Genomic DNA, 72,089 nt, shown 5'->3' with positions numbered 1-72,089 from the left:
ACGCTGGGTGGGAGGAAATGTGTGTGAGCCCAGTGATGCCACGCTTTCCCACACCGCCAGACAATCGCCACTACACACAAACCAACATCATATTTTAGAATTTTTTAAATATAAATAAAAAACACAAACAAATTGCAAATTGGTACAAATCTACTAACACAACAACTAAAACTAAATACACTACACAAATGCCAACTTTGAAACTGAACAATAAGTATTAAAGAATAGAGGCCAGGCAGTTGACTTTACCACTCATGGATGCTCCCAAAAATTATTTTGCGTGTGGTACATTCTAAAACAAGCAGGTACGCACAGCCCGGGGTTAGAAGGACAGTTGGGGCAGTACATACGAACCTCCTTCCGCAAACCTCTTCGCCAACAGACTCTACATCTCCGACTGGGAAAGTCTTTTGAGGATGTAGGAGGAATTTGATCAGGAAAGTGGTGATCTTTCAATCTGGCAACATCCTCCACCACTCCAACTCTAGGAACACTTGCATGTTCCACTAAAACAAGGCTGCCTATTTCAGACTCCTGAAACTTTACAAAAGTCATCTTTGACTGAGGACAAGATTGCTGAAACACAACAAAAGCATTAAAGGTTGCCAAGTGGAAAAGATGGATAGCCAATTTCTTGTACCAAATGTAAGCCTTACGAAGAGCAGCATACTGTTCCAACCTCTGATCTACTCTGTCAACTCCACCCATGTGCCTATTATAGTCTAAAATGCACACAGGTTTGGGCGCTTCTGCAACCTGACCCCAAACAGTCACCGGTTCAGTGCTTTCATCATGTATGGTAGTCAACATGTAGACATCTCTCCTGTCTGAAAACTTCACAGCTAGAAGCTCCTCGCACTGCAATGCACTGCACTGTCCCCGGGCAAGCTTTTGACAAACAAGTTCTTTTGGGAAACCTTTACGGTTAGAGCGGATTGTGCCACAAGCAACAGTGTCCACTTTGGCCAATTCCCTGAACAACCGCACACCAGTGTAGAAGTTATCTACATATAAATGATGGCCTTTGTTAAATAATCATCTACCAAGTTCCCACACAATTTTCTCAGTCACTCCAAAAGTGGACGGACAACCAGGGGGGTTAATCCTGGATTCCTTACCGGTGTACACCCTGAAATTAAAGAAATATCCAGTCCGACTGTCACACAGCATATACAGCTTAATTCCATAGCGTGCCCTCTTACTAGGAATGTATTGCCTAAAAACCAAGCGGCTCTTGAACAACACTAAAGACTCATCCACTGCAATTTGTTTCCCAGGAGCATAGATCTCAGAAAATTGATCAACAAAGTGATCAATGACAGGCCGAATCTTTAAAAGACGGTCACAATCAGGGTGATCTCGTGGCAAAGCTAAACCATTATCAACAAAATGCATCATCCGAAGCAGAAGCAAATACCTATCACAACTCATGACTGCAGGAAATATAGCAGTTGCCATCAAGGGACTAGTAGACCAATATGAAGCCATTGATGGCTTCCTAAGCAAGCCCAACAAAAAAGTTAAACCCAAGAACTTCTTCATCTCTTCCCGAGTTGTGGGAGTCCACCGGGTAGCTCTAGCATGGGGCTTAAGGCTGGCACTGTTCTCCCTCAAAAACTGTTCTGCATACAAATTAGTCTGCTCTACAACCTCAGCCAAAAACACATCATCCATAAACAACTGAAGAAAATCAATTGGCAAAAAGTTTTCAGTGTTCACCCTACATCCTGGAACACCAGTAAATTCAGGCAATGCCGGCTGCACCATGCCTGGGGCAACCCAGAGGTCAGAACTTTCAACGGGAAGTCTTATAGCCCCAGGCTGCCGCCCAGCTGCCTCTTGTCTCACTATACCAACAGGAAGTCTTGCAGTCCCAGGCTGCAGCCCTGATGCCTCTTGTCTCACTATACCAACGGGAAGTCTAGCAGCCCCAGGCTGCAGCCCAAATGCCTCTTGCCGCACTATCGGCACAGCAATGTCCTCCTCAAACACAGGCACTTCATCCACACCAAAAGTAGCTTCATCAGCACTCAGAGTATCTTCATCATCAGATGATGCCATGTTGAGAGAAAACTCACTACCTCAATCTTCACCTCTCACCTCTGCCTCAGAATCAGAGTCAGTCTCTGGACCATGGTCAGAGGAAGAATCGAAAAGCATTCCAAAAACTTGCTGAGCAGTGATCCGGTGGCTAGCCATTATCCTTACTAAGAAAGGAGTCTGCACAAACAACTCAACAACCAACACTGTGCAATGTAAGTAAAAAAATGTAAGCCTTTATCACAAAGATCTATATACTGAAAAAATATACAATTCACTTACAAGAGACAGCTACACTCACCAGCACCTACTCTCAGCCACGGCCGGTGGGAGGTGTAACTGCAGGGTGGTGACGTAGGGAGGGGGAGCGGCAGGGTAGGGGGTTGTAATGTATGGATTACAGACTTTAACAGGTAAGCAAACATATAAATAAATAAAACGAATTTCGTTGCGTGCACTGCATCGCATTTGGTGATGCAGTGCACAAAAAGAAATTTGTTTTATTAATTTATATGTTAACTTACCTGTTAAAGTCCCTAATCCATACATTACAACCCCCCACCCTGCCCCTCCCTCTCCCTACGTCACCGCCCTGCAGTTACACCTACCACCGGCCGTGGCTGCCTACTCTGTAAAGACACACAAATAGTCAATGATATCCCACTAGAAAGAAGAAAAAACCCCATAAATCTACAGAAAACAAAATACACATCAAGCACAAATGCAAAACATGTTTTACAATCACAAAAAACAGAAACCAAACATACTCGTATTATTACGCACTTTGCAAAAAACCCATTTACATTGAAATTGTACAAAAAAGGTCTCATACCAAACACATGCAACTACACAAACAGCAGAACCACCAATAACGAAACCGCACACTGCAACAGTCTAAAGAGCAAAAGCCTTGAACAAGAACAAAAAAGGAGAAAATAAAACATTACATTTACCAGAAAAAAAAACAATACGCATTATAACAGGCTATGTCACAGGGTATGTCACAATTGGGGGCAGAAAGGGCTGAATACACATAAACAAATGTATGTCCCCTGGAAGCAAGCACAATCTTCATTTTTACATCCCTGGCACTAGTGGGCTGGGGCCAGAAACACCCAAAAAATCAGGCTGTCTGTCCCCAGGGAGCACAGAATATAATTTTTTAAACAATTGTGCCCCCAAAAAGCGACCCCTGGCATAGGGGTTGCTTCCATTTAAAAATAAAAGAATTCCCTGGTGTCTAGTGGGGGTTTTCAGCCCCACCCTGGGGGCAGAAAGGCCACATTAAAAAAAATGATCTACACCCACAGGGGGCAGAATATATATTTTTTTAAATGTGGGCCCAAGGAAGCGACCCTTGCCCAAGGGGTCGCTTCCAGTGTAACTAAAAACAATTCCCTGGCTCTAGTGGGCTTTTCCTTTTTTTTGTTTAAGAGATTTTTATTAAAGTTTACAAGTAACAGTACAATGGAATACAAATACTAGTTGTAAGCGGAAAACATGAAATATATTCAGAGATTGAGGAATTCAAAATAGGACAAAATGAATACTATCATGATAAGGTAAAAAAAAAAGATTCCAAAAGAGAGGAGGGATGGAGAAAGAGAGAAGAAGACAAAGAAGAGGGAAAAGGAAAAAAAGAAAGGAAAAAAAAGGAAAGGAAGGAAAAAAAGAAGGGGAAACTTGAAGAGAAAAAAAAGAAAGGATGCTAAAAAACAGGGGTAGAGGTAGAAAGATATGTAGTAAAAAGGTAACCAAAGAAAGTCAGATTTAATTTTGCGAGAGATGGAAAGAGAAGAAACAGTAGAAATCCTATGTTCATCGCAAACAAAATTCCACCATGTTACTATAGAAATTTTAGAATTATCTTTCCAAGAAGATAGAATAACTTTAAAAGCAAGTGCAATAAAAAGGTCAACTAACAATGACATAGGGGATGTGGCATTAATATCAGAAGATAAAGAACCTAAAAAAACATTTTGAAATGACAATGGAAAAGCACATTGAAAAACTTTCATACATATATCCCAAACTGATTTCCAGAACGAGGAAACATTAGAACATTCATATAATTGATGCATTAGCGTACCTTTAACAGTAGAACATGACCAACACATCTGAGAAGAAGAAGGGGAAAATTTAGAAATACAAACAGGAGTGATAACGGCTCTATTATAAATATAATACAGGGATTGCGTAATACGTGCAGCAGGAGAAACTTTGAACAATTTAGACCACAACTTCTCCCATGTGACAATAGAGAAAGAAACAGATAAATCAGTTTCCCAGGCAATTTCAATAAGGGATTTAGGTCTTTCATCAACATGAGACAACAGTAACTTATAAACAAGAGCAGCTTTAGGTCTCTGAGTGGGAAAAAGCGAGAATAAAGGAGAAGAAGAGGTAAGAGAGGGTGTATCTTCAGGAATAACAAAGGTGGCTAGATGAGATTTAAAGCAGTGGAAATAATGGTATATTGAGCAGGGGAGGAGTCTGGTATATGATAGTTAGCCTGAAGGGTATGAAAAGGGAGAACAGAACCAAGACGCACCAGTTGATATACGTAGAGGATACCCTTTTCTTTCCAATATTTGAAATATAAAGATTCACCCTTATACTTAAGAAATTTATTAAACCATAAAGATGAATATAGGAAACATTGGAGTGGTGTAAAACCAACAGAGAAGGCAATATATAATAGGTATTTGGAGTATTTTAAGATAGGATTTGTAGACAAAAAGGTACTGTTGGACATAAAGACTACATCCGAAAAGGAAAAGTCCTTAAGGAGGACGCGCTCATAAACAATTCAGGTTGGAAGGGGAATATCACCAAAATCATAAGCTAATGCAAAAGATTGTTTGAGTAAAAAAGCAGAGTGATACAATTTGAAATTAGGAAAACGTACCCCACCTTCTCCCTTAGGACGAATAAGCTTGGCAACGGCTTGTTGTTCCACAGGAATTGTGAACATATAGAATTGAGTTGAGAAAAGTAGGAAAGGGGAATTTTAACAGGGAGCATGGAAAGTGTGTACAAAACATGAGGAGCGATCATCATTTTTATGGTGTCTAACCTACCCCACCATGACAAAAATAAGGGAGACCAATTAAGTAAAAGTAACTTAAGTTTGGAGATTAGAGCATTGAATGTGAACTGGTAACATGAGGAGGTCAAGGGCAGTACTTCAGTTTTGGATAGATTCAATTTATAACCAGAAATGCTGGAATAAAGCCGTACTTCATTCAAAAAAGGAGGAAGGGAGTTTATAGGAATAGACATGTAAATTAATATATCATCACCATAGGCAGAAATGTTTGTTTCAAGGGAGTTATGCTGAAAGCCTTCAATTTGAGTATTAACACGAATACGTTCTAAAAAAGGTTCAAGGCAGAGGATAAAAAGTAAAGGGGAGAGAGGACAACCTTGCCTGGTACCTCTCGACAAAGGAAAGAATTTGGAAAAGTGATTATTAACAAAAATACTAGCTCTGGGACAAGAGTATAATAGTTTAACAAAAGAGATAAAAGAGGGCCCAAAACCAAACCACTGGAGAGTTGCAAACATGAATTGCCAGTTGATATGGTCAAAGGCCTTCTCGGCATCTAAAGAGAGGGCGGCAAGGGGAGATTTATATTTTTTGGCATAAGAAATAACATTAGCGAACATTCTTGCATTATCTGATGCCAATCTACCTTTGACAAAGCCTACTTGATCAGTTTTAATTAACAGAGGAATTATATTCTTAAGACGGGTGGCAAGAATTTTTGCAAATATTTTACAATCATAATTTATTAAACAAATGGGACGATAATTCCTACAGTAGGAGTGGTCTTAGTTCGGTTTAGGAATGATAATGATCATTGCATCCATAAAGGATCCAGAGGCCTTTGCATCGAAAATAAAAGAATTAAAAAGCGCAAGAAGATGTGGGACAAAAATGGAGGAAAAAGTAGTATAAAACTCAGCGGTAGGGCCATCAGGTCCCGGAGCCTTGGACTTTTTAGTGATTTTATTGCATGAAGTATCTCTTGACAGGAGATATCTACTTCTAAAGCATTAAATTCGTCGGACAGGGAAGGTGGAGAAGGAATGCAGAAAAAAAGTATGTCAATTCTGAGTAGAGGGGAAGGTATCATCAGAATAGAGAGATTGGTAGTACTTATGTAAAACATCAGCAATATCTTCATCTTATGAAACCATTTTATTAGAGGATTCATTTAGGATAGGACCGATCGTTTTACGTTCTGACTTGATCTTTAGATAATTGGCTAACATACGACCGGCTTTATTTTGACCACCATGGTATTTGAATTTTATTTTGAGAAGAACGTTACAAACTTCAGTCGTAGCCAATTTAATGAGATCCGACTTAGCTTTGGCAACTGATGAAGGGCAGATGACGATTTAGAAGTGAACTAAGTATGTTCCAACTCCTTACTATGACTAAGTTGAGCCTCATATTTTTTCCATGTCACCTTCTTTTTATTAGAGACATAGGAGATGGTAAAAGCACGGAAAGAAGCCTTGAAGGGATCCCAATTATTAGGAATATTAGTATCTATAGGATTGTTAAAAGTAAAAAATTCATTAATATAAGTAGTAGCCTCTTTAACAAAAACAGGGTCAGATAATAGAAAAGTGTTTAATTTCCACCGACTAAAGTGAGAGGAAGTAAGGGAAAAATCAAATACGGCATGAACAGGGGCATGGTCAGAAATAAAAATAGAACCTATATCAGAGGCTTGAATAGACGGCAACAAGGATTTACTAACAAGAATATAATCAATTCTAGATCTCGTGTGATGCACATTAGAGTAAAAGGTATATTCAAGCAAATCAGGGTTCCAGGTCTTCCAAACATCATACATAGGTCGAGAAGTGATGGCAGATTGAAAGGCTTTGTGCGTTTTGTCTGGGTTAAATTTAGATTTTGATAACCTGTCAGAAAAGAGGTCCAACCATTGATTAAAATCACCAGCAACAATCACATTAGGACAATCAAATGAGGAAAGTAACATTTTAATACTATTCCAAAATTGAGGGTCAGGTTTAACTGGGCCATAAATATTCAATAAAACTAAGGTTATATTGTGTACAACAATCTTTGCCATCACCCAACGACCATTTTCATCAGCTTGAGTAGATACAATTTGTACAGACAGATATTTGTGAAATAGTATGGCAACACCAACTTTTTTGTTGGAGGTAGAAGAGTGAACAACCTGACCAACCCATTGTCTCTTTAACTTAAGCAATTCAGCTTCAGTACAATGCGTTTCTTGAAGGAAAACAATATGGGAATTAATTTTGTATATATGAGACAGTACCTTTTGACGCTTAATCGGGTTCCCAATACCACAAACATTCCACATAACAAGTTTAGTTTACACATAATGGAGGTTAAGGAAGGTAGTACACGAAGGGATGTGAAACACTACAGGAAAACATCTGAAAGAAAAAACAAACTACGTAAAAAGAGGATAGACAAATAATGTTACAGAGAATACCAAAACTTCCAAAGATTCCAAGTAATAGTTAAAAAGGATTAACATTGCAGGACAAGAAAAAATACACTTAAGAAAAATCCAACCAGTAAAGACACACACCAATTGAGGAGAGGCACACATAAAGAGAATAGGAATGGTAGGAGAGGCAGAGAGGAAAGGGAGAGAGAAAAGAAGAAGAAGCAAGAAGGAATAGAAGGATAGTAAGATAAAAGTGAACAGATCAAGGCAAGAGAGCCTGGTCTGTGGAGAAGAGAAAAACCGAAGTAGCAGGAGCGGAAAGACGCCGAAGAGGAAGCGAACCCCCAACGAGCAACACAGAAGGTAAAAGGGGAATCAAAACCTCAAGAATACAGAAAGTACATAGAGAAAAAGGAGTGTAGAGGAGAAATATAGAACACAAAACTCAAAACTGTCCAGACCGGAAAGGTGACAAAAAGGAAAAAGATATATCAATCATTAGTGTCCATGCCAGAAGGAGATATATTCTGCAAAAATGACTGGAGTTTCTGCGGATCATCAAATGAGCGAGTACAACCATTATGTGTGATTTTACAAAAGCACGGATGGAGGATGCCATACTGGATATTCAATTGTCTCATCTGAGGACGGAGATTCAAAAATTCTTTGCGTCGAGCATTCGTCGCATTAGAGAGATCTTGAGAGATAAAAATATTGTGACCAGACCAATTAAGACTCCTTTTAAGTTTAGCAACCTTCAACACAGTCATTAACTCCGTAAGTTCGAGAAAAAGCATAATAATACCACAGGGTTTAAAAGCATTAGGTTGAAGGCGACCTAAACGATGGGCTCTCTGGATATTAAGAGGTTGCGCCGTAGGCTGGAGTTCTAGAAGGTCCAACAGAAATTTCTGTAAAAAAGACACCATGTCAGACCCCTCAACATTTTCAGGAAGACCATAAAGGCGTAGCTTATTCCTCCGATTACGATTTTCAAGGTCCTCAGTGTGAAGTTTCAATTTGTGAATCTCTTGTTCTAATGAAGGGATCTTGGAGGAGACATCTTGGATATCGCTGACACGTTGTTCCAGCTCTAGAACTTTACCCTCCATAACAGCCAGTTTTGCTTCAATTTGATTAAGTTTGACATTGGTAGCAGACATAAATGGTTGAAGACCACGGACTTCTTCTAAAATAGAATCCAGAATGGGATTTGGAGATGAAGTGGGAGACGGTGGGTCATTTTTTGGTCTCTTTACCTTAGTTCCAGTGACAGAATGCTTCGAATTGCCAGACTCACGAGACATGTTTAAAACTTCAATTGAAAGTATAGGCACAAACAGTCTCGTTCAAAAAGATGCAGAATAAGTAAATAGGCGTAAGTATGTGGTAAGTACAAAAAGGACAGGAGGCAAAGAGGGACGGAAAGCCGAGAGACCATGTAGTATAATCTGATTGCCTAACTAAAGAAATAGAGACCAGTCCCGAGGAGACACATATCTTCCAGTGTGAATTGGAGCAAGAAGCAGAAATAAGTATCAGTGATAATATACTCCATATCATTTGCATGGTAAGCAGAGTAACAGGAACTTCAAAATAGCAAAAACAAGCATTTATGCCATTACTCAAGCTAGCGACTGGTGATACCACAGTTGGAGTGCAGAAGTGGCTGAGGATAAAATTGCCATTCAATAAAGCTTGTATACAGCGCGTTTTACACCACACTGCAGGAAATGGATGAAAGGTGGACACGTGATATGCTGAATGCACTAAGAACTTTTTACGCCAGCAACAGCCACCAGTCACTATATACTCGGTAACAATCTCATGAAGAACAACGTTGCAGGAGCTTAAAAAAAATAAAAACGGGCATTCACGCCGTTACACAAAAAATGGCGGCCGTTATCACCACGGTTTGTAAGGCAGAGGCAGCTGAGGAGAAAATTGCCCGCAAAAAAAGGACATTAATATCGCGTTTTACACCACATTACACCCTTGCGGGTGAGTAGTGCGCTATACAAGTATCAATTTACAAAAGAAAAGAAAGTGGACACGGGATTTATTGAATGCAGTAACAGCTTCTGAATCCAACAATAGAGGCTTGCAGATTGGAGAAAGGACACGGGCTCAACGGCGCAAAATGGCGGCCGCCCGCGTCCGAAAACGGAGAAAAATACCAGCAAAGAAATTAAGTGTTTGAGGGTCAGCAGACATCTGTCATGGACAAAATTTGCCTCCCGGCATCTTCCGACGTCTGGAGCTGCAACCAGGAACCTCTACAGAGCAGTTTGAGGTCCGTAACAACCACCGAAGGCTCGCAGCACCGCGGAGCTCACCGGGGAAGCGCCATCACTCGCCGGCGCGTAAACCACGCCCCCCCCAGTGGGCTTTTATGCCCCCCCCAGGCCAGGAACGCCAAAAAAATGAGGCTGTCTGTCCCCAATGAGGGGGGGACAGAATATAAATCTTTTTAAATTTGGGCCCCCTGGAAGCAACCCTTGCCCAAGGGGTCACTTCCATTTCAAAATAAAAGATTTCCCTGGTGTCTAGTGGGGTTTTCTGCCCCCCCCGTGGGCTGAAAGGCCAAATTAAGACACTGATCTGCCCCCAGAGGGGACAGAATATATTGCTAAACAAATATGGGCCAAAGGAAGCGACCCTTGCCCAAGGGGTCGCTTCCATTTCAAAATAAAAGATTTCCCTGGTGTCTAGTGGGGTTTTCTGCCCCCCCCCCCGAGGGCAGAAAGGCCAAATTAAGACACTGATCTGCCCCCAGAGGGGACAGAATATATTTTTAAACAAATATGGGCCAAAGGAAGCGACCCTTGTCCAAGGGGTCGGTTCCAATTTGAAGAGCAACAAAATCCCTGGCTCTAGTGGGCTTCTCTACCCCTCCTGGGTCCAGAATCGGCCAAAAAAGCGGCCGATCTGCCCCCAGGGGGGGCAGAAAAGTGTAAAATAATTATTTGCCCCCAGGGGGCGCTTCCTTTATAAAACAAAAACAATCCCTGGTGTCTAGTGGGCTTTTCTACACCCCTGGGTCCAGAATCGTCAAAAGAAACACCCGATCTGACCCCAGGGGGGGGCAGAAAAGTCTGAAAATAATGTTGCCCCCCCTGGAAGCGACCCTTGCCCAAGGGGTCGCTTCCTTTTCACAAAAAAAATCCCTGGTGTCTAGTGGGGGCATTCCTGGAGCACGATCGCGACGCTTTGCGCGATCGTGCACCAGGAATGCCCTGCATTGGGACATCAGGGGAGAGGAAACACTGTTTCCTCCCCCCCGATGCCTCAAGGCACCGAGAAATGGCCCCCCCGCCCCACCGGAGAGCCAAAACCTACCTGCTCTCCCTGGCGCGCTGGAAACAAATGGCTTCCAGCGCGTCCATCGCTTCCTGATGACGTTGGCGCGCGCTGTGCATGCTGACATCATCAGAAAGTGTGGGGGGGCCCGGGGGTGGCAGCGGAAACTCTTCCGCTGCCATCCCTGCTTAAAAAACGACGATCGATGCCCCAGGGTGGGAACGCCAGCACTCTCCCCGGGGGCTGTGCTGATGACGGAGCGGTTCCGTCATCAGCACAGCCCAACCGATGCTGATGACGGAACCGCTCCGTCATCAGCATCGAAGGGGTTAAGACTCTCCATAAACTGGCTCTGGGGATAAAATCAAATGCAGACAGTAAATCAACAAAAGCCACATAGAGCTTTCCTTAATAGCAACTTCCTTCCAATAGATGCAAAGAAGACGGAAGGCCTGAGCCTAGGTGCTGGTTTTTGCACAAAACCCTGCTTGATATTCACTCAGGATTCGGGACTCTAGGATCCAATACTGGATCCTGGCCAGGATCTGTTTGCAAAAGATTTTCTGCAGAAAGTCAATGAGGCTTATGGGCCTATAACTAGCCGGCTTAGCTCTAGCCCCCTTCTTATAGATGGGAATTATTTCTGCTATTTTCCACGAAGGGGGATTGTAGCACCAGAGGTAATGGAGTTAGTAAGCAATTTATATAGTAGCCCCAGAAGATAGTATCCTCTCTATACAAGTCATTTGGAATTCTATTGGGCCAGGGGCACAGGCTGGGACACACGAGTGAATCGCTGCTTGCGTTTCTTCAATAGAAAAAACTAGAGCTTCACCAACTCCAGTCGGGACCTCCCCCCTCTATCGCTGGCTGCTTCCATTTCTGTAATGCCTAATTCAGAAAGGGACCGATAATAAGATACCCACTCCTCAGGCTAGACAATAAACTCCAGAGCCACCTTTCCACCCTTAAGCCAATGTGCTGCCTAGCTCCAGAAAGTCTTAGGGTCTTTGGCTGTCAGCGCCCCTTGTAAGGACCACAAGGAACCTTCCCAATTCTTCTTTTCTGTCTCCATAGCCTGCCTGTACTTGGCCCTGTTTTCCACTACCACTGGATGTGCTTTTAATTTTACTGCACGTACAAGAGACCCCTTTGCTTTCCTTCAGTCCTGGTTGAACCAAGCAACCTGGGAGTCATTTCTCTTATGTGTGGTGTTTATCTAATTTTTTGGCACCTTCCACGGTATGTCCCTAATCTCGTTATAGGGTGACTTATGGTGGGTGCCCAGAATCTTCACTACATAGTTTATGGGGTATTTGGCCAGATCTTCCAGCTCCTAGTGAACTTTGCCTTTAGCTGATTCAAGAACACCCGGATGTTCCTCCACCCAGTCCCATCTAATTTATCTCTGGTTATTCGTGATGGATAGGACAACCAAATCGGGTCTACCCGTGATGTAAGACTCATGAGTACCTGGCTTGATCTGGGAAAGGACAAAGTCATTATGGTCACTATCTAATCTTATGGCCACTATCATGTCATGGACTAGGGGCCTAAGTTTAAGGGCAACCGAACAGTAATCGATTCTGCTAGCATGGCCAGGTCTATTAAAGGTAAAATCTCCCTTAGGGTCAGAGTTCGTTCTCACATTTGTGGCTCTCAGATCATGCTACAGTGTAGGGGCCAACACTTGGGCTCCTCTCTTCGTCCACCTAACCGTAGGAAGAACTAACTGTGGGATTTGCCACTCACTATCCCACTCCTCAGTAAACTCTGACGGCGTGAGGGCAAAGGGTTCAAAGGTGCAGGTAAAATAACTAAGCATGAGCGCAAAATCCGCTCCGATCGCGGATTTTGCGGATTTTCGGTAAATCCGCGATCCGCGAACTCTCGCGGATTTACCGAGAATCCGCAATCCGCGACCGGAGCGGATTTTGCGGTCAAAAGTTCAAGCCTGCATAATTTACGATGGCGCCGGCAAGCTGCCAGCGCCATCCTCAAATGGTTACTTAATTAGCTTCGACAGGAAGCTCTAATAGATAAGATACAGCAGGGGCTCGAGCGCCTGCTTTATTTTAACAGTTGGAGCTTCCTGTTGAAGCTAATTAAGTAACTATTGCAGGATGGCGCTGGCAGCTTGCCGGCGCCATCGTAAATTATTTCAACGGTGGTGTCTTCTTGAATAAATATGAAGGGCAGGGTTCATTCGGGCACGACGGTCCTGGCACAAAAAAATAAACCTCAACAGTAAACACTTGCAGATATCAATAAAGCATGTGCCCTAGTTGAAGCTTTAATTCAGTGACTCATTGATCAGCCCAAAAATTAATCTGCTGCTCTGATCGGTCTCTGCCCTTTTATACACACAAGAGGCATGCTCGCATGGACGCCCCGTCCGTTTGGCTCCGCCCACACACTCGAGGTGTGCACCGTCTTCCCGTCATTTACCCACTATGATGGACATTTCACTAAAGGGACCCCTGCGCACTTCGGCGCGATTGCATAGTAACACACACTTGGTCGCTGGAACTAGTTGAAGCGCAAATGCAGTGACTCATTCATCAGCCCAAAAAAAATCGTGAGCGTTGGGAGGCTGGGCAGATGTGCCTTTTAGACACACAAGAGGCATGTGCGCTCGCGTGGAAGCCCCGTCCGTTTGGCCCCGCCCACACACTCGAGGAAGCCCCGCCCCCAATCCGCAAATCCGCAAATCCGCTAAATAAGCGGATTTTGCGGATCCACGATCCGTGGATCCGCTAAATCCGCGAATCGTGGATCCGCAAAATCCGCCCATGCTTAAAAATAACCCATTACTAGCACAGGAACATTATCAGAGAGTTTGGACAAGGCATGGTCTAAGGTCCGGATCGCGTTTTTCTCCTCAGTCCCCTGCTCCACCCTGTTATATACATTAAAAATCTTAGTTTTCCAGTCACAGTAAAGTGTCAGCTCTAACGCTAAAATTTCTAGAGAATCAACATGGACCAGCTTGACTATTGACCCTAGTGCATTTTTGACCCAGACTGCTAGACCTCCTGAGGGTCTCCTCATCTTTTTTCTAGTAGCATTTATACCAGACAAAGACAACCTGCTTCTGTGAGGAGTGCACAGACTCCAGGTTTCTTGAATTAAAATCACATCATAGGAATCCACAAAAAGTACACCATTCTCGATCAGCTAATATATTGGAAATCCCTGCCATTGTCCATACAAGAAACTTTAATTAATGATCACAAACTCTGGGGTGGCTGGGTTTGCTAGAGCTCTCTGTGATTTCCCCCCTTTCTACTATGTTGGGATGATTGAGAGCTCTAACCCTCCTTGTGCCCACGACCGTTGGCTTGCAATGAACTTCAGAATATGTTGCCAACCCTGGATGGATAGAGACTACTAACTGGTGTGCATTTGGGGATGACCCATGGGACCCTAGGTTGTTGTCTGGGGACTTCTTGACCCAGGGTCATCTTTGCCCTCTCAAATCACCCATGTGCATGTGGGGAACCCTGCCGGGACAGGCCTGGGTAACACTGAATCTTGCCTGACCAGGGGTCTATATCTAATGGTAATGGAGGAGTTCACAGAGGCAATAGTGCGGGAGTCAATTGACAATAGTCCAACAACCATGTCCTTATCAAAAAAACTAACTAGGATCATATCCCATGGTGACCCTAGAAGGGGCAATCTTTCAACATACTTGATGTAATTTTTAATAATTGAGTAGCAGTGTCAAGTAGACATAAACCAGTCGGTGACCTTGTTTTTAGGTGAGTCCTCATCTTCGTACCCATCTTTGGAGAGTTTGGGAACCTCTGTGAGGTATACCACTGCTTGGTTACCCTAAACATTGGGTCTTGTGTAAACACTATCCCTCACTACCCCATATCACAATGCACCCCATGACCTATGTAGGAGGAGCACCTTTCATCTAATGTTACCTTGCCTCTATCTGTCACCATACCCCCCTACCTTGGCCAACACCTCAAGGGTATGCTGTCACTTTAATATATGAGTCGCTGAAAGAGTGGCCTCTAGGGCATGAAGGAGGAGGTGAAGAGAGCCTATTCCTACAACATAGTACATTGTTCTATCGTCAACCACCCTGGAAAGTCCCAGACACCTATCTTCATTTTCCTTTTTGGTGGTAGTCAGGGTTGTTGTGGGGGCTTCTATTGAGGCAACTTTCTCCCAATTTACCATCTCTGTTAGACTAACAACCTCCAATCTCAGTGCTGCAACCTCATCTCTTAAACACTCAATTAAAGTCTTGAGTAAGGGTGGGCGGAGCTGGCGTAGTACCTCTACGTTGAAAGTTGGAAAAAAACTGATTGGAACCCTGCTCCTTCCCCCCTCCAAAATAATAAAAAATTAAAAAAGAAGGCACTTACTTGTGTGGCTGCCTCCTCCTCTGCCTGGCTGCTCTCCTTCCTGCTCCTCGCCGTCCTTCTTCTATGAAATAACTCCTACATTGTACATCTTGCCCGTGCTGCAGGAGCCCCGAGCTGCCTTTATGCGCCTCCTGGCACGGGTTGCACATGTTGGTGACACGTTTACCGCAAGGCCAGGTGGGGGATGGAGTCTGCAGGATATGCGATGATGGGCTGTTCACGCTATTCACCTGATGACAGACATGTGGACTGTTGCCTAGCCACTGATTGCATGTACATCACTGCACACTGGATCTCTTTTGTGGGGTTAGAGAAGAGATATCTGCAGGTGTTGTCACTGCTGAGATTTTTTATGGCGCTCAGAACCATGTGACAGTAGCCATGTTGGAAGACTTTAACACTAACATCTTTAAATGGCTGCAACCAAGAGGGCTTAACATTGGTTTTGTAACCATGGATAATGGCAGTTATATAGTTAAGGCCTTGGCTGATGGTGGCTATTTCAGGGTCCTGTGTTTGGTGCACTGCATTAACATCATTGTTAACGACTTTCTGAAAAAAGAAGACTGAGCCAGTAACTTACTGACCACCTGCAGAAGAATCTGCATACATTTTAGCCATTCTTCTAAAGCCCGGAAGCAGCTGAGGATCATTCAATGTGATGATAGAATGCCTAGTTAAAGCATTCTTCCAGGAGGTGCCAATAAATTGGAACTAGACTTATTACATGCTTGAATATCTGTTTGGATAAACAACAACAAGTGGCCGAGCAGGTTAAATTTCCAAGAAATACAGCGCCTAGTCAAATAAATTACTAGGTTGAACAACCATTATGTTGAATTGATTCATGTTTTATAAAGCAATTTTTTTGAAAAATATTTTTCTTATGTCATCAAAAGAACACAAATATATTTAACAAAATACAAACGTACATTTAGTGCAGTGAAATACACGTCACAAGCAAACAAAAGAATTGTCATATAAAATCACAAAGACAACTGCAATGCCTCAGACAACTTGATTTTGAGGCACCAGTCCTGAATAACAATAAACAAGTGGACAAACTGAAAGTTACATTCACCTACTTGTCAAAACACCAACACAAGATACATATTGTAATTTACAATGAGGTGCTAATAATAGGAATAACACATGATAGACTACGTGATTACAAATGTATTATTACATTCCTATCAAGCCCTGTCTGTTTTGTATCTTGGATGGAAGGTCAACGCGTTTCGAACCCAATTTGATTCTACGGGTTCTCCTCAGGACACGGACTGGGGGTCGCTGTCGCTGTGAATAATTACAAATTTGGTATCAGTAGGAAGACTGCCTCTAGGGACCTCACCTCTACCAGACTCACACACTCTTATGGTTGGTTACCTTATTCGTAATGGGTGGCAGTTAGAAATTCAAGGGCCATCCCCCATTAGCTGTACTCTGTAAACAGATAAAATCAAGGATATCCGTTTTAAATGCTGCCTTATTGCCCAACTTATGCTCAACTTCCTGACCCCTGAAACCAAGACATACCTCGTTGGTGAGTGCTATGGGCGGGAGGCGGTGCCGGATCATTTTAATGTTCAGTGTTCATATCTTTCCACACGACCACTGCAATGAAAGCGAACCTGGAATTACTGCCTGTCTGAATGCGCGAATTGGTGGAATTACAACTTTGAAATCGGACTTCCTACCTTAATGATCGTAGGAAGTTCTGCACGGCTGCACGCGTAGAGAGGCGGCAGCCGCCACACAAAGTTGCTAGCTGAAAACACAGGGAACGCGCTGTTAAAAACTTTCTACAGACAGGTTCTGATTATGTTTATAAAAATGGTTCTTGGCAAAGAACTTACTTGGAAGCGGGTTTCAAATTGCTTCAGTCCGGCATCCGTCTTCTCGTGTCTTCTCTAATTTAAAGAAACTGCAGTCCCGGTGTATATTGGGACATGTAGTTTCGGTGAATCTAAATGAAGTTTTTTTTGTTAGGGGTGGTGATGTCGGTCATATTACATTTCATGTTCATGGTCATCTAAGCAGCATAGAGCCAAAGCAGACACACGTTGCAGAATCCACCGTGACAGACCGGATACTTAGAGGTTACTTAGTTCGTTAAGGTCATTCAATCCTGACATTGAGGTGTCGAATTTCAAAATGTTCAGAATATCTGTTTGAGCAGTATAGATTAATCAATGAATATGTCATGCAAAGAGGGGATACAACAGTGAAAGGCATGATCATTGAGATGGATCAATGGGGCCTAGTTAACAGGTGCATGTAACAATGGTGGGGCGGTGAGACGACATGGAGGGATTTTGAAGGATGATTAAATTAATTATGTATTTAATTTTCCCTCGAAATCCCCCCCACGCAGCCCCACCACTGTTACCTGCAGGGACCACGACTGTTAGTTAAATGACTGACAGAGATGCTGCTTCCTTTCAAGGTGTTCACATGTGAAGTCAGCAAGGAGGACAGTATCATGGGCCAAGCTATCCCATTGTTGCACATGCTACAGGAACAGCTAAAGGAGGTGTCTGCAATGTACGCAGGGTGTGGAGGAGAAAAAAGAAGCATATGAGGTGGTGGAGAGCTTAATCCTTCGCTTAACCACAAATACAAAGGTGCAAAGAGGCATTATGTCATCCAACCATTGCATTTGTGTCACAATTCTTGATCCACTGTACAAACCATTACTGAACACGTTCATTCCTTTTTTAGACGGGATGTTGCGAACTACAAAACTTAGATAGCTGTGTAAGCCAGTCAGCTAGAAAAAGAACGTCCGGAAATGAGAGGCCCGCTCCTCCAGGGCACAACAAATACTGCAGGGCAGCCTTCAAGTTCAACTACAGAGCTTGAGGGCAGTGCAGTTGGCTCACAGCAGCCAAAACCTTCAACAGCGAGAACAACATCAACAACAAGAACAGGATCATCAGCCCCAAAATCGGCAAAGGAATGGTTTCTACTGGCAGGGCTTAAGTCCAGTGCTGAAGCAAAGACAAAAGAGGCCGTGCAAAGTGGAACACCCATAACCATTGATCGGATGTACCAGGCCTATCTGGAGGACCCAAAAGAGGTCTAATTTGATCAAAACCCATTGCTGTATTGGTATAGGGAAAGGAGCCAATGGCCTGTGCTCAGCAGGCTGGCAATAAACTATCTGGCTTGCACCATAGCCAGTGTCTCTGCTCAGCATGTTTTCAGTGCTGCCGGTGCTGTTCTGACAAGGAGAAGGACCAGTCTCTCGCCGCAAAAAGTGGAGAGATTAATCATGATCAAATGAATCAGCACTCTATACCACCATATTACACCATACCTTTTTTTTAATTTAATTTCTTTTTGCAAAATACATGAGACAGTCGGATTGAGTCACTGTAGTACAAAAGCATTCATAGTGGCTACATTCATATCAAACAAAAAAAGAAAGACAAAATTGGAATAAAGTCAGAACAAGAATGGTAATACTGTGACATCCACAGTACCAGAAAGAGAAACTGAGAAAAAACAGAATGCAAGCAGTCATAAATCCTACCATACATTGTGGAACGTTGAGAGTTAAACACTTGAATCATAAAAGATCAATTACCCCGCACAGGGCAGAGGTTAATATTTCAGGCTCAAGATACTGCAAGGAGAATCTGTGTCGCGGATAGCTGAATTGAATTGCCCATAACCTCTGATATACATTTTTCGATCTGTGTCAGTAAATGTACTAAAGCTTGGCACCCAAAAAAGATATGTACATCATCTGCCGATGAAGATCCACAGCGGAAGCATTTCCCAATCAAATCCCCTGGCCATTTTGTAACCTTGTCTGGTGTATAGTATAAATTGAAGAGAGATTTAAAATGCTGCGTAGATAATTTTGCAGAAAGGAATAAATTTTTAGCCATCCCCGAAGAGATTTCTATTTGTATATCCTGCCTACCCAATCTAATCCCCCGTTTGGCATTTTGCTGTTCGATATCATTAACCATAATACTTAGCATACGTCCATATAACATACCTATCCTTGCATCTTTCATATCTTCAATCAAGGGGTTTGACTGGAAGATGACTCCACTATTAACCAAATAGTTTCTAATCTGCAAATACTATACAAAATTCTCCCTAGGAAGGTGATACTGCTCCCGTAATTATTCAAAAGATTTAAGACCACCATCAAAATAGAGGTCTCCCACCACATTTATTCCCTTCGACCTCCAACTATACACCACACGGTCCCACAGGTCTACTGGTAAAAATATTGAGGATGTCAATGGTGTATACCATGAAATTTTCTTAATGCCAAACATACCCCTTAATATTCTCCAAACCTTGTATGCAGCTTCCAAAGTCTTGAACCTCGTGCGCTTGTAATAACTGCAATCTAGGTACAGGAACAAACAGTTTTTGGCTTTTACCCCCAATAGCATCTGATATATGGATGGACATTCGGCAATATCCGTCAGACCTGCCCCTGTTAATAAGATGTTCATACCTTGAACCATACAGGCGTAGTAATATAACAAAAAGTCTGGCACTGCCCAACCACCTAGATTTCTTGGTAATGTCATGTATCGTCCTGCACGTCGGGCCTTACGCCCAGACCACATGAAGAGCATACAAATTGCTTGGAGCTGTGCCAAACTCGCCTTAGGAACTTCCAGAGGGACACATCTGAAGAAACACAACATTTTCGGGAGTATCATTTTTAATAAACTGCATCGGCCTACCAGGGAGAGATGCAAATATTCCGCCCTATCTAGCTGTTTCTTTACTCCCGACAGAAGGGACTCCCAATTTGATTTGACCAGGGCAGTTGTAGAGGCCCTAAGCTTAACCCCCAAGTATATAACCTCTTGATGAACCCTTGCGTCAGTATAATTTGTTATGTTGACGCATAGCAGCTGTGTTTTAGCCGTATTCAATTTGTACCCAGAAGCCGTGCCAAACTCTGAAGCTAGATGTTCAATCGCCTGCATCGCTATAGCTGGCTTCGGGGTAACGACAGCCACATCGTCCGCGTAAGCGAGAACCTTAAACTGGTATGTTTGTATAATCAATGGAGAAATCGTGGTATTGGATTTGAACATTCTTAAAAACGTTTCAATATATAATGAAAATAGAAGAGGAGAACAGGGGCAAACTTGCCCGGTGCCCCTCTCTATTCAAACTGCCGCCGACTCCAGTCCCATGGTGCTAATCCGGGCTACCGGTTGACTATATAATGTCTGCAGTGCTTTAATAAATTTAGGCCCAAAGCCCCGACACTTCATGACATCCCATAAAAAGCACCATGAGACCCGGTTGAAGGCCTTCTCGGCATCTAATAAAATTAAACATAGTGGCTCCCTAGTTACATTAACATAATCAAAAAAAGTTACCACATGGTTGACATGGTTCGCCGTACCGCGCTGTGGAATGAACCCGTGTTGTATAGTAGAAACAAGTCCAGAGATAACAGAGGACAGCCTGTTGGCCATGATCTTCGAATAAATCTTCCCATCCGCATTTAAAAGCGAGAGGGGGCGATAAGAGCCGGGTAGATTCGCCGGTTTATCTTTTTTATGGAAAACAACTATGCATGCTACATTCCAAGTTTTAGGGGGAGCGCCTTTCTGAGCCATTCTCATTGTTGCTAGTAGATCTATCTTTAAAACGGGGAAAAAGGTTTTATAAATTTCCAAAGGTAGCTTGTCTGGGCCTGCTGCCTTGCCCCTTGCCAACCCATTTACAGCCAGTTCCAATTCCTCTAACGAAATAGGAGCTTCCAACCCTTCAATCTCTTCAGCAGGGAGATCTGGCGTACAGTATTGGCTGATGAGAGTAGCTGCGCCAACCTCATCATACTCATCACTTTGGTATAATGCCTCGTAAAATTGACGAAACACCTCCAAAATACCACTTTCATTTTCAACAGAATCCCCATTCGAGTCTAAAATGTTATCTATCCGTTGGGTTGCCTCCTTCAATCTTAATTTTTGGGCGAGACATCTGCCACATGCCTCGCCATATTCGTAATGGATTTGTTGTTTGATGAAGAATTTTTTTGCAGTTTCCTGGGACCAAATCAGATTTAACCTTGCTTTGAGCCGAGCCACCGCAGTAATCAGATCAGTTATATCAATGCCAACCTGGATGCCCTGCGTAAGTACTTCCTCTGCCTTTATCAACTCCTGGTATAGCTCCTGGAATTTAGCTGTCTGTTTTTTTTGATTATATAAACCAAAGCTCAAATCTTCCCCATGGAAGGCAGCCTTGAAACTATCCCAGACACAACCCACACTACTACTCCCACGATTAATATCAAGAAAAGAAATGATCCATTGTTTCATGTGCTCAGTAAATTGCTGCTCCAATAGTAATTTACGATCGAAGGAAAATCCCCTTGGCCTTGTGACTGCTACTATGCCGGTTATAGAGATGACTACCGGCCCATGATCAGATGTAATTCTCGAGTACACCTGTATCGCAGCCTGATTTAGCAACAGTTGAGGAGTAAAAAATTAATCCAACCGGACTAGCTTCCTGTGGGGAAAAGAAAAAAAAGTATATCCTGGAGCCACCCCCCTTAAAAAATCCCAAACATCCACCAACCCATGTGCGATCATTTGTGCCTGCAATGGTTTAAACACTCGCGGTTTCCTACCACTATATCTCATCTGTTCATTACTTACAATATTAGGTACTAGATTTATGTTAAAATGCCCGCACGGGATCAGTGGTGTGGGCCACGTCAATAACTCCACATTTAAGAACTCGAGAGTGGTAGCTTCATCTAGGTTTGCACCATAGAATGTGCAAATTGTAAATATTGTAGGGCCAACAATGCATTCTGCAATTGCCTACCTTACTAATCCATCAGTTACACTTCTGCCAGTGTTGCCTATGTGTTTTTTCCCAAGAATTGCTACTCCTCTAGCCGTACCGGAGTATTTAGTACAGGCTATTAAATTAAATCCCAGCTCTTCAAGCAAATGCCGCTTGGACCATACTATATGGGTCTCCTGAAGACACATTATATCGCAGTAGAGGGCTCGTAACTCCTGTGCCACACGCCACCTTTTATCCACTGAATTCAGTCCCCTCATGTTCAATGTACCTATCCTGATACCCCTGCCCGCCATTTAACTATCTTTGGATTCCTTCCCCTCGTCCAAAAGTTGCCTGAAAAAAAACACTGACTGCCCAAGCTAGACTCCTTTCCGTCCTGTACTCATGCATTATTTTCTTTTTCACCCCCCTCCCTCTGCCCCATCCCTCAACCCCACCCCTCCCCTCCAAACCCATACCACCCATTGTGAGGCTTAAGGACCATGTCCTCGGCGATGTTGAAGTGCTTTTCCCGTGCCCTCATGTTTGATTCCCCTGCCCCCACCCTCTGTCTCTCTCTCCCCTCACAATCCGCTTGACAGCCTGACTTCAGGATCTAAAAAAATAAAGTGGAACAGAATCTACTCCCCTCTCTTCATATCACTTAAAAAAAAACAATAGACCATAAACTCCATTGGACATAACTTCCATATATCCCCATATCTCAGTGATCTAAATTTGTAAATTTCAATGCATCTTAAAGAACTAGCATTCGCCTGAGTTTTGGGAGAACAAGCTGAAAAAGAAAAGGACCAAAATCAGAGAAAAGAGAAGTAGAAGGAGGAGAAGCTATGAGAGCGATGACCCCTATAGTCTAGCAACACAGTCACAAAAACGATTGCTCTTTCCACCCCATGCTAAACCCAAATATACATACAATTAACATACTCATTAGTTTAATCAATAGTCCTTTAGCTTTTCAGGTTCGGACTTCTCGGGCTCTTATCCATTTCCTTTAGATAGTCCTGTGCAGCCATCCCAGATGTAAAATATCTGGTTTGGCCCCTGAACATGATCTTCAACTTGGATGGATTTAGCAAAAAAACCTGAGCCCCTTTTGCTTGTAGAGGTGCAATTAGTTTCCGAAGTTGCCAGCGTTCGTACACCGTTGCAGGGCAAAAATCCGGGCGCACAAAAAACTCACACCCCATGCCATTCTGGTTTTTTCTCGGGGCGCGCTAGATCATATAGCGCATCTCGTAATAGAAAGTTATTAAGGCATATTAGAATTGCCCTAGGATATGAGTTCTGGTCTTTTCCACGCTGCCGTGCCACAAATGGGAACCTGTGTGCCCTAATCACTTCCGTTTCCCAGTTCCAAGTATTGAGTTCAGGGAAGGCTTCCTTGAAAAGCTGGATGATGAATTTCCGTGGATCAGCACCTTCCTTCGCCTCGTCAATACCAAGCACACGCAGGTTGTTGCGTCGCGCACGGTTCTCTAAATCAGTAGGTTTCCAGTCATTGTCTGATTTAAATTTTTGCAGAATCTCAATGGCTGCTTGCTGCTTCACTAAACAATCCTCTGCAGAGGAAGCTCTCTCTTCCACCTCTACCACACGGGTGGTAATTTCTGCACAGGTTTTAACTAGGCGTCGCACTGTATTGTGGAGCTTCCTTACTGCCCCTTGTGTGCGTAAGCCTTCCGCTTTGGTTTCGCTGCAGTGTGCCATTATACTCTTGTAGATTAAACCAAGCGTAATTCAGTCCTCTTCAAAATACTCGTCCAAATTAAACTGAGCTATTGGAGGGCTCTGCTCCTGCCCTGATGCTTCTCCCACCTCCACCACCTTTCTTACTGTTTCATGGGACAGTGATAGGTCGAAATCGTATTACACCATACCTGAAGTACCACAGCAAGAAAATGACAGCAACTAAGGTCATGGAAGTAGTGTGTTAGATGACCTACTTCTGGGCGAACCACCAGAGTTTGAGGATGAGCTCTACTTCCCTGACAACTAGGCTTTCTAGTTACTTTCTTTCGTTGTTTTATGGACCAAAAAGATATAGACAAGGAAAAATATTTGCTTTATTATTTGTGTGTGTCTGTCTGGTTCACAAATCCATCCGCACCGTCTTTACTCTTAGATACATTTCATTGCCAGATTTTAGTTGCAATTGTGTGTAGTCAGTGAAGAAGTTAGTCCTAACTCGCCCTAAAGCCATTTCCCTCAAGACAGACATTGGATGGAGAATATAAATAAATGTGTGCCTGCCTCTAACTCTGGGCCCTGACTAGCTATCTATCCTTTCCTAGCCTACAGGGACTGCCCCACGTGTGACATTATTATAATTCAATTTACAGTGAACAAATGGAGTATTTGCATTCTGCAATGTGCCACCAATCAAATCATGGATCTTGAGCACACTGAAGAACAGGTAAATGATGGCACGCATTGCACACTGAGTGATTGTTGTTTGTTGTGAATGGTTTGACTTGTTGAGAATGATATGTCATCATCATGTGTGACTGTTGAGACTTGAGAGTATTTTGAGATGAAGAGATGATTCATGTAGTGGTTTGTAGGCAGTGTGAGACTGGGTCTTTGTTACGCTTAATGTGTTAGTGATGATGATTGAGATTCACAATTTTGGCGGCCTACAGATGGCTGGTCACTAATTTTTCCCTGAAGGTTATGTTTGATCCTTCCCCATTGAGAGATTGGATTGCGAGATTCCTTCACCGAGTCCACTCCACACTGTCCACACTGCTTTGTTTGCTGTTTTATGCTTTATTTGAACTCCTCAAAGACAGACCCAGCCAGTCACTCAGATAATGTGAAGCTTGCAAATACAAATCAGTCTAGTTTACTATTCTACACACAAAAAAAGTGACTCGTGTCAACCTTTCCCTTCTTGTTGTTAAATAACAAAACTGCTTTACAATAGGCCGATCTTTGCTTTTTGAGTCGGGACAAGTCTGGACTCACTCGGGACACTGTTAGTACAGAGTGTTGGACACCATACTCGGAGTCAGGAGGATCGATGGAATTACTCAGGGCATAGACATGAATGTGAGCACTTTGAGAAATGCTACCAGAAGAAGATGGAAGCTTTCAAATTTATTGAAACCAACCAATTTAGATGATGACTTTTAAGTGGCCGAAAGGTAAACAACCACACCAGACCAGACCTACATGTCTGTGTAGTGGTGGTGGTGACGAGTGTGGCGTGACTGACACCAGTGCATTGATTTTTTTTTCTTAATTTGGCAAATGATTAGTTGCGGTGTGTGTGTGTGCGTGTGTGTGTGTGTGCTCAGTGCTGTCTGGCTCAAATTTGAAGTGAAGTGGAGGATGGGTGGGGGGTCTGTTGTTGGAGTTAACTGCCAGAAACAGACATAATTATAGCCATGATGCCTCTGAAAGTCTTCTTAATGCACTCCTTAGGCAGTTTAATTTTTCTTCTTCTTGATGTTTCAATATCATTTTTGTTTTTCCATATACAGGCCCTTTACCCTGCCCCATACTGGAAAAACACTCACACTCACCTTACCAAACCGCATCTGCCAGGCATCCAAGATTGATGGACGGACAGTCCAAGTGGAATGCAGACATGCAACTTCCAATTTGGCAATACAGTATCATCTTTTTCTCTTCAATCATTACAACGGTGTGTGTTGTTTATGTTTGCCTATTTGTCTCCTACAAATATTTTAATTTTATTTGCTATCTTTCTAAACTCGGTACGGTCATCAATACCACGTACACAGCACACCTTAGCATGTGTGCAGAAAATCACCCACTCACTCACGTGGCACCAAAATATTTTTTCCTGCCATATCACGATACACAGTTTCACTGTCCTGAAGAAAGCCTTGTTTAAACTATCAAGAGGCTGAAACATGTCAACCGTCTTTTAAACAGAGATATAGAAGATCATTGCTGTCTTCAGAATATCTCACTTTGTTTTTAATGTGTCCTAAGGCCCCATAAATAAATCACTACTTTTCTTGGTACCTTAGAGGCATTTTTAACCCCACCACTTCTTTATAAGACACTTCTTCACACGCACATTTAAAAAAAATGCTCCACTGTAATCAGGTGTTGCCGCACAGCTGGGTTGCATTTGGGAGCCTAGCTGGGAACCCTATGATGAAGCACACCACCAACTAGGTTGGTGGGTAAGGGTTCTTTTAATAACCTAAATGGTTTCCTGCACAGTAGTATGTAATATCAAGTTGGAAGTTTTCTAAGTGCTACTATACTAACCATGCAGCGAGAGGCCACCCATGGCTGACACTGTCGAAAGATGCCATGGGTAGGGAGTGGGTCTCGGAGGGAGGCGATTGATGATGGGCGGTACATAATATGTTGTGCTTGAAAACTACTGTGGATCAAGGAAGTAGTCCTAAATATAACCTCAAACCTTTGAATCAAAAACTTTGCTAAAAATAAATTTCTTGTTTAATCTTCTTCCCAGGGATATTTTCCATTTATCATTGGATTGTTCTTCTAGCATTATTTTATCACCCTTGGCTTTGCTAATCAAGCATGGTTTAAGTTTTACATTTTCTTCATCCAGTCTTCACCTATGATTGAATACCATCCATCCATCCATCCAAACACGGCTATCATTCTCAATAAACCTTTCACCAACATATATTTGTCATTTGACCACCCATGCGTCCTTGCTTTAGGTTGACCCATCAAACCCCCCGGAGGAATCGTTTCAACCATACACTTTCACCCACCCAGGCAGGCATCCTTTCCTTCCCCTTTCAGCCATCCTTCAAACACCCATGCATCAGCCCTTCACCCACGCATCCTTCTCTTCCAGTCATATTACATTTTATCCATCCTTCCTCCTTCTATCCTTCTTTCCCTTTTCCATCAACCCATCAAGGTTTGACTCTTCTTCATAAAAACTTCTCTGTTGAGTTGAAGTTAGAACAGGCCATTAGGTTAGATAGTAGGTAAACAATTGTATGTATGATGTGGGCATCACATAGGACCTTGGTATTGTCCTTCTTGTACATCAATGAACTTCTGGGGCAGCCCTGCTATGGGACACAAAAAAGATAGGCGTGCGAGGGAGCACTCATTGTCTCCAATATCATGAAGGAATTGTGGACACTTCTTCACTGCACACTCGTCCAACTGCAATTCGGCCATATATGTGACTAAAAATGGTGGGGCAGCATAACTCTGACACAAATATAGTGTTCCACCTGCTACTGCAAAGAAAGAAGTCAATGAGAAATAATTTAAAAGTTCTATGGTGGCACTGGCATACTCATTCCAAGAAATAGAGCTCATCCTCAAACTCAGGTGGCTCACCCAAAAGTTGGTCCGCTAAGACACTTGATTCTGACCAATCTTCTTTCTCCTCTTCCTGTGCTGTTTCAGGAAATGTGTAATTGTGTGTTATGAAATGTTGGTTCATTTTGATCATGGACAACCTCTCCATATTTTGAGGTGAGAGACTGGTCATTCTCACTGTAAAACTGCAACAGCTGCACAGAACACATGCTCAGCAGACACACTGGGTACAGGACAAGCCAGATACGTTATTGCTAGCCTGCTGAGCTCTGACCATTGGTGGATCTTCCCATACCAATACATAAATGGGTTTTGATCCACAAAGGCCTCTTTTGGATCATCAAAATACTCCTGTAGCATCCTATGGATGGTCATTGGTGCTTCCACTTGCTTAACCTTATTTGCCATCACCTCTGCACTTGACTTAAGCACTGCCATTTGGTACTAATCCAATGCAGAGGTTGTGTCCGATCCTTCTGTTGTTGCTAGTGTTCAGGTTGCTGGTGTTGGCTACTGTGAGACAATACTGCTCTCTCTGGAAGTTGGAGGCAGCACCTAAGAACTGTGGAATGGGACTTTAAGTTCCAGCAGTTCTTCTTCCAGGTCTCCGACTTGCTCAAATGGCCCTTGCATTATGAAAAATCCCCTTCAGAAAAAGTAATAAAAGTGGGGACAGATTTTTTGAACCGTGAATCAAGTAGTGTGGCACAGATGTACTGTTTGGATGAGATGATGTCATTTCAAAGCCTTCCATTACAAGCCAAGTAAAACAGTGGTCTCTCAACCAAGGCATGCGTTGCTGTGCTTTCATTCATACCTGTCAGACACTTTCTTTAGCTGGTCCTGTAGCAGATGCAACAACAGGATAGCTTGGCCGACCCTACTGTCCTACTTTCTTTTAAATATTTTTTTTATTAATGCCTTTTGTACGATAGTATACAAGACAATGAAGGTTCATTGTCACAGGGAACCAGAAAAGAAAAAGAATAAAAAATAAACAAACAGAGATAGAGAAAACCACTATCATGCATTTCTTCCCCCCCTTTTTAACCCTTTTAACCCTCCCTGGTTAGCTCTTTGCACCCACCCACCTGTCACCCACGCTACCTACCCTAGGGGAGTTGGCCTCGCTCTATTAACCTTAGTTTAAATTCTAGAATAATTTCCTCTTTATAGTTTACCCTTTCTTCTCTATCCATCTAGTCAATGGTGCCCAGATTTTTAGGCCTTTCGTTCGAGAGCGTATTCCCCTTCTTGCATAGATAGCTTTTTCCAGATTATAGTTTGCTAAGAAACAAGAAAGCCATTGGCGGAACACGATGGAATCAGGATCTAGCCATGCGGATGTGAAACATAAAAGGAGTATCGCCTTACCGATGAACACCAGTTCTTCTCCAATCTTTCCCTGCCAGTCCTGGGCTATGCCAAGTCCTATCAAGATCGTAGAGAGGAAGCAGTCTATCCCTAGGCTTGCCTTAAAAAAGTTGGTAATCTCTTGCTTTAATTTAGTAAGCGCGTCACAAGAGGCAAAGATGGAAATCAGATCTGCCTGAAATAATGCACACCAGGGGCATAAGGTTCCTGTCCCCATCCCCCATTTAGCAATCATTTTTGGGGTATAAAATAGCGAGAAACAGGTTTTGTATATTGTACCTGGAGCTGGGCCAGGATTAAGATACTGTGTGCCAAATTGACTGAGAGAAAGAATACATTTTCCGCGACTCAAGTCTCCACTTTCCACTTTAAAGATATTATAGAAAACTCAAATAGATAGATATCTGTTCCTTCTCAATTTATCAATTATATTGTTATTAGCAAATCCTATTGGCCCCCCACCTTTCTTGTTTAGGAAATCTCTCATTTGAAGATATTCATAAAAATCCCTCCGATCTAACTCAAAACTTTCTTTAAGATTTTTCAAAAGAGGTCAGGCCTGTTGGAGGGTAAAAGTCGTTGAGCTTAGTCAGCCACGCGTTGCCCCACCTTTTGATTACTGGACCATTGAAAATTTCTGGCAAGTTGGAGTTATTGCCAAGTGGTGTGTAGTGGTTGAGCCGACCTAATCCAATACATGTTTGTACTGACTTCTAGATTCTATGCCCCTCTTGCAGTGTTTTAAAGTGAACTTTCTTGTAGTGGTTGTCATTTAAAAATCGCCAGACCAATCCCCACGCATCCACCCCCATTATGAGTTTTAGGGGGGTCGGTACTTCTTCGACCGGTCTATCTTTTGGCTTCTCTTTTATAAGGCCCAATTATAAAGTAGTGTAGTGGCCCAGTCATAGATTCTAATATTTGGTAAAGCCAGTCGTCCCCTTTCTCTAGGTAAAGAGAGATATTTATATACCCTTCTTGGCTTAGCGTATGCCCAGATGAATCGGGAAAATAGATCTTCAATTTTTTTTAAGACAGTTGGTTGTAAATTCCAAGGGGATTACACGCAAAAAATATAGAAACTTAGGATAAAATTGCATTTTAATAATGTTACATCTGCCGATGATAGACAAATGTAACTTATGCAGTCTCTCCAGGTCCGGTTTAGTTTTGGCTAATAATGGCTCTATATTATCTTTAAGATATTGTCGGTATTTGCAGATATATTGATGCCTAAATATGTTGCATTTTTAACAGCTTTGTCTATCATTGATCGCTAAGTTCTTATTGCCCATGATTTGCATTTTGTTACGGTTAGGAGAATACCCCGAGAGTGTTCCAAATCTCGCTGCTTCGTGTTCGATTCCGACTATAGCAGTTTCGGGGTCAGGAGTCACAAGAGCAATATCGTCGGCATATGCCAATACTTTGGTTTCCCCGCCATGTGTTACGATGGGGTTGATAGCCTTGTAATTTTTCAATTGGCGTAATAAGGGGTCGATATAGATTGCGAATAAAAGCGGCAAGCTTGGGCATCCCTACCGGGTACCTCTAGCTATTTTAAAACTGTCTATGAGTGTTCTGTTAACAAATAGCCTTGCAGTTGGGAGATAGTAAAGCAGCTTGAAAGCCTGCAAAAGTCCTTATCTGATTTCAACCCTTGACAGAGTATCCCATAGGAAGGCCAGAAAACCCTGTCAAAGGTCTTTTCTGCATCTAGCAAGATTAGTGCCATTGGATCCATGAAGGTGTTTGTTGCATCAAAAAGTGAAATAACCCTTCTTATATGATTCATCGTTCCCCGCCCTGGGATAAACCCATGCTGCCGGATACAGATGACTGTATTAATTTACAGAAACCAAGCGAGTAGCAAGGATTTTAGAGTAGCTCTTACTATCCCTATTGATTAATGTTTTAGAGCGGTATGAGCTGGGTTTGCCTGATGCTTTATGTTTTTTAAGAAAGACTACAATTTTAGCCTGTGACTAGGACTCAGGTGTTTTTTTACCCATGAATACATGTATGAATAGCTGTGTCATACAGTCTTTACCTTCTGACGAGAATTGCTTATAAAATTCGAAAGGTATGCTATCGAGGCCAGTGGCCTTGCCATTCGGGAGACTATTGATACATAATATTATCTTGATCCATTGCGAGAGCTCATCCAGCTCTAGCTAGTCTCCCTGAGAGAAGTGTTCCTTTCGAATCTGGTTAAGATATGCTGCAGCATCTCTCAGATTCTCTGATGAATCCTCGCAATATAGCGCTTGATGGTATGTATAGAAAACATTTTGGATTCCATCTGGATCTGTGATCATGCCAAGCTTGGGATCTTTAATTTCTTGTCTTATATTCTGAGTCTCTTTATGTCTAGCTCTAATTGGCAGTTGATACCCTACCTGCTCGCTACACTCGTACACTTCCTCCTGCCATACTGTAAGTTTATCCACTGCCCTTTTTGCTACTATCTCCATAATCGCTGGCTTAGCAGCTGTCACTTTTGCCTGTGCTTCTCTGGGGTCGCCCCCAGTCTGGACCACTGTAATCAGTTTGTCTTCTGCACTAGCCAGCCGGATTTGTATAACGTTTGCCGGTGGCTGCCTGGTTTGTCAGCAGCACCTCCATTGCTGTAGTGACTCTCCCCATCCCCCTCGTGAGATCAGTACAGCAGTGCACCAGCCCCTCCTGCATCGCAACTGAACGGCGACACAGCAGTGAAGTCGTAGTTGCAAGACGGTGCATGCCCTTGTCTGCTGTTGCATGTAATGCCTCGCCCTGCACCTTTGGACGCGGTCCTCACGTAGTTCCTCACAGAGTGACATCACACACTGTGACATGTCCCTGACTCCTTCGGCCATGTCCCTCATGCTGTCCGCCATTGCTGTTATTCCCTTGTTCATGTTGTCCAGATTTGTGTTCACATGGCGCATTTGTATGTGCACTGCACTAATACCTTTTGCTTGCAGGCGCTGCACCTTGACCATTGTGGTCTCAAGACCACGGAATACACCCTCATCACGGCCACTCACGCTTGCCTCCCGGATCCTACGACGTCTTGTGCCACCGGATCGACTGACAGGAGTGGATGTAAGACCTGGTGCATTTCCTGCAATTGCCTCAATTGACTCCTCACCCTCCCTTTCCTCATTGGAGGATGTTTGAAGGATCCTTAGCGGGGGAACTTCATGCCTCCTGGGCCTGCAGATGTCTGACACCTCTGTGTCTGCTGGTGTGTCAAGTAGTTGTGACTCATTTTGTGGAGAGTCTAGGAGCATAGGAGTTGCTTCAAGTAGCATGGTGTCTGCCTCTGGTGTGGCAGCTGCTTGTATGCAGGGTGCTGTAGGTTTTGCAGTGCTGGGCCCTGCATCCCTGCCTTCTTGCTCACTCCTATCCCTGTGGGGATGTGTCTTCTCCCTCTCCTGCATTGACTTGCGTGATGTCTCTCCTGTGGACAGATATGGACAGTGTCTTAGTGGTGCTTTCACCATATAAATCACTATTAAATCACATTGTAATATCACTATTTCCTGCTCCTCCCATGTCTCTATTTGTATTGTGTGGCATACCTGACATTATTTCATGTTTACTGCTCTGATGGGTATTCTTATGCCTACCACTCCCATAATGCATTGCAGGTGAATACTGAAGTATGTACTGGATTTCCTCAACACACAGCCACATTGGGGGAGGGACACAGGCAAGGGGTGAGGAATGATGGACATGTCCCTTACCTTTCTTTGCTGCAGCTCGGGCTGAGCTGTCTGCATCACCAATCCTCACAACACACTCTGGCTCCAGTGTGGACTCCACCAGCTCTTCCAGATCCGAGAGAGCAGGTGCCCTGTTCTTCCCTCCACCTGTAGCATTGGCCTCTTTACTCCTTGCTGCCAATTTCTTCTTGGTTATGATCCTTAGATCATACCATCTCTTCTTGAGATCGTCCACTTCCCTGAATGTCACTCCTATTGCATTGACTTTGGTTTGGATCCCCAGCCAGGTGTTCCTCTTCACAGCCTCTGGTACCTGCAGAGACTGCTTTCCAAAGATTTTGGGGTAGTGCTTGATAACCTCCTCCACCAGCACCTGAAGTTCACCTGTGCTGAACTTCACCTTCCTCTTCCAATCTCCACCTTCCCTCTGGGAGTCTTGGGGATCCATGTGTTTGTCCTGCAGAGCTCAGCTTCACAACAGCCTGTCTCTGTGTAACTGTTCTCCTGTGTGATCAGGTACTCTGCACCTGCATGGGTGTGGCCACTTCCTGGTTGTGGGGTGGGGTGGATGCACAGGATTGGTAGATTGCTCTGTTGGTTGGCTGAGGGGCGTGGTGGAGGCACCTGATTGGTTGATACATTAACTGCCTGATATTTTGTATCCCCGACTATTTACCGATTCGGTATTTACCGATTCAATTCAATTCACTCCTGTGGGCATCCGGGCCCATAGGTTTGAATGTGTATTTCCGAATCGGTATTTGCCGAATCGGCAAATACCGAATCGGTAAATAACAGGTCGGGGTTTCCGAATGTTACCGATTCGGTATTTTTTACCGATTTTTTACCTACATATCATTTCCCTTTTCTTAAATACCGATTCAGTAAAAATCGGTATTTAAGAATCGGTAAAAATGTGTTACCTACATCGGGCCCTTAGTGAGCAAGTCCCACTATTCTTGCAGCATACAGGTAAAACCCATCTCCCTAGTTGATCCACTGATGTGCGCCTGAATTGTAGGGTTTTATTAGATGTTAGGATTGCAACCATGCGTGTCCCTGTATTTTGTGTTGTTGCTCCCACCAATGTGTACCCAAGTGTTTTTAACCCCTTGCAAGCGGGAGGGGCCCTTACTAACCTAAAACGACCGGCTCACCAAACTGATGACGCCAGGATAGCTGCCCCGGCCCCAAAGGCAAAAGCAGCATTGAGCCATCCTGTAGTCCCTTCTCCTGCGACCATACCGCTGAAGGTGGTTCGAAAATGTCCCCCAGTTAATCTTCCCCCGAGTGCCATCCATACGTTGCCGTCCTCATTAATGTTCCCGTCCTGCGGGAAGCTCACTTCTTCACGGACGCGAAATCCGCCCTGAAGTTCGCCAAACACATTTGCGGATCTGGCGCTCGCCGAAAGTCACCCAGACTGGAAGAAAAAGCTGACCGGATGAGCGACAATGATTGAACGCATCGATGCCGGCTGGCCGAGCGCCCTCTTCTTTGGATCCTAGATGAGCGGCCCTAGCTTCGTCACGAACTTTGGACACTGGATTTGTTCGCTGCCAGCAGCCTGAACTAGTTGCTCTGTCCGGGGATCGACTTGGACCCGAGTGAAATCCCAGGTCTAAATCACTACAGTTTCCTATATTGCTTAATTAAGGGCACCTGCGTGGGACAGGCTATCTCTAGAGAGCTGCAAATCTCCTTGGATGTGCAGCCACCCCGAGCGATCGGGGTTGTATGCCGGGAGCACCTCGCCCCCATGGGGTATTTCCCGCTGTTCTTGTTTCTACTTTATTGGAGTGCTGGTCTAAGCACGACAAGGGTTTTATCGCAACCTGATTGGGGGGTTGGCGTGGGTGGGGGGTGGAGAGGGTGGTTGGGTGTTTGGTTTTGTGTTTTGAATTGGTGCAAAATAGATTCCAACTTTACTTGCGCGATGCGCAAGGGGCTGTTCGAAGTACGGTGCGAGGGCTTTCAGAAAATGTTGGGGTTCATGGTAGAGGGCATTCGGACACTTCGTCCCAATTGCTGGAATGGGGGGGGGTTAAGCTATGGACCTGGAACATTCGAGGGCTTGGTGACTACAAAAAAGCTAAACTGATGCATGGTGTACTGACTAGACACAATGTGGAGATATGCTTCCTACAGGAAACTCATATAAACACGACTCCGTCACCCAGGCTGAAGCACTCTAGATGGTCACAGGTGTACTCCGCCATTTATTCTAATTATGCTAGGGGGGTGGCTGTCCTTATACGTAGAGGGCTGGATTGGAAAGAACATAAATGTGTGCTTGATAAGGAGGGCCGCTTTGTCATTTTGCATGGTTCACTACAGGGTAAACCTTTGGTTCTAGCTGCTATATATGGTCCAAATGTGGATGACCCGGAATTTTTTCGCGAAGTCTGGGCGCAAATTACTCTGTTAGACTGCAGCTCAATTGTGATTGGTGGGGATTTTAATGTAGTGCTAAATGATGAGCTAGCCAGACAGGGAGTGGCCAGGCCCACGCACGTCAGAGCAAGACAGGCTATACTTGATGTGATTGATGAGGGATTGCTGTCCGATGTGTGGAGAGTTCGACACCCGGGAGAGAGAATGGGTACTTGTATCACATGCCATCATGCTGCTTGGTCTAGGTTGGACTTTTGGTTGGTGACGCCGGAGGTGGCGACGTGGGTGGAAAGGGCCGACATTCAAGCTAGATCGCTGTCTGATCATGCCCCCTGTGCGCTGGAGCTGAGCATTCCTGGCAGCATGACTAGGGCGTTTACTTGGCGCTTGCCCCCGCATGCCCTCACAGACCAGGTGTTCACCGAGGACATTCGTACTGACATTGAGAACTACTTTAAGGATAACGAGGGGTCAGCCTCCACGGAGGCTATTGTATGGGACGCCTTTAAGGCGGTCATACGAGGACAGTGTATAGCCAGGCAAGCAGGGGTACTACATGACATCCGCCAGTCCCTGTCAAGGTTAGAGCAGGAGCTGAGGGAGTTGGACCTGGCCTTCTGCCAAGACCCGACACTAGAGCTAGCCAGTAGCATCAAAGCAAAACTGCTCATATTCAATGAGGAGGCGCAGCGAGAAGTGAAGTTTCTGGGTAAACAAGCTGAAGCCCGTAGGTATGGGGAAGGAGACAGGCCGAGCAGGACCCTGGCCAGGCTGATTGCCCCTAGATCACAAACACACCACATACACACTATCCATGACAGCGCAGGCACCCTGGTGGTGGGTCAGGAGGCAGTCCTAAAGGCCTTCACTGATTTTTATTCATCCCTCTACAAGGCTAAACAGACGGGAGTCCCTGATTCCCTAGATGGCTTCCTTGATTCTATTGCCCTGGTCTGGTTCAATGACAATCACAGGAAATACATGGACCTCCCCGTTACTGCTCAGGATATAGCACAGGTCATTAAAAGTATGCCATGGAACAAGGCGCCCGGCCCGGATGGGCTGACGACTTCATTTTACAAAACTTATGTGGAGGAATTGGCCCCGAGGCTGCACTCACTATTTGCTGAGGCCCTTGAACTGAATTCATTACCTGACTCGATGCGTGAAGCCCTAATCATCACCCTCCTGAAACCCGACAAAGACAGCATGGCACTTGACTCCTACCGTCCCCTCTCCCTCATTAACGTTGACGCTAAGATCTTTGCTAAGGTCATCGCAGACAAGCTACAACCGCTATTACCCATTATAGCCCACCCTGACCAGTCCGGGTTTATCCCGGGCCGCGCAACTTCACACAACCTCAGAACTCTTTTTTCCATCTTACACTATCTACACCCGTCTGTTCAAGCTGCGGTGGTGTTCCTGGACACCACCAAAGCGTTTGACTCCTTGGAGTGGCCCTACTTGTTCAAAATCTTAGGAAGGATGGGATTTAGTTTTAACTTCATCACGCTCATAAAACTGCTGTATGATGCACCCAGAGCGCGGGTGAGTGTGAATGGCCTGGTATCCGAGCCCTTTGACATCTCCAGGGGGACAAGGCAGGGTTGCCCCCTGTCTCCTCTCCTTTTCGCTATTGCCATGGAGCCGCTCGCGGCCAGGGTTCGTCAGCATCACACGGCGAGGGGGATAGGCTTTAGCTCCCGAAGTCTGCTGATCTCCTTATATGCGGACGATGTCACTCTATATGTTAAAGATCCTGCTGCCAATATGAACCCACTGCTCCGGGAATTCGTGCGTTTCGAGGGTCTGGCTGGAATATCAATCAATTGGTCAAAATCTGTAGCATTCCCCCTAACTGACGCAACTACACAACCCCCCTCGGACTATCCCCTGAGGTGGGAAACTGATGCGGTGAAATACCTGGGCATCTGGGTGAGTCGGGACATGCAGGAAATATGGTCCCTGAATTTCGGGAGAGCAGTAGACTGGCTTGAAAGCAAAGTGGAGATCTGGAACAGGCTTCCCCTCTCCCTGGTTGCACGGACAGCATTGGCAAAAATGGTAGTACTCCCCAAATTTCTATATTTATTTGTCAATGTTCCAATACCCATGACTGCACACTTCCATGCACGCGTGAGGTCACTGCTTCTAAAACTGGTGTGGGCCGGGGGCCAAGCTAGATCTTCCTGGGCCCTACTGACCCTTCCGCTACGGCAAGGTGGCCTAGGAGCGCCAGATTTAAAACTATACTCGATATGCGCACAGGCGCAGTTCCTGCATTTCTGGGTCTTCCCCACACCGTACCAGCCACACGTGGCGGTGGAGCTGGCCGCTGTCGCCCCATCGCCTCTACAGGTGGCGCTATACGGCGGGGTTACACGCCCATCGAAAGACATTGACACGGTGGAAATGATCCGCTGGTCTTGGCGCGAACTACGGACCCGGGCGAAACTCCCCTTGCTCTACGCGCCGTCAATCCCATTACGGGGTAACCCGATGCTACCGTGCCTCTGCACCAGGGGTGACACCATCTTGCTCCGAGGGAAGCGCGTAATGACGTTTGCTGATCTCTATCCCGATGGCAAATTTGCTGAGCTGCCAGTGCGAGAGGACGGCCAACCTGACTCATTCTCGGATGTACTGTTACACCACTCCCTCCGGGAGTCCTGTAAAAAGCTATGGCCCCAATTCCCTGAGGAGCCGCCACGCCTAGATGCACTCCAGAACCTGTTGTCAAGACCGTCCCCTGCGAAGCTGGTCTCTTGACTCTATAACTGCATGCAGGAGCAGGCCCCGATCACTGTGCCAGCGGCCAAACAGGCTTGGTCTGCCGACCTGGCTGACCCCCTAACCGACGATACATGGGACTACTGCTGTGCACAACTCTCGGCACTGTCTCCGAATTATAGGTTGCGACTGGTCCACTTTAAGTTCCTGCACAGGTACTACCGCACACCGACACTGCTACATCGCATGGGCATCAGAGCGGATGCTTCATGCTGGAAATGTGGTGGGGCGGATGCATCCTTCTTGCATGTGGCGTGGGACTGCCCTAAATTAAATGAATACTGGTCGGCCATCTTCGCTGCAATTAACCAAATGCTGCGCAGGACAGACGAGCCCACTCCGCTCTTGGGCCTGTTAGGTTATGTTAGAGACACTGAGCCTTGTGACCGGAAATTACACGCGATATTACTCCTCTATGCGAAACGCCAGGTGGCAATAAACTGGGGCCGCAAGACCCTACCTGCGTTCGCGGCGTGGATTAAAGACGTGACTTATGGCTAAACGCAACTAACACACTACTGGGAGTCGATGCCCACCGCTACCAGGCCTAATGACATCTGGGAACCATTCCTCCAGTGGGCCAGAGAGTGAACGGGCTCTGCTACATCCGAGGGATCCCCTGACGTGGGCGTCTCTGACGACATGGGTTGAGGTCCCTGGACTGCGTGCACTCTTTCTTCGGTGGATGGCTGACTACTTGAGAGGTTGCTCCCCTGACCTGCGAGGCACCCCGCCTCTGCCCTGGATGTGCTCCACCTAGCGCCTGCCTGCCCTACAGTTATGCCCCATTCATTGGTCGCGCGACACACTAGCTGATCTGTCCCCCCCCACCTCACGGTAGATACCTGGACTGCCCCTGCCACTGCCCCTGCCACATGTTTCAATCCTTCACCAACTGCCTGCGCCACGTACTCACGGCCCTGAGATTGCCAGTTAAGCTGTGTAGGTCCTGATTCCGCTAAGCACCACGAACGTTCTCTGTTACCCTCAAGTTGTTGTGGGGGGTTGGGAGAAAAGGTGTCCGCGAATTTGTATATGCTGACCTGATGTTTTGATAAGCCATGGTCACCGGGCTCGTCGCTATGATGAGGCGGTGTCTAGTGCCAGTGAGATCTTGACTATTTGCGGCGCCGACTACAAAAAATGTAAGACTATGTGATTTGCTTCTGTTGCACTATATGTTTCAATACCTTTGAAAATGTTTACAGGCATTGCCAGATACTACATCGCCAGAGATGCTGGAAATTCACTTACATGTAACCTGTTGCTGATTGACAAATGTACGCATCGCGGCCTACCTCCGGGTTGTTGGCATGACGCAGTGTAACATGTATTTACGAACAATAAATGTCTTACACAAAAAAAAAAAAAAAAAAATGTTCCCGTCCTGAAGGACGCTCAGCCAGAAAACCACCAGGCACTGAAGAATAAAATCATCCACTGGCTAAAAGCCAATAGACCCCTTCCCATGGGAGTGGATGGGGTGATTCTTGGAGTGCGTAGGGTAGGTTCGATTGGACAGGGAAAGAAACCGTTTGAGGGTGATTGCGTGGTAGTCAACTTTCAAGATATGAGAGTTGCTCACGCAATATGTAATTCTGAGCAGGTCACGGGTGGACCAGGTATTGATGTGGTCGATCTAACATACTTCTACCCACGGCCGGCTATGACATGTCCTGGTCAAATCTCTGGGGCTACTTATTATAACATCTTTGAGAGCCAATGGCATCCTGCAATACCTCTGTTCCAGCCGCATGCTGTGTGGCCGAGGCCGAGCTGGGGTCCCAGGGGGTTCTGACTTGCTGATTCTTTTGGGGAGGCACGGGGGGATTTAAAAACTGATGGAGTTTCTCATTCATCCCTAAAGTTGACAGGTTCACCTGCCGCAACAGGGAGGCAGGCAGCCCTAATGGCTAATTGGGAACTAGGTGTGGGGCGGGATCCAACTAAAGCTGTTATCGATCAACCCACTTCGGTAGAGGCAGGGTTGGCCGGCACTGTCATGTCCGGCAGCGCTGCAGCTGTGACGGACCCACTCATTAAGGTTTTCAGCTGGAACGTGGCTGGACTAGTTAGGAAGTTGGCCTTACCTGACTGGAATGCTCTTGTGGAGGAGTACTCCATTTGCGTATTCCAGGAGACCTGGAGTAGGGAGCCCCTGCACAAGGCGGGTTACTCATCCCATTATACACCTGCTATCTACTCGGAATTGGGCAGGGGGCGTCCCTCGGGAGGCCTTCCTATTTGGGTATCTTCCTCCCTTAATTGTAGGGTAGAGGAGCATCAAACAAACTGTCCGGATCTCCTTAATATCACCTTAAAAAATTCCAGGGGTCGAGTCATTCTTAACATTTTTAATATCTGCGCGCGGGGTATAAAAGGAGGCAGACAATCTCCCACTATAGCTCTCTTAGAGGGCCTGCTTAGATCTTCCCCGTATAAGCTATGTACCCTGGTCGCGGGCGACTTTAACTGTACTTTTGAGCCTCTTGGCCCAGAAGTCACCCAAGACCAGGAGGAGGATGACTATAGGAGGGGGATACCGGCTTTAGAGCTTAGCCCAATTAAGAGATGGACCGAGGTGGCACTCCAGGTCAATTCTCTCACCATGGAGTTTGACCTGAGGGCCCTTAATGGAAGGACTAGATCTGATAAAGCGGGAGCCCCTACGTACAATAGGCCCAACCACACGTCAAGAATTGACTACATTCTGCTTGACGTCCACCTATGGAGCTCGGTGGAAGATATGGAGATCATATCCTCTGTGGAGAGCGATCACAACTTGCTCTCCCTTGTCTTGTCTCCTGGGTGGTTTGAGGATACAGGGGGTTCGTCTACATGCGTTATTGTTCCCGGCTAATCAGTTGTCTCGAACTGTGGTAGACGGCTGAAGTGGGCTAAGCTCACGCTCTCGGTTGAGAAGATGTCCACCATATCTCAGCTCCTAACCACAGCCGCAGACAATTTGGACTCTCTTGAGGGCGGGCCGGTGGAGCTGCACGACCGGTTTTGTAGTCTAACTCAGGCCACAAGCAATCTGTTTATTGTCCCATTCAGTCATAATGGCGGGAAGACACGTCCACGTAAAAGACAGGGTTGGTATAACCACAAGTGCAGGGTAACCAAGACACTGCTCGTGGAAGCAGTGAAATCTAAGTGCCAAACAAGGACTAGGGAGGCTAGAAGGTTGTACTCACAATGTTTGAAACTTGCCAAAAAGGAATGGGAGGATAACTTTTGGCAGGATCTCCTGGCCGCAAGTAGGGGGAGAGATGCTAAAGGCTTTTGGGACCTGGTGGGCAGTAGGAATCGCCCTGATGACACCTTGAGGACTTGCACGATACCAGCACAGACGTGGTTCAACCACTTTAAGGCCCTTTATTCAGCTGTAGAAGGGTCTCTTGATGACCCATTTTCCCTTCCCCCATTTGCACTGGATAGAGCCACTGACCCCTTTACTGCACGGGAGGTTATGAACTTGATCAAATCCCTGATACCCCTGAAAGCAGCTGGTCCTGATGGGCTGCCAGGGGATCTTCTTCGAGCCTATCCGGGTGAATGGGGCACACTGATTTCTGCCATCTTGAATGCCATCCTAGACGGAGGTCCTGTCCCTGAGTCTTGGAAAGGGGCAGAGGTAGTCCCAATTTTAAAAAAAGGTTGTCGGGACCAACCGGGGAACTATAGGCCAATAAGCCTCATCGACTCTACTCAGAAGGTGGCGGGAAAGGCGATTTTGGGGCGGATTCTTCACTGGGTGGATGAAAACCATATATTGTCCGACCTGCAGGCGGGGTTTCGCTCCGGTACAGGAACTATTGAGCAGGTGTTCAGGTTATTGCTCCTACACTGGAAGGTGGTGGAACTGGGCAAGGGCAGTCTTTATTTGGCCTTTATAGACCTGAAGACTGCCTTTGACCTGGTTCCTAGGGAGGAACTCTGGAGGGTCTTGCAGGGTCTCGGGCTGCCCCCTTACATCTTACTGCTCCTCATCAAACTACATAATGACAACTATGCCCAGGTGCGATGGGGCCAGAACGGGGAAAAGACCGATAGGATCCCGGTTAATAGGGGTGTCCGACAGGGTTGTGTATTAGCTCCCACACTATTTTCCCTGTACGTGAATGGTGTGGTAGAGCACCTGCTTGAAGAACCAGCAGACGCCCCCTCCTTGGGGGGCGTGAGGATTTCAACCCTGTTGTTTGCGGACGACACCCTCCTCATCTCAAAAACTCCTCAGGGCCTCCAGAACCTTTTGAACCGCTTTCAGGACTTTTGCTCAAAAAGAGGGTTGGTCATAAATGTGGAAAAAACTAAATACTTGATCATGCACCCTCCACGCAAGCTTGGTCGTCCTCCAGTATTAAACTCTGTTCCCCTTGAGAGAGTCTCAGAATTTGATTACTTGGGGATCCGCATGAGTGATGTCATGAGCTGGTCACCCCATATCAACAAAATGACCCTTAGTCACAAAAGGGTGGGGGGAGCATTGTTGAGTGAGTACCGTAATTCTTCCAAGCAATGTGTAGCTCCAGTAATTGACATTTACAAAGCCAGAGCTGTCACTGCATCTCTTTACGGGGCTGAGCTTTGGGGCCTTGGTAATCTGGAGGTACTTTCCAAGGCGGAGAATAAATTTTCTGAAGGACCTCCTGGCCATTCCGATGAGCACTCCTACAGTTCCGGTGCTTTTGGACGCGGGTTGCAAAGCAGTTAAGGACCAGGCTCGCCTCCGGCCACTCCTCTTATGGGCTCGTCTGTGGAGAGTTCCCGAATTGAAAACATATGCGGATGGGCTGTCAGAGGTGATGGGAATGTGTGGTTGGAATAAGATTAAGTGGCTTAGGGATATCAAAAATCTCCTGGGAGACCTAGGTCTGGGGTCTTGCTGGACTACACAATCTGCCCCGCCAAAGGCAACCCTGAAAAAACTATATTGGGAGTGGGTCTCTGCCCAGCTCATCAGTAATCCACGCCACTGCAATTCCACCGCAGCCTACTTGAAAATAAAAGACGTTGTTGCCTTTAAGCCCTATTTGGACCTAATTACAATTCCTGCTGATCGGACACTTTATATTCAATTTAGAGTAGGCACCTTACCTTTAGGAGACTTGCTCTCAAGATGGAATACACCCGCGCAGGCATCACCATACTGTTCACTATGTACAGCTAGGCCAGAAACTGTGGCTCATTTCCTTTTTGAGTGCCCTGACTACACCCGCCCAAGAAGATATTGGCTTAAACCTCTCTGCAGGCAACTGGGAACTCGCCACTATACGGTGGCTTTACGGATTTTATTAACTGACACATCCTCCCCCATAGTCTGTGGTGTGTCCAAATTTTTAAAATGGGCATGGTTGATTCGCTTAAAAAGACTGTCTATATCAATTTAATTCTTTTTTAAATAATTTATTGTTGTACAATTTAGAAACCTTTTACTTGACTTAATTTTAACTTGTACAGTTTTTTTACGATGTGCTATTTTACATATTTCTGTAATGCTTTTATGATATCTGCATATCGAAATAAAGCTATCAATCAATCAATCAATCTAAAGGAGACACCTGTGACACTCAGTGAACTGCATGGGTAAATGGAATAATAACCTTAAAAAAATAATTGGTTACTGTGCGCCTATGCCAGGCAATGTGGTCAAGGGGGAAATGGAATCATCATTAAAAAAATGAATGATGACGATGTGTCTGCAGCGCACTGCAGCCAGGGTGTCCAAGAGGAAATGGAATTCTAACTAAAAAAACTGGTTGTATGACATTACCACGCATAGGTTTACCAAGCACGTCTTTACATTGCAGATTTAGCCATGCATACAATTACCATGACTTTACATCAATTTAACACTAAAAGCACATTTACCATGTACACAGCTAGCACACACACTTTCACCATGCATACCATTACTTCAGATTTCTTTTCTTTTTACTTTTATGCGTATTAGGTAACAGTGTAATGCTGATGAGAGCATTTTTTTTTGCGAGAGGAACTCTGGCACACAGACAGAGTGCTGCGGGGTTTCCCATGCATGAAAGAGCTGTGTAAGGATTGGTGCTCAGTACTAACTGATTAACTCCTCTTTTGTGCAGTGTCTGCCAAATTATAGTTGCTTCCTGAAGTGACGGGATGGCTTTACTCAATATAAACCTGCCTAAGGTATATCCTTTCAACCAAGGGAGAAGTGAGAAAACTGTTCCCAGATGAATGGCATGAGTTGTAAGTTGACCCATTCTGACTCGGTCAGAGCCGGTCGCTCCTTCCTCCTGCATCTGCGTTAGGAAGTCGTGCCCCATCGCTGCTGCTGAATCTGTGCTCATAATCGTGCCCCATCGCCGAGTGAACTCGTGCCCCTTCGCAGCTGCCTGCCTACCTCCGACTCCGATAAGTATATTGTGCCTTCAGCTGTATTTTAAATCGTACCCCTATAACATACTATTGCATCTTTTTCGTACTCCTGTAGTATTGTGCCTGCGTTTACTGCCCCATATCATCCTCCGTGACCCTGTGTTTAGCGTGCCTCCATTTGTTTTCATCCCTCCTCGGCCACGCTTCCTGCCGCTGCTCCGGCCCCACCCTCGCTCCCCCCAGCTTCACCACTACCATCCCCACTCGCCACCCTGCTCCTGCCTCCCAGCTGCTCCTCCCTCGCCCCGCCCCCCTCCACTCTCCATTTATGGCAGAGCAACTTACGCGCAGCGGTCACGCGCAGCGGTCGCGCCCTATGCGTGCCGAAGGCGCGCCAAAGGTAAGCCTGTCTACGCCCGTCCGCGCCTGGACCGCGCCCAGCGCCAAAACCCCTGGCCCCCGCAAAATCAAAATCAACTCCACCCGCCTAACGTACAACGCCGCAACCCTCTGCACTTAACACCGGCCGACTCCCCGACTGCCACCAAGCCGCCCCAGGACTCACCCATGGACCCTTCACCTGCCAATCATGCAAGTTCTGCTGCATCAGGTCCCACACTGCAACCACTACCACCAAACAGAACCCTAACAACAACCACCAAAAGTGCATCCTGCTCAAAACGCGCTCGGTCCACAAACACGCCATTGAACTATGGAACCTACTCGACACCACATCACCGGACGTCACCTTTCTTACAGAAACCTGAATGAACGCCTCATCAGCGCCCGACATCGCCATAGCCATCCCGGACGGATACAAGATCATCCGAAAGGACCGCATCAACAAAACAGGAGGAGGCATCGCCATCGTCCACAAGAACACCATCCGCATCTCGACCAGCTCCGACGACACCCCCACAGCCGCCGAACATCTTCACTTCCAGATACACACCGATCCCCAGACCACCAGGACCCCGCACACAATTCAGCGACGACATCACCGACTTTATCAGCCCACACGCCCTCCCCTCCGAGGACTACATTCTCCTAGGGGACCTCAACTTCCACCTGGAGAAGACCAACGACAGCAACACCACCACCCTCCTGGACAACCTCGCTAATCTCGGACTCAAACAACTGGTAAACACCCCCACCCACCACGCCGGACACACGCTCGACCCAATGTTCTCCTCCAGCAAGCACGTTTCCTTCAACCACGCCACAGGACTCCACTGGACAGACCACAGCTGCGTCCACTTCAACTTTAGAAAGACCACAACTCACCACCACCCACAACAAGTCCCCCGCAGAAACTGGAACAAAATCACCACCGACCAGCTCACCACATCGCTAAACCAAACCCCCCCCGCCATATCATCGGACACAAATAAAGCAGCCATCAATCTCGCACAATGGATCACCCACTGCACTGACAAATTAGCACCCCTGAAAAACCATCACAACAACAAAGGTAACAAAAAAGCCTCCTGGTTCAATGACAACCTCAAGAACTCCAAAAAGAACTGCTGCACCCTCGAGAAAACCTGGCGAAAAAACCCAACCACAGACAACATGACCGACCTCAAGGACGCCATCCGCAAACACCACCAGCTGATCCGATCCTCCAAGAAATCAGCATTTAAGGATTGAATCGACAGCAACGCCCACAACAGCAAGGAACTCTTCAGCATTGTCAAGGAGTTTACCAATCCCAGCGCCGTCTCCAACGACATCACTCCCTCTCAAGACCTCTGCGACTCTCTGGCCTCATTCTTCCACAGCAAAATCGCTGACATACATAACAGCTTCGGCGACCAGTCCACCCCCCCTTACCACCGAACTGAAGCCCCCTGCCACCACCCTTTGCGCCTGGAACCCGATAAGCACCAAATACACCATCCGCCTGATGAACTCCATTCACTCCGGATCACCAACCGACCCATGCCCCCACCACATCTTCAACAAGGCTGACTCCATCATAGCACCCCATCTCCGGGATATCATCAACTGCTCCCTCAACACCGCCACCTTCCCGGAAAGCTGGAAACATGCCGAACTCAGCGCCCTACTAAAGAAACCTACAGCAGACCCCACTGAACTTAAGAACTACCGCCCCATCTCGCTCCTCCCTTTCCCTGCCAAAGTCATAGAGAAGACCGTCAACAGTCAGCTCGCCACCTTCCTTGAGTCCAACGGCTCCCTCGACCCCTCACAGTCCGGCTTCCAAACCAAACACAGCACCGAGACCGCCCTCATCGCAGCCACAGACGACATCAGAACACTACTCGACAACGGGGAAACAGCTGCCCTCATCCTCCTGGACCTCTCCACAGCGTTTGATACGGTCTGTCATAGCACCCTAGTACAACGCCTCAGCAACGCCGGGATACAATGAAAAGCATTGGATTGGATCATCTTGTTCCTTGCCAGAAGAACCCAGAGAGTCCGCCTCCCCCCTTTCAGGTCAGAGGCCACGAAGTCATCTGCGGCGTACCACAAGGATCATCGCTCAGCCCCACCCTCTTCAACGTCTACATGAGCCCCCTCGCATCCATCGCACGCCAACACAACCTCAACATCATCTCCTATGCTGACGACACACAGCTGATCCTCTCCCTCACCAAAGACCCAAACACCGCCAAAACCTACCTACACGAAGGAATGAAAGACGTAGCCGAATGGATGAAGAACAGCCGATTAAAACTGAATTCTGACAAGACGGAAGTACTCATCCTAGGATCATCCCCCTCCGCATGGGACGACTCATGGTGGCCACCGGCACTGGGCAGCGCACCCAAACCAACGGATCATGCTCGCAACTTGGGATTCATCCTAGACTCCTCCCTCTCGATGACCAGACAAGTCAACGCCGTCTCATCATCATGCTTTAACATACTACGTATGCTCAAAAAGATCTTCCGGTGGATCCCCACCGAAACAAGAAAGACAGTCACCCAAGCACTTGTCACAAGCCGACTGGACTACGGAAACACCCTCTACGCCGAAACCACAGTCAAATTACAGAAAAAACTCCAACGCATTCAGAACGCCTCCGCCCGACTCATCCTAAGCATACCCCGCCACAATCACATATCCGGTCACCTGAGAGACCTCCACTGGCTCCCCGTAAACAAGAGAATAACGTTCCGTCTCCTCACCCACGCACACAAAGCTCTCTACGACCTAGGACCTAAATACCTTAGCACGCGCCTGACCTTTTACACCCCCACCCGCCAACTACGATCGTCCAATCAAGCCCTCGCTGTGATTCCACGCATACGAAGAGCTACCATGGGTGGAAGATCTTTCTCCTTCTTAGCGGCCAAAACCTGGAATTCTCTCCCCACCCACCTCCGCCTTACACAGAACCACCTCTCCTTCAGAAAACAACTCAAAACCTGGCTGTTTGACAAGTAGCGAGCACCCCCCCCTCAAGCGCCTTGAGACCCTCTGGGTGAGTAGTGCGCTATACAAATTTTTAACTTGACTTGACTTGACTTGACTTATAGTCTTAATGAAGACACAGGTCGGGGCCTGGCTGGTAGCATGTAATCATAAGTAAATAACATTTTTTAAACTCTTTCCAACATGGGCTTCGTATATATGCGCCTGTCGCTTCTCAGTGTGTACAGAACGTTCATGGATGTCCCGTCGATGGGCAGGGGTTAAAACGCTGAAAATGCTGTGAATCAAATGCGGGACAATTCATAGGGAATGGGCGTTCATTAGAAGTCCTCAGTGACTAATTCAGTGATCTAGGAAGGGGGTAAATGTAAAACCCCCCAAACCTGTTAAAAAAATATCACTCTAAATACAACTTCTTTGAGCTACGGAAACAATTGTGTTTTCATACTGAATGCATTTGGTCGATGGATATTAACTTAGAGCAGTCATTTACGTTGAGTCATTTATTTCTGAGTAGTACTCACTTAAGTCTCTGATTCATTGGGTAAAAGTGTCCTCAGATTCCTTGGTTGTGAAAGCTGTGGCTTCCATTCGATCACTGTATAGCACATCGCTGTGGTTTAAGTCTGTGGGTTTTTTGCACTTTCATATTGCGAGAACTCAGGCTCTGGGCAATGAAAAGCTATCTATGAGCACCACGTCAGAAGTACGAAAGCTGAGTTGGGCTTTTCGAAAGTACAATAGATTCTGCAGGGGCTTGCAGGTATATTTGTCATAAATTAATTCTAAAATGAATACTAGCCCATTCACTGCCCCTAAACCCTCTGCATCCCTTCCCAGTAGAATATTGTTTAAACTGCCAGTGGATAGACTTGCTTAGTAAGAACCATTTCAATATTTCCGTTGTAAAGACTTGCGTGATAATGATTTGTGTTTTTGCGTTGTAGCTTTTTGAGCGTTGTAAAAAATGTGTGGTAATTGTAGGTTGAAGTAAAAACGTAGTTGTAAATGCTGTTTCCCAAAAAATTGAATGCTTTTGCGTGGCTGTGCACCTCTGATGTATGTATGTATGTATGTATGAATCGACCAAGAAAAAAGAAAAAAAAATAGAATACAATTCTGTTAAACATTTTCAAAAAAATAACATTCAATAAAACTACCAAATGAGAGACAAATGAAAAATATATCTATAACATTCAAACTGATCAATAATTGCTGATATTTGTTTGGGAGGATGAGAAGAAACCCATTGTGAATCAAGGAGGTGCAAAATAAAAACACAATTCATGTAATATGTGACTGTTCAATGAAATTATATTCTTAATAGACATACTAAATTGATCCTCACGCTTATTATTAAACTGATATCACATTGATACATGCACGCCTATGGCAAAGACACACTGGCTGAATGCACAAAATGACTACCAGCCAGTGCCACATGGTCAAACAACAGTAGCAAGCAAGAAGGCATGGGGAACAAAGAACACATGCAAACCTAAGGCAAAGGCACAATGGCTGTTTTCAGAAAATGGCTGCCAGGCTAGCCAGTGCCACATGGGCAAACAACAACAAAAAGCAAGGAGGCATGGGGAACTTAGAAAACATGCAAGCCTATGGCAAAGACACATTGGCTGAATGCACAAAATGGCTGCCAGCCAGTGCCACATGGTCAAACAACAGCAGCAAGTAAGGAGGCATTGGGAACAAAGAACCCATGCAAGCCTAAGGCAAAGGCACAATGGCTGGTTGCAAAAAATGGCTGCCAGGCCAGCCAGTGCCACATGGGCAAACAACAACACAAAAGCAAGGCGGCATGGGGAACTTAGAAAACATTCAAATCTATGACAAAGGCAGACTGGCTTGATGCATAAAATGGCTGCCAGTCAGTGTCACATGGGCAAACCACGACAGTGAGCAAGGAGGCATGTGGAACAAAGTTAGCACATTCAGACCTATGGACGCAGACTCCACATGGCATGGAGAACAAAGACAAATCAATTGTGGCCTATGGCAAAAACACACAGGCACACACACTAGACATACAAAGAAGACATGAGAAGACTGAAGAAAACACCACATATAATTCAGCAATGTTAACAACGAAAATCAACTGAGCTATAAAACGTTTAAAAGAGCAGACATCCTCCCAAGGCATTAAATATTACCCCACATATGCACTTTTTGTACACAAAATAAGTGAAGTACAAAAATACCATATTTCTAATTGAATCTACTACCATTCCATCCCTAAATGATGTTTTAAAACAACATATACCACAGAAACAGTTGCTTCATGCACACATGACTTGCACTGGCCCCTTGATGTCCCCTAGGCAGGCTAGGCCACATAGTAAAATTAATAAATATTTCAAATCTAACAAACATGGGGAAATGTACTAAATTGTGCAACACTGTTCCTTTACAAAAATAAGAAAAATTATATGTAAAATATATGCAAGAGTTTTTGAACTTACTTGTAAAATCTCAAATTCAAAGTCCTTAAATCCAATGGTAACAATGGAATATAGTTAGCAGACAAATCCTTCCAGCTCTAAATCCTAATGAAAAGTGACCAGGAGATGGGCAGAGCACTTGGAGGGGCCTGCTGTACAGAAACAGGAAGTTGGGGTCTCTGGGACACTTCCTTCCTTTTGGAAAAATAGTTTAAAAAAAATGCTCCTCACACAAAAACACAACTCCAACGATCCTTTGGAGACAAAAAAAACACCTCATGAATCTCGTATTGTAGATGTAGCTGCGTCTTGACCACAGACGCTACTCAAGTGGTGCATTCACACTCAGCACTACATTGGTGCTGTTGTGGGCAGAAGCTATGCTGGCACCTGAGTATATCATGGCATGAGCACCAAAACAAATCTCGAGAGAAAATGGAAAAAAAATCAACTTTTCGATTCTTACAAAGGTAAACATAGACCAAAAGCCTAACATTACTACTTTTTAGTATTCACAAAGGCAAACTTTGACCAAAAGTCTAACTTTACTACTTTTCGGTGTTCACAAAGGTAAACTTAGAGCAAAACTCTATTTATTAGAAGTAACTTACTTTTGTTATTACCAAAAAGTAGTAAAGTTAGACTTTTGTTCTAAGTGTACCTTTGTGAATCCTGAAAAGTAGTAAACTTACACAAAACTGTAAGTTTACCTTTGAGAATCGGGCCCTGTTGTGTTTTAGTCAAATTGCTCATCATCGATTGCGGTCACAGTCACCGCGTAACGTCAAATTTCATTCTGTCATTGAGTTAGTCCTCTATAAATCTGTGGAATAAATCATTAATCGTTGTCCAAAAATAAAAGCTAATTTTCACCATTTGGCTGCACAATTACTGTTGTTATAGAAACTTAAGCATGTTGACTTAAACATTGGCAACCTTGTTATAATTAGGAACACAGGTTTATGTTTTGGTTGTTCAACTTGATCCATATTTAAGTTGGTACTCCAACATTTGGATAGTTTAGTGTATACAGTATGGATTTAGAAATCATTTCCTATGAAATAATACCATCAATGTTGTTTTATAGTTTAAACAATATGCACTAGGTATAGAGTTTAGTAAAGACCAAATATAGGTATGTATGGCAAGAAAATAGAGCCAAAATCAATTTGCCACATCACAGAAAACCAGGAGTTAAAGATGTGGACCTCCATACCTAGTCTATATGTAATTATGGACAGTCCAGCCCTCTCCGACCCATTAGCTTTTTTAAGTAAAGGCATTTTGGAATGCAAACATATTATTGTGGATATATAGTTACATAGTTATCGCTTTGAAATGCATTCCAACAGCTTTAGCATTTGCAGGAAATGATCAAAGCTCTTTAGAAGCCTCCCCCCATTAGCAGCTACAGAGAAGTATACATTACTGACTTCAGCGGGCGGCTTGCTGTTCTGTACTGAGAGCCAAGCATCCTGAAATAATGAGCCACTCGGCTTAGAAGCCCTCATTAGTTCCCAGACTGGCTTTCCAGTAATTAAACTATTAATGAAAGATTTCAACAGAAAGGCTATGAAAGGTATAAGAAAACTCTCCAGATCTTTTTTTCCTGGCCGAAAATGTTATTTCTACCCATAGATGTTGAAGCATGAATTTTACTTTGAAAATGAGTAATAAGTGAACTAGCAAACATACTCGACCAAAATGCAACAGACCCACTGTGATGTAACAGAGTATAGGCCTACGACAAAATGGTGACTGCATGTGTAAAGAGCATTTTTCAGTAAGTTTTTTTTTTTTAAGTTCAACAATGTATGGCTATCTTTCTTTCCCTATGTGCTGTCTTCCATCTAATCTGAATGTAATGTTAATCATGGATGATTGGGTGACAGTGTACTGCAAATAGTGGTTATTAAAAGTTCATAAAGCTATTATAAACAACATGGGCAAGATTCTGATTCTAAATAGTATAGGCCTAATTCACATAGATTCTGCTCTGGTTAGGTATGCCTTACCCCTATTACTAAGCCAGCAGTACTAAAAGAGTAAAGGTCTTATTACAGGTTTGTAAGTCCAATCGCCGTAGGACTGTGTCTGCCCCCGCCTGCAGCCCAAGGCGTTGGCGGTCCAAAAACCGCCGTATTACGAGTTGACCACGGGACCGGTGGTGTAGAAGTGGAGGTCTTTCAGCAGTGGTGAGTACTTTTCACAAATATATTGATGCCTGTGTGTGCATTTCGACTGCAGATGTGACGGCTGCACACATATGCATGATGTATGTGAAAAAATACAATATATCCATTACCGGGGTTCAGCCAATATGTGGGCAGTCCTGGGGTATATGGTTCAAATAGGACTCCCCTTTAGATCGCTGTAAATAGGGTTGTAATCCTTGGCATGGAGATCCTGCTGTGAAGTGGGGAACTGGAGACAGGGATCCACATTGGAATCTGCCTGGAAGAAGAAGAAAGGGGTGAGTACGCACCCCAAATCCTTTCTCTGTCACTTTGCAACAGGTAGTAGAACTGCCGTGGTCTGCTCGTGGAGCAGGCAACTCGTAATATGGACAACGGTGCAGCCCTGTACTGACCTATGGAAGCTGCCTTTCCCTGACCATGAACCCAGCTAGCTGTTGGCAGTGTTGGCAGTCCATCAGCAGTTTTCACAAAGCTGATCCGTCCAATTCGTAATATGAGCTCACTGCGCTCGGACCACCATCGCTGGTACGGTGGTCCACGGGAAACGCAAACTTGTAATAAAGCCCTAAGTCTCATCAAAGTATTTAAGACTTCAATTCCTTCACCTCCTCACATTTATTTTTACGAGCTATGATACTCCTGCTACTAGCAATGTAAAACTACATGGGATTCCTTAATAAGCACCATATTCGCTTCCCAAACTCAACAGCTGTGCAACACCTACATTAATGCATATTTTACAGCACTCTACACATCCACCCAATGCGGATGTATGACATTACAACGCATGCTTTTACATCGCATGCTTTTACATCGCAGTTTTTACAACGCATTCCTTTACAACGCATAGCGCTTTGGGGTGCTGGATAGTGAATAGTTTAATTTACTATTCCAACTCCAGTCCCCGTGGATAGTAGGGAAGGTGTTGGATAGTAAATTAAATCTATTACCTATCCTAGAGCGCCCCCCAGCGCAATGCGTTGTAATGGTTTGCGTTGTAAAAGTTGCGATGTAAAGGCACTGCATGGTAAAAGTTGCGTTGTAAAGGATGTTTCCCACCCAATGCAGTCCATTATTGGACTATTTGTGAATTGCATCCTAAGGAGCCTATTCAATTGCAATTGTGAACATGTACGATAGTACTTGTGTAGTCCTAATCTGCATACAAATGCTATTCACCAATGTCCAGGTGGATATCTCCCCCTGTGCATTTTCTCACTCTAAGGTGTGGGACTCTCAACCATCCGCGCAAATAAATGCCCACTCACGGGTGCATGTTTTTTGTGTGTAAATGTGGTACAAATGAAGAGAGCAGCTGGAAATGGGGAATATTTACTACAAAATTGGAGGAGTAAAAGGAAATGAAGGCACAGAATAGGTTGGGATATACCAATACAAAAACACAGGTAGAGAACAGTAAGACAGCTGCTACTGTCAAAAGTTACATCAACAGCTACTACAGTAGTACCACTGACTGATCATGCTCAAAAGTACTCCAGTCAGCCTTGGAGTGAGCCACACACCACACATGGCTACTCACAGATACTTTAAGGGATTCATACAGAAATCAACTAAAGCAGAAAGTAACATTACCAGCCCAAAGGCAAGTAAAAGTATAAAAAATAATTTGTAAACCATTGTTCAGCCACACCTTACATATAAAAGTCATGCTGATTTCCCTGTAACTTTTAACCCAGTAGGCAAGCTGCTAAACGAAATGATATATGTATATTTTTAAGTAATTTTACTGATAATCATGATTTTTATTAAAATCAAGAATTTTCACCCATAATAAAAAAAAGAAAACTACTTTCCCATTAGAAAATAAGGAGTAAAGCCCACTGTGCACAGATAAAGGAGCTACCTAGAAGTGGCTGTCTACCCACATTGGCAACAAGGGATGTGTTGGCACCCCACAGCCCATAGGGTGCAGGGTGGTGAACATGCACAGTTGGAGTTGTGTGCTCATGATGGTTTGAGAGCGGGGTCTGACTGAAGCTTGAACCCTGCAGCCAAACTCTGCATCCAAAGGTTGAGTACAGCAGGGCTGGCAGCCTATGGAGGGTTTGCCACTGAACCAGCAAGCTAAGCCATGAGACGGACACCCACTGCACGTATCTCAAGATCATGCACAGTAGAATTTGGCTGCTCATCGGGGGTGGGTGGGGATGATGGGACTCGCATATACAGCAGGTGTTGTAAACCCACATAGTTGATGGGCTTCAATGTGCACATGGAGATAGGCCACTCATGGCAGGTTGAGCTCTGGAGCTCAACAGCTAAACACTGCTGCACATGACTTGTCTGGTTTGGGTGAAGGGCCTCACTCTGCTTGCCATGCTAAAATTACCTTTTAGCTGATGGCACAAGAACAAAAGACTATAATGTGCATTAGCATGTGTTGTGCACATTGCTAATCGCTATTGGTGAATTTCAGTGGTTTTGCTAATTCAAGGCAGAACCATATATATATTTTCACAGGAAAAAACAAAGGTTAAAGTGAAGTTATGGTTAGCTTTGGTTATAACACCTCAATGTCTATAGAAAAAAACCTGAAAAATCTGCCTAAAATCTATCAATAAAGCACAGTTCAGATTACACATTACAACTGAAAAACAACTTAATTGAAGTTATGGTTCTATCATGCAAACAATAACTCATACACAGGTGCAGTGCAGCAGTCGAAACCTATAGGTGAAAATAAACATATCCGTAGTATTCCTGCTGATCTTCTAAATCTGATGGGGTCTATAACTGCCTTTACCAGCCATATTGGAATTACTAGAAAGTGTCCGATTAAATGTACATGTGTTGATGTACTCATGTGTAGGTGTACCTTTGCGAATAGTCCCTGAGGGCTTACCTTATAATTCAATATGGAGGAAATCTGCACCCATGTACAGTTTTGCCATAGGTATGCCTAGAGACGAGTGTAACATACTGGTCATATGCTATAAACTGATCAAGAGTGCAGATTCAATGTTACTTTTTGTCATCTGCACTCATTCTGGCGCTTGAGGATTGGTCATATTTCTCTGCCGCCGCTCCTAATTAGATTCCAGGCTTTGTTCCCCTTGTTGGAAATGGGATTCCTGGTTTCCTGAAGTAGGCACCAAGGCCAGGCAGGAACCACCATTCTAGTCAGGGTAAGCTAGATACACAATAAGAGAAGCTGTTCTCACCCTCTGATAGCTTGGCACAGAGCATTCAGGCGTATCCTCAAAGACAATGTGTAAAGTATTTTTGTAACAAACACACACACACACATACATGCACACATACACACACACACACACACACAGTAACACAAAGCATACACCACAAAATGACTCCACACATGTTTAGAAAAATAGAGAATATTAATCTGAGCAAAATCAAACCAAAACGACAGAAATCCATGAGTAGAAGTGGAGATATGAATTTCTAAAGATGAGATCAAAAATAGTGCTTAGTAGTCTCTCACAATAAAAAAAGTTTCTTGAGCTCAAGAGGGACCTGTGCAAATCCAAATTTCTGGCCGACCACAACCACGGGTCTGCTACAAGACCCAGACAGGTCCTGCTGAAGAAGAACCTTAGATGGAGCAAAGTGTCGAATTTGAAGACTCACGGTGGGGAGTTGAGGAGGCGCAAGTTGATCCGTGGATTGAGGTGATCGTTGGCGCCCATCGGTCATAGGATGCTTGTTTCCCGGTCCATGGAGGACCTGGCTTGGCAGTTCGGGCTGGACTGTTTCCATGAGGCACAGGGTCACGACTGATTTGCATATGGCTGGGTTCAAACAAAAATGGCATGGTGAGCAGAAAAACTATGGATTTAGGCCCAGATCTCTGCACTGGGGTGAATGTATGTCATTGTTCTGGATTCTGTCCATCAAATGTTGTTTTTGTGATCATTGGCGCCCAGCCACACCTTCGATGGGAGCTTTGGTGTCGAACCCCTTTGTGATGCAGGTGCTGAGTCGATATTGAGTCACGCTGTCCATCTGCTTTGAGCTCCGTCTGCTGTAGAATCGCTGTCATCCAGCAGCTACTACTTCAGAGCTGAAGGCAATGCATCAGTTCCGATCACCTCCAAGTCACTGCTGTGTCTTTGTCAATGTGGAAAATGATGCAAGAACCCACTTCTGAGGACCAAAACTTGGTGAGGGTACCTCATGCTGGGGTAGGACTCGCAGAAGGCAGAGTCCCACAGCACCAGCAGAATTACAGAAGGTCTTTTGTGTCCCTCAGACTTCAGAAAACAGGAGGCAAGCCAGCAAGTCCTTGGAGATCACTTGGAGGAAAGGCAAAGTCCTTCCAGCAGAGTCAGGGAGCAACAGGCAGGAGGGCAACAAGAAGAAAAGCAATCCTTTCAGAAAAGCAGTCCAGTTGTGTCCTCTAAGCAGCAGCAAGGTTCAGTTCAAGAGCGAAAAGTGTCTGATTTCAGGGGGTAAGAGACTCAGTACTTATACCCACAAGTGCCTTTGATATAGGGGTGATTTCAAAAGAGCTCTCTGAAATGTGCAACCCAGTCCTGTCCACCAGGCTAACCCTGGGGGAGGGGGGTGGCTGATCAGTATGTTGTGTGTGGACAGGACACTACCTATTGAAGTGTAAGTGTCAGTCCCTCCCATTCCTCCCTGCCCAGTAAGACACATCAGAATGCAAGTGAGTGCTCAGAATGCAGATGAGCCTCACCTTCCTGTTTGTGGGTGTCTACAGGGAGTGCACAAAGTGTAGCTGTCACTCAGCCCAGACTTGTATTGGAGATAGACTGTCGGGTACAAAGAGTAGTAAGTACAGAGAAGTGTCCACTTTCTAAAAGTGGCATTTCTAAAAAAGTAATGTTAAATCCAACTTCACAGAGAGTGTTTATCGATACCATTCCAAACAAAGATGAGCTGCTCCTCTCTGATTAGGAATTGCAGCTTAAACATGTATTAAGGAATTCACAATGCTGGCCTGTGAGAGGGGAAGGCCTCACAGTAGTGAAAAACAAAATAGGCTGTTTGTCACTACCAGGTCATGAAAAACATACATTTACATATTGCACCGTTTACTTACTTGGCACACCGCCCTTAAGGTTATTTAGGGCCTAACTTAGGTGGAACTTATATGTAATAAAAGGGAAGTTTAATTCTTGGCAAGTAGTTTTGAATGCTAAGTCAAAGTGGCTGTAAACTGCACATATAGGCACTTAAGTGACAAACCTGATACAGGTTTGAAAGGCTTCTTCTATGGGTAGCACAATCAGTGCTGCAGCCAACTAGTATCATTTTAAGCACAGGCCCTGGGTATATTGTATACCACTTTACGAGGGACTTACCAGTACAACAAATATGCCAATTAGGTACAGACCAATGTCATCATGTTTAGGGGAGAAGCACGTGCACTTTAGCACTGGTTAACAGTGGTAAAGTGTGCAGAGTCCTTAGGCCAACACAAATAATCAGCAAAAATTAGAGGCAAAAGGCAAAACGTTGGGGGAAGACCACCCTAAGGATGACAGGTCTAACACCCCTCTCTGCTCAAGTTAGTTAATGTGCTCACTAGCTGGAGGTTCAAATGCATCCCCACACAACAGTGCAATTTGCATGTTTTTGGGCCTGTCCTTGGAAAGGAATCAATGGGGTTGTAATCTGCAATCTGCACGTGATAATTACTTTTTACTTTGCACCTTGCTTGGGAAGGCTTAACACACCAAAGACTAAGGAGGACAGATCAACCTCTAGACCATTCACAAGATGGGCTCCACTTTGAAGAATTGAATAAGGGAAGGCTTAGCCTCTCTGCAAAGGCCTTTCAACAAATCACTTCAAGTTACTATCTTGAAATGTTCCAAAGCGCTGTGCTTGAGGGTTGGGACAATGGTGGGATGATGATGTGTCATTCCAGGATAACACAGACATCTCTACCTTCTGGAACTTTCCACTTCATTTTAAAATCTCTCCACAAGTAAGAGAAGGGGAGAGAGAAGAAGATGGATTTCACTGGACGCAGTACAAAATCAGACTCCTGTCTTTGGTGCTGAAGAACCCAGGACTTAACCTAAATAAGACTCCGGGAATTCCCCTCTCCAGGCCACCTTCTGAGGGACAGTGCAGGGATGGACCTTCATAATGAAACTAGAGGAGAAGGATTCCTCTGGAACATTTGGAGACTGGGCCGGCAGAATGGTATGCCTAATCGGAGGGCAGCCAACTAATTTCTGCTACCACAAGGGTGACCTTAAAGTAGCAATTAGGCTATGGTACCTTTAGACTACAGGCATGGAGGGCATCCTGCCTTGAGTGCTGTGGGGTGCTCCTGGAGGTGACCCCATGATAAGGAGATTCCTCAGTGCTGAACAGGGGACAAATCAAGAATGCAGTGCTGAAGTGCAAGAAAAGCAAGCTGCAATATAATTTAGACATTTTAAGGACAGAAGGTCTTAGAGGGCAAAATGACATAGGAATTGTCAAGGAGCAACAGGTGCCAGAAAAAAACAAGGAAAGATGCCTGGGACCGCGAGCACATGCCCCTCTCCTGTCTGAGCTTCAAAAACTCCAGAGAAGCTCAAGGCCCCTCGGAGAATAATGGCTTGAGCAGCACGTTGATACCCCCTTTTCTTTAACTATTTATGCTTGTCTCTGGGTGGGCCTCGTCTCTCTGGGGAGTACATCCACCAAGAATGAGACTAAATTAAAGTTAGCACTATTGTGCTCCACTTTGTCCAATGTTTCTAGGGAGGGCCAATGTCCCGGGAGAAACCCTGGATGCCTGCTTCCTTGTCACATGCCAGTTCCAGGGGAAAGTGGGAGGCACCCTGCATATCCTGACTATGGTTGGGAGAAGAGGAATAGTGTGCTCCAGCACCCACCTGGTTAGGACCTGGGCCAGGGGAAGACAAGGAGGATGCCAGGTTTGCAACTACACACTAGCTTTGCTAGTTGGCGGGAGCCAGCCAGTCTGGGGGCAGAGGGCTCCCGCTAGCCCAAGTGACTGCACTCTTTATTCCACAGAGAGGACAGTGGCAACCAAGACTGTGTGCATGGTTGCATTAAAAGAAAAGAAAAGCCACTGGAGGATCAGCTGGTGCAAAGGAGCACCCCAAAAGCACTTTGAACATTTGCATATGTCTTCTTATAGTGTCTCTGGAAGGCAGGAGCATTGGATTTGGTTGTCATTGCTCTCTCAGAAGACTCAGATTCATGTTCTGCTTCACTGGTTTCTGCTATTTTTTTAATGTTTTACAGGCTTTTTTCCATTGTATATGACTTGTAACACTTGTTGTTACAATGATAACATATTTGATCCTCTGCACCCATCAGTTTCAATCTTTTGCAAACTTAGTCTTCCCGTATTTCTGTAGCATCTCAAACTCTCTTCCATCCAACCTCAGTTGATATTAGCTTTTCTTTCATATTAATTTAGCAAATGACACATTTTTCTTTGTTGAAGGAGTCCTCAGATGTTTTGGTTGGAAAGACGCTACGAGGAGGTAAAGATCCTCTGCTACCACCTGTTTCACTCATGTTTACGAATTTGAATAAAAATAAAAAGAAAAAAACCAATATTGAAATACATTACCAATATGAAGGCTAAAACACATCCTTATAGAGCTGCCATTTTGGAAAATGGCGGAAGGGCTGCTGTCAAGAGGTATTATCTGTTTCTATAATACTACCACATCTATGTTTTGTCACCTATTTGAAGTATGTAGCTCTCACGGTTCCTGAAATATTACATCATCACTGCAACAGATCAGCCATTTTTAAAAATGTAGTCAAGAAAAATTCTGTCTGGATTAGCAATGTCTACTCAAGCTAAATTACTTCTCTAATGATATAAAAACACAAATCAAAAATGAAAATCTCTGGACAACAATTTTTTGATGGTGGTATATCAAGGGACCAGGACTACTATGTGGGGCTGGTGAAGAGCAATGCAATTGACAGAGTATGAATATCTGATTTAAAGATAGGAGAAGATGGAGTGAAGCAATCCATCAATCAATGGAGTGCGGGAGAAACTAAAGAGAGGTGGAAACTAGCAAAGCATTAGAGAAGTGTTTCTTAACCTATGGTCTCACGAACCCTGGGGGTCCGCGAGGCCTACTCAGGGGGTCAGCAACTGTTTAATTTTTTTTATAATTTAAAAATAATCAATTAAAATTAATGAAGTATATACAAATTAAGAAGCAATATTGAACATTTGAAACGTTTTCCATGTTTGATTGTGAATTACAAACAATATTTCAATAGTTGAACATTTATTTGGTGTACACTTGTTTTTGCATTTTTGTGTATTGATTCGCTAATTCATAGAAATTAATCAGGCCGGCGGTTACCTGCTTCCAATAATGACTCAACGGGGGTCCCCAGATTCCAGTAATGATTAGATATACAAGGAAAAATAATGGTACAAGGAATGATGTGAAAAGCACTGTAGATGTAATAGTTTTAGGTGCCATGTTGGCACTTTGGACTCATGTGCCCAAAATAGTTTTTCAATAAGACTGAGGATCCGTGTTTCTATCATAAATCACTGAACATTCATTTCTCTGCAAAGTGACCTGCCATTTGTTTGTTTGCTACAGATGGAGCCTATCTGTTCAGTATTTCCGAAGCGTTCCAATTTCACCCTTCTTCAGGCATATTATCGCATTACCTTATTTTGAATTATCTGTATTCTCTGTGGGCCCTTGACAAAATTGTTAATGGACGAGACACTTTGCAATATAAATAATGCTTCCATAAAACCATAAAAGAATCTATTTTCATTGCACTCTGCATTAGCCGGAATTACTTTAAATATGCTATTACAGTATCTTCTGTGTTGCACACACAGTAATTCAGCATCTGTGGCTAGAATCTAATCCCTTCCAAGGCCCCATTAATGGATACATGTTTTCTTTTTTACAGGCATGCCGATACATACCTGTTCTCCAGCAATTATGGACCTGAAAAACATAAAACTCACCTCAAAAACAGAATCTTCATTTTAATATTTGTCTGTGGCCTTCTGTGTTTCCGTTGCCTCACTCATCCCCCTTGCTCTCTCAGGCATGTTCTCTCTCACTACCAGTTCCTTTACCTGCCCCTCTCTCTTTCTCTCTATTTCCCTCTCTCTCATTTTCTCTCTCTGACTCTCTCTCTCTCTCTGTCTCTCTTGCATTTTCACTCTCTTCTTATTCTTTATGGCTTTCTTTGTCTCTCTATTTCCCTGTCTGGAATTCAGTATATTTATTGGTTTCCGACTTCCACAATGTCTTTGCTTCTTTTCCTCATCTGAATACCTGCCCAACTCTCTGAGCAACTTTGCGCCTAACCCCCAGATCCTACCTGTTTGTCCTTCTTTCTGTCTAATGCTAGGCAGTTGTCCTCTCTCCTTCGCAGTGAGGGCCCTATTTATGAGAAACTAACACTGTGCCACAAGTTATTTTGCTGCGCCACGCAGCGTTAGTTATGAGGCACAGGTATGCAACATATTTAAAGCAATATGTTGCATCTCTGTGCCTTTCCCTGCACTGGCGAACAAAGTGCTGCCATGCGCTGGCGCAAGTACCCTTGCACCATGATGCATGGATGCCTGCGTTGTCGGGAGATTGTTTTTGAGCAGAAAGGGGCACCTTACTGTCAAACAAAATCACTTGATGAAAACATTTCTCCCCGTTGCACCTCGCTAGGCCACCCCTAGGGGTGGCGTAACATTCTGACGCATTTCCAGGTTTACTATTGATCATAAATCTGGAAATGCATCAGTGGACATGGGTGTTGTGTTGGAACACCCACAGCAACACCCACGTCATGCCCCTAACACGCAAGGTGTTGCATGGAATGAGGTAATATTTACAAGCATATGTAAAGCCATGCAGGGTGACATTACCTGTGCTTGTAAAGTTCACGCAGCATGTTGCACCGCCGGTGCATCAAGCAATTGATGCACCGATGGCACAAGGGGCTCAAAAATAAGACCACGTTTTTTACGTTTACACAACAGAACTCTATAAAATAGACTCAGTATATACGGTTCCTATGCGTCCAGAGGTCACACATACCATCAAAGATGACTTCACAAACAACATTAGCAAAGACATCATCGGTGGCGTCACTTATTACAATGTCATTGATCACCGGATTACATGCTCTGTGCTGGGCTGACTACAAAGTCTTGTCAATGGTAAATGTTAAAGCACATTGCCTATGGGCAAATTCTGTGGGCCTTACAGGTCAAACTAAATATTGTCCCATGTGGGCTTTTGGGATAGGGCAGTCTTAAGTACATGGGCTGGTCAAAGGCCAGATACAGGCCCCAGAGACCATTGGTCACAGGTGATGGCCAAGTACGATCATACCTGGGTGTACAGGTGATGATGGAGGGCCTATGGGAAAGTCATGGTCAAATGACTCCCTCTTTGCTCCTTGCTAACTTGTCTGTCTCCAGTTAAAGAGTTGGGTACAGTATGGAGGCACACACGATAAATGAACCACTTCCACAATTATCCCTGCTACAGCGAGCTGGGCTGTGATGTTTAAAACACTGGGCCTCCATAAATGCTCTCTACCATTGACTGCTGGCAACAGAAGCTGTGTGGGCCCACCTCTGTTCACTGGATTCATTAGCAGCTACTTGAGCTACAACAAGTGCTACATGTTATTTACTATCTGCCATTTCCAATCTATAATGATTCTATTGCAATGGTAGTTGAGCAAGGTCATGGAGGTATGCTAAGGGTGTCCCGGGTTCTTTACACTGAGTAGTCAACATCAACAGCAAATGTATAGCTGAAGGCACTGCCCTCATCAAACCCCCTGTGCAGGTTCCCCACTAGTCTTGTCCTTCTGCAGTACCTCCTTTGGAGATTATTGTATTATATTAGAATTTAATGTAGAAACTACAGAGGAAAATATGTCTTTCAATTATATGGAAATAGATCAGTTTTTCTTTCCAGGGGAGAAGGTGTTTTTTGAGTTTCTTGGCTGAAAAGCCAAACTGCACCTTGTAGGGTGAGTGGAACAGGTCTGATCGGACCTAGATCTATTGACCTAGCAGTATTTCTCTTCACAAGTTGACTCATCGTCCACACCATAGCCAAGGGTCTTCATCTTTATCTATTCAAGGTTTAATGGTCAAATCCATTGACCTCCAAAAGGGATTCATGAAAAGTTAATACTCTCTCTCTCCAGTAACAGCACCATTACACCCTGCGCTGGCACTTCAAAGTAAATAAAAGACATAACATGATAAATTAAAAGTTTCAGGATTATCATCAGAGAATGCCCTGTCATTTTATTAAAATGTATCATTAACATTTATGGCGTAACATAGCCTTGGGATTTGGCTTTGCCATCTTTTGCCACAAGTCTTAGGCCAGAACAATGTTCCATTGTTTTTGAGTAACCATCCTTCGAGACATATGATTACGCAATTATAGGAACACGGCTGAGTAAATAGAGCCAGCACCCAGTGACAAGGCAACTGCTGCACTCTTGTTGAAGGCTATAGCAGAAAGATTTTAGTAGTAATCTGAAATGTACATGATAAAGGCACTGTAAATAGCCAATGACACACAGCTCCTCTTTAGGCTGATCAAGTACATTGAGAAATGTTATTCTTGCCTCAGCCACTCACTATGGGCTTCAATGAACTCGCGATGAATCCCCTAAATTGTAAATCCAGGCTGTCGGTTGCCATCTCCATTGTAGGTGGTCAGGTTTCTGTCACTTTGCCCTTGGTGTCTGTTCCCCTCCTATTTTAGCGCTGAAGAATCTAGGATTTTTTACTTCATCTCTGTATGTCATCAATTTGCATCTGTGGTAGAATCCGGGTTTAATCATCCGTGTGCAGCAGCATCTGATTTTATACTTAGAATGCCTCAATGGAATGACATCAGTGTCTTCTCTTGTTCCGTCGTATCACAAGTATTCAAACAGTGTCAAGGTGCAGATGTCAGTTTATATGAAAACTCCATTTAATCTGGGTACACAACAAAAATATACTTGTGATGAATTTCACAGTTAAATTATCTTACAAGAAGGATTGCAACATCTCTGAAATAGAAATAATATTAGGTTATTTCTTTAAAAAAAATCACAATTTTTAATTTTTCAGTAAAAAGCAGCATTAGAGAAGTACATTGGCAGTGATTATTGTGGGTTTTCTCTAGAGGTAAGAAAAAATCAAAGGTCAAGTCCCATGAAAATAATTTTGAACCAACATTTTACTGCTGGTCCATGTTTATACTGCAAAATCAGAATAGTTGGGCAGTATAATGGAACTTTTTAGCATCTGGGGACGAAGGGGAGAGAGAGAAAGACATGCAACTTACTGTATATTTTATAACTGATTGTCAGCATTGACTGTATATATATGATATGAAATGTTTTTATAAATGTTTTTATTTTGTCTTTTATGATTTTAAGTGTTTTGACTGACTGACAAAAGACATGCAAGTTAGAACAGCCTGCATTACTATTAGAGAGAGAGGGCTACACAGTCAGCAAGATTGAGGTTCCACTCATTATTCCATTTTAGATGATGGAATACAGGCGCTGCAAACTGTGTGATAAACATGTTTACTGTTCAATGTTGCCCCGAGTTGGTGTCCCCATTTGCTGTGATCGGAATACTCAAGCTACAGCAGTTGTGCTCTGATCAGCAGTGAAGGCAGATGCACTCCCGTGGGCTCAACAGAACAGAAATTCATTTAGTACAACTTTCTTCATTGGCTTCTTCTTCATCACTGGATGTACCTTTTGCATGTGACGATGATTATTCCGGAAAATTTCTGCTGCTCACCAATTTTGTGCTGTCTCCCTTGGATTGGATTGTTTTCATCACGGACCTTCGTTGGCCTCTTCTCTCAGCTTTGCTTGTAAGCTGCACCTGTTGTTTTCACCCTTCTGGTTCATATATCGGAGAACTCTGTGGTGCATTATGGAGACTTTACAGCATCCTGTGGTACTTGTCTCAGGTGCACAGGGGCTCGTGCACGTTCCCTCGCACTGCCTTGGTGCACATGTGCCTGAATTGCACCGTTATTACACAGTGACCTCTTCACATGCTCCCATGGACAGCAGCCATCTTGGATTGGTCACCAGATGCCAGGTTTTGATCTACTTCACAATGTCTTAAATTAAAACTGTTACATCACTTTCAAGAATCTGGTATTTCTGAGTCAAGCTGGATTGTCTGCAGCTGGGTTTATGCCTCATTTCCACAACAGGTATTGTGGTAAGATTTTCTGACATTTCTTTTCAATGGCTAACTCTCAACAAGCAGTTCATTTATCTTATTTCTTACCCATGTCTGGCAAACCTAAAGCACCGTAGAGAATTTGACTCAAGTTGTGGCCATCGACGTGGAGAATTATTCAGCAAGTAGAAAAATTGCCCTTTTTTTAATTATCTGGATTCAGAGGGTCAACAGATTTTTGATAATCTTCCAGTTCTCATTCCACCTGCTAGAGAAGGAGATGGTTGGAATGTGTATACGGAGGCTGTACTAAGAATTAACAAAAATTCTTAGAACAACCCAGCGTTATATTAGAAAGATTTAATGTTATGAAAAGAATATAAGATCCAGAGGAATCTGTAGACGAATACATTTCTGCCTTGAGAAATTTAGTGGCAAACTATAACTTTGGAGCTTCTCTTTACGTTTATATCAGGGATCAATTTGTCTATAGCTGCAACTCAAAGATGATTCAGGAACGTATTCTGATATGCAGTGATCCCTCCCTTTCGTAAGTAATAGACATGGCAAAGAGGATAGAAAGGGTAATCATTTCTTCTAAATGTACTTCACATGACAAATCTACTGTTTTTATTAATTCAGTTCATGATGAAGATTCAGTTAATGCTGTTTCCCTGAGAAACAAAGGTTTTAAACCATTTCACAATAAACCTTCCACTATGTGTTTTAGATGTGGTTCTCGCACACATTTAGGGAATAGTCCCATTTGTCCTGCTTTAGGTAAAGGGTGTGTCAAATGTCACACAAATTCGCATTTTCAATCTGTATGTAAAGGTAAAAGCATTATCCAAGTTAGTAAAGTGCAAGCTTGTGAAAGTAATAGTCTACTTGACTCTAGTCAGGGTAATACTGTGCATGAGGATTTTCAAAACTTGGATTCTGACTGTTCATTCAATTGCCAGGGAATCTCATGTTCCTAAATCCAAAGGTATTTTTTGTCGAGTCACTTGAGGCGATTTTGATTTGAATGTCATGGCTGATTCTGGAGCTCCTCTAACCATTATTTCAGACCAAATATATTCAAAATATTGATCTGAGAAAGTGGGGCTTCATAAACTTGATATTATACCCAAGTCTTATGGAGATAAGGACATCAACATGTTACGATATTGTTGGGAAAAAGTAGTTTGTTTGGAAAGATGTGTTCACACTAAAATATATATAGCCATAAAAGAAAAGACCATTGTTGGTTGGCAAAATGTAGCCAAAATGGGTCGCAAGCTTGTGAATGGTTCCGATAACCCAGTTCAGATCAATGATTTGCCTGTAGCTCTGATTTACAACTCTGAAGAAGAAAAAGATTTGCAAACTATTTTAGCAGCATTTCCTCAATTCTCAATGACACAATTGGTAAAATCACTAAATATCAACATTTAATCAATTCAGAAAAATGCTTCACCCGTGGCTCAGAAGTCTAGACCCATTCCATTGAGGATAAAAGCTGATCTTAAGAAACTTTTGGATAAATTGGTGTGTGAAGGTATCATACAAGCTAATGATTTGTCTGAGTGGGTCAGTCCAATTGTCGAGATGCGCAAAAAGAATGGGGACATTCGTTTGTGTGCTGACTTGCGCACATTAAATACAAATATTGTACTAGACTGCCACCCTCTTCCAAAAATCCAAGACTCTATCTGGGGCATATACATTTTTGTAACTGTCTTTTGGCCTGGCATCAGCTGCCTGTGTATTCCAGAAATTCATGGATCAATTGCTTGAAGGAATTTTTGAAGTACAAGCATCTCAGGATGAAGTGTTAATCTTTTCTAAGATAGATCACAACACCTATCTGTAATAGAGAGAGTGTTAAAGTCCTTTAGTAATGTTGGCATTATCCTGGGTCTGGATAAGTGCAAATTCTTCAAGGAAGAGTTAGATTTATTTATTTCTATATTTATAGGCTTATATAGCGCTGGACTCGACTCCCGAAGGAGTATCTCTGCGCTTTGAATGCCCTGCAGGTACAGATAAAGTGCTCGTCTGAATGAAGACAGAGATAGAATCAGAACAGAAAGGTCTTCAGCATTTTCCTAAAGGCTAGGTGGTTGGTACATTGTCTGAGGGTAGGGGGTAGTTTGTTCCAGAGGGTGGGACCTAAAAAAGAAAGGGCTCTTCCACCCAGTCTTGACCTCCTTATTGAGGGGACCTGAAGTAAACGTTGGTTGCTGGAGCGGAGAGTACGTGCTGGATTGTATGGAACAAATTTCTCAGCTAAGTAAGGAGGACACGAGCCATAAATACTCTTTTGAATTATACAGCAGGTTTTAAATTGCACCCGTGCCCGGATTGGCAACCAGTGCAATTTGTCCAGAAGAGGGTGCGAGGGAGTTCTTGGAGGGACATTGAGAACCAGCCTGTCATCGGTGTTCTGGACTACCTGAAGCCTACCCAATGAGTTATCAGTAACTGATATCAGTAACCCATTGCAGTAGTCCAGCCAACTGAGCACTAGGGCCTGGACCAGAGTCTTTCTGGATGTATCCGGTAGCAGGAGAAACACTTGTCTAAGGAGATCGAGTACATGCAGACAAGATCCTTCTGTTTGGTTGACATGATCCTTAAGTGATAAGCCCTGATCTAATCGAACCCCCGAGTTCTTTATAGTCTGCTTAGGACTAGGAACGGGGCCCAGATCTAGGGGCCACCAGTCCGTTGACCACAGTAGGGGAGCATCTCCAAATAACATGACCTCAGTCTTCCCTACATTACATTGCAGGAAGTTAGCGGCCATCCATTGGGACACAGCCCTCATCCCTTCCGAGAATGAGTGTTTAACGGCAGCTGTCAGGGTTTTAAAGGGGAAGAGCAGCTGGGTATCATCCGCGTATGAGATGGGGATGAATCCAAATGATCTCATGAGATCTGCTAGGGGGGCCACATACACATTAAAAAGTGTGGGGCTTAGGCATGAGCCCTGGGGTACCCCCTTAGTGAGCTTTATCAGGGCTGAGCGAAAAGTGCCCAGGTTAACGCTCTGAGAGCGATCTGATAGGAAACTTTTCAGCCAGGACCATGCCAAACCCCCCACCCCTATCTCCATCAATCGACTGAGTAAGATTTCATGCGATACCGCGTCGAAGGCGGCGGAGACGTCCAACAGCACAAGAATCATAGAGCTCCCACTATCCTGTGACATTCTGATGGTATCTGTCACAGATAGGAGTGCTGATTCTGTGCTGTAGTTGGGTCTAAATCCAGATTGAGAAGGATCTAGACCACCAGACCGCTCAAATAACCTCGACAGGTGGGTGTTGATGTGTTTTTCTGTCATCTTACTCAGGTAGGGAAGGAGTGAAATGGGGCGGAGGTTGGATAGGTCCGACCAGGGAAGGGCCGAGTTCTTCCGAATTGGGTTTACAATGGCCTTCTTCCAATCTTGTGGTACCTGACCCTCAGTAATAGAGCAGTTTACCAAAGTTTGGATCAGAGGCCCAAGGGAGTTGCCCAAGGTGAAAACAATTCTGGCCGGAATAAGATCAAGCGGAGACCCTGTTTTGATGTGTGCCATAAGTGCCTCAATGTCACCTAAATTGGCAGCTGGGAATACTGTAAGTGTCTCCGTGTCCATGGCCCGGGACAGGGAGGGAGCTGTGGGCTGGGAATTCATAAGACAAGTTGTGTTGATGATTTTATTATAGATCAACTCTATCTTGTCTCTAAAGAAAAAGGAGATGTCATCACATAGGGATTGTGAGAAAGCATCCAAGCTTTCACAGGCCGTAGGTTTAGTAAAGGCTTGTAGAATTTGATAAAGAGCCTTTGGGGAGTTGCCCGCTTCTGCTAGTTGCAGGGCTATGTGATTTTTCCTAGCTGATCTAATGTTTTTATGGTAGGTAGACAGGATAGCATAGTAGCTCCTTTTGTCTGCTTCCAGGTGACTTTTCCTCCATGTTTTTTCTAGCTTCCTACAGGCCTGCTACTCTGAGCGCAATTGGTCCGTGTACCAAATTTCATGACGAGAAGGAGGACGCTGTTTGCATGATTTCAGAGGGGCCAGAGTATTAACGACCGTTGAGATGGCTGAAGTAAATTTAGATAAGGCCACTTCTATATTACCAGAGACAGTTATGGAAGGTTCAACTAGGGCTTTCTGAAAATCTTCTGGGTTCATTTTATACCATTGTCTGCGCCATAATTGGGGGAGACAAGACCTTTTGCTGGGCTTATCCAAACCTAATAGGGAAAAATCAATGATAAAATGATCTGACCAATTCACCTGGATGGAGGGATGACATACAACCTTAGATGTATTTGAAAAAATCATATCTAAAGTATGGCCTGCTAGATGAGTAGGTCCTTTATTATGCTGGGTAAGCCCTAATAGTGACAGATCTGTGAGAAAGGATGATGTCCCAGGATTGTTAGAGAGTTCCCTATGCACATTAAAATCCCCTAAAAGGAGGAAGTCAGTTCCAGTTCTAAAATGCGGGGCCAATACCTCCACTAGAGAGAGAGCGAAGTTAGTACTTGGCCCTGGTGGGCGGTAAACCAGGGCTCCCTTCCACATGTATTTGGAACCAATATTAATCCGGAAAATCATAATTTCCATTTGAGGAGTACTTATTTGTTCGACTATGGAGACATTAATCCCCTCCTTATAAATGATGGCATTGCCACCTCCAGTTTTAATGGGGCGGTCCAGTCTTGAAATTTTATACCCCACCGGAACGCCCAACGTAATGGCAGGTACTGTGTGGGGTTTTAGCCAGGTTTCGGCAAGGAAACATATTTCAGGCTGGGCGGTAGAGATCAGATCCCATAGTTCCGTATGATGTTTGGATAGAGAACGAACGTTACATAGGTAGCTCTTCCAGCCAGTCATCTGTTGTGTCCCCCCCCCTTGCACCCTGCTACAGTGGACAGGTGGGAGGCCTAAAACCGGCAGTGCCTGCATGAGATAGGACCCTCTAAACTTGGCCAAGACTCACGTGCGCAGGCTGGTAAAGGTGCTGTTTGAAAGATCAATAGTTTATGAGTTGAGTATGTAATGTGATTAGGAGCAGGATTTTTGCTAACCTGGGCAGAGTCCATGGCCCCTGGCCCCGTCCAGTCGCGGACGGGCGCAGACGGGCTACTCTTTGGCTACTCTTCGGCGTATCTTCGGCACTGACCTGCGCGCGACCGCTGCGCCCTCGAGGTCAGGCGAAGGCTAAGTAGCCCTAAAAATCCAACAGCTAGAGCGCTAACCGCTCAAGTGGAAGGGCGGAAGTGCCTGGCTCTCACCTGACCTGCCCTCCGTGCAACCGTATTGGCTACCGCGTCGGACCGGGGCGGGCCGGAATGATGACTGAGCCCAGGCTTCCTGCTAGTGTCTGGTGAGTACTGAGCCCCCCTTTGGATTCTCCAATGGCCCAGGTAGCGATTAAAATAGCAACTAACAAGCTAGAGTACAGAGTGCAAAAATACAACAAAGTTCAGAACGATCGAGTTTCACTTAAAAAATGGCGTTTTTCAGTTTTTAAAATCTCTGCATCAATGTGAGGAGCAATAGCGCAATACCTGTGGCACACAAGCGGTTCGGGAAAGACACTGCCACCGGCTTCCCTACCGCAGCGCACCCGCAGTCAGCCTCAGCCTAAATAGCCCTAAAAATCCAACAGATAGAGCGCTAACCTCTCCAGTGGAAGGGCGGAAGTGCTGTCTCTCACCTGACCCGCCCTCCGCGCAACGGTATTGGCTACCGCATCGGACCGGGGCGGGCAGGAATGATGACTGAGCCCAGGCTTCCTGCTAGTGTCTGGTGCGTACTGAGCCCCCCTTTGGATTCTCCAATGGCCCAGGTAGCGATTAAAATAGCAACTAACAAGCTAGAGTACAGAGTGCAAAAATACAACAAAGTTCAGAACGATCGAGTTTCACTTAAAAAATGGCGTTTTTCAGTTTTTTAAATCTCTACATCAATGTGAGGAGCAATATTAATTAGGCTATTCAATTTCTGCTTCTGGAATAAAAACTAAGTTATCTTTAACAGAGACAATTGTAGAAGTGCCTATTACCAAAGTTAAAGATTCATTTAAATCCTTTTTGGGCATGACTGAATATTACTCCAGATTCATTAATTCATCTTGTTCAACCTTTGTGATCGTTACCCAAAAAAGGTATTGTTTATGTGTTCTGAGGAGGCTAACCTTGCCTTTCAGGAAGTCATGGACTTATTCATAGATGCCCTAGTGTTATCCTCTTTTGCTCCTGGTCAGAACTGTTTTCTAACTGTAGATGCCAGTCAACATGTTCTTGGGCTCGCTATCTCAATGGGTATCATGCAAATAAAATACCATTGGTTTCTCATCAAGATCACTCAACAGTGCTGAATATCATTATATCACTATTGAAAGAGAAGCCCATGCCTGCACATGAGTGGTGGACATTTTTTTAAATGTTCCTTTGGGGAACTAAATTTGATATTTTTACAGACCACAAGCCTCTCTTTAATGGTAATGGTACAGGAAAAGCTTCTACCAGGCTGGTTCACACTCTGTCCTGTCTTCACGAGTATACCTTTGTAATCAAATATATTGCTGGTGGTCGCAATGTTAGGGCATATTGCTTCTCTTAAATGGTAATGGTACAGGAAAAGCTTCTGCCAGGCTGGTTCACACTCTGTCCTGTCTTCACGAGTATACCTTTGTAATCAAATATATTGCTGGTGGTCGCAATGTTAGGGCATATTGCTTATCTAGACCTCCTTTTCAGCACACGGTGGCTGATGATATACAAGATGAAGTTGAATGTGTGGTATCCACTTTTGATGATCTTGGTGAGTTTCAAAGGTTTTTCCCCCAATTGGACTGGAAGGATGCCTATGACAAGGATGAAACTCTCTTAGCTGCAATAAACACGTTACAAATTGGTGGATTAAAGAAAGATCTCTTCTGG

Source organism: Lissotriton helveticus, chromosome 10, assembly GCF_964261635.1.
Source record: "Lissotriton helveticus chromosome 10, aLisHel1.1, whole genome shotgun sequence".
Taxonomy (NCBI): Eukaryota; Metazoa; Chordata; class Amphibia; order Caudata; family Salamandridae; genus Lissotriton; species Lissotriton helveticus.
This window is presented reverse-complemented; position numbering follows the sequence as displayed.